The sequence below is a fragment of the Nicotiana tabacum genome, chromosome 20, assembly GCF_000715075.1.
Source record: "Nicotiana tabacum cultivar K326 chromosome 20, ASM71507v2, whole genome shotgun sequence".
Lineage (NCBI taxonomy): Eukaryota > Viridiplantae > Streptophyta > Magnoliopsida > Solanales > Solanaceae > Nicotiana > Nicotiana tabacum.
Window position 1 is genome coordinate 101,534,242 of NC_134099.1, and position 72,089 is coordinate 101,606,330.

At 39.6% G+C, this 72,089-nt stretch overlaps 2 protein-coding genes, 1 non-coding gene and 1 pseudogene across 4 annotated transcripts; 3 read left to right on the top strand and 1 right to left on the bottom strand.

The window, feature by feature from the left end:
* The first annotated feature begins 36,649 nt into the window (after positions 1 to 36,649).
* On the top strand, positions 36,650 to 36,756 carry LOC142175051 (small nucleolar RNA R71). Its single transcript, XR_012704241.1, has one exon. It is a non-coding gene; the product is annotated as a small nucleolar RNA R71 (small nucleolar RNA).
* Positions 36,757 to 39,193: 2,437 nt separating this feature from the next.
* Positions 39,194 to 41,608, top strand: LOC107795099 (E3 ubiquitin-protein ligase APD2-like). Of its 2 annotated transcripts, none has more exons than XM_016617680.2 (8): positions 39,194 to 39,369; positions 39,467 to 39,693; positions 39,772 to 39,868; positions 39,945 to 40,016; positions 40,282 to 40,502; positions 40,591 to 40,660; positions 40,780 to 41,074; positions 41,140 to 41,608. In XM_016617680.2, exons 1-8 carry the CDS (start codon positions 39,315 to 39,317, stop codon positions 41,216 to 41,218), a joined length of 1,116 nt encoding a protein of 371 aa, XP_016473166.1. In that variant the 5' UTR covers positions 39,194 to 39,314; the 3' UTR covers positions 41,219 to 41,608. The 2 variants fall into 2 exon arrangements, with proteins under 2 accessions (XP_016473166.1, XP_016473167.1); XM_016617681.2 differs by having other exon boundaries at positions 39,194 to 39,360.
* A 9,092-nt stretch (positions 41,609 to 50,700) lies between these two features.
* Positions 50,701 to 54,032, top strand: LOC107795097 (cytochrome P450 81Q32-like; annotated as a pseudogene).
* LOC107795096 (uncharacterized) lies at positions 53,092 to 56,993 on the bottom strand. Its single transcript, XM_016617678.2, has 4 exons — positions 56,869 to 56,993; positions 56,410 to 56,504; positions 54,754 to 55,028; positions 53,092 to 54,176 (listed from the first exon to the last, which is right to left on the bottom strand). The coding sequence occupies exons 1-4, from the start codon at positions 56,896 to 56,898 to the stop codon at positions 53,371 to 53,373; spliced, it is 1,206 nt and encodes a 401-aa protein (XP_016473164.1). The 5' UTR covers positions 56,899 to 56,993; the 3' UTR covers positions 53,092 to 53,370.
* Positions 56,994 to 72,089: the final 15,096 nt, after the last annotated feature.

Below are 72,089 nucleotides of genomic sequence, written 5' to 3' on the forward strand. Positions count from 1 at the left end.
CAACACTGTCTGCTTAATACAAAATAAGTCTAAAATACAATGTACTAGGATAGGAAGGAGGAAGTCACGGCTACGAACACCGTGCAGCTACCTTGCAATCTCCGGATACGACTCTGAAGGAGATGGAGGCTCTCACTCTGATGCTCTGGTGCCTAGATCTGCACACAAGGTGCAGGGAGTAACATGAGTATGACAACTCAGTAAGTAACTAAAGTAAATAGAGTCTGAGTGCAGTGACGAGCATTTAAAATCATATGCATACTTAAGCAAGAATCTCAACAGGAATATCAAAGTCTAAATCTGCAGTTCAATAACCAGTTACGTCGTAAAAACTCTAGTTTCAAAAAGAACCTTTAAAATATTTATTCAACATTTTTTTTCAGTGGAGGCTCGGTATAAAAGAAGAGTGAAAATAGAAATTCTCATAAACAAGCCCCTCGGGCAAGGTATCACTCATAAGTATAGCCCTTCGGGCAAGCCTTTCAGTCACTCGTGACTCAACTCTCGTCAATGAGTACTCACACTTAGTACTCCCGCTTAATAGATATATCATAATAAATACCGATGCGGCATGCAACCCGATCTGTAATATATAGCCAACTACCCTCACTAGGGGTGTACAGATTTCGGAGGGGCTCCTACAGCCCAAGCACTATATCGCTGCGGCGCGCAGCTCGATCCAACATATCGCTGCAGCGTGCAGCCCGATCCATATATATATATATATTGCTGCGGCGTGCAGCCGATCCATATAAGTATCGTTGAGGCGTGCAACCCGATCCATATATATATATATAATCCTCACCATCAGGTCCTCGACCTCTCTCTCAATCATTAACCTCACAGCTACTCTGGCATTTTAGTGAAATCAGGAAACTCAGCCCAAAACAGTTATCATATATTTGAAAGTAGAGTAATGAATTTGAATCAATAATAAACAGGTATATACTTTCAAATCAAACAGTGTAAGGAAAGTAGTAAAATACCCCTAAGGGTCTAAACAGTTCAGCAAAAGGCCCCAAATATGGCATTCACCCAAGTTAACAGATTCATTTCTAAAGCACATGGATATCGCATACAGTATATCAAAATATGCAACTATACAATCGCCACAGGACGAACCAAATTACAATCCCTACGGGTGCACACCCACACTCCCTACGGGTGCACACCCACACTCTCGTCACCTAGCATGTGTGTCATCTCATTTATCAAAACAGTATGAAATTTCGGTGTTTCATACCCTCAGGTCTAGATTTACAATCGTTACTTACCTCAAATCGGATGAAATACTACTCCGCGACGCCCTTGCCTCTCGACTCAACCTCAACTCGCGTCGAATCTACCCAACATCAGAATCATAACATCAATATATGCTAAGGGAACAAAGCCCACTCGAAAATAATCAAATTACATAAAAATCTCGAAATTGGTCAAACCCGAACCCCTAGGCCCACATCTCGAAATTCGATAAAAATTACATCAATAGAATACTTATCCTCCTATGAGTTCATACATACCAAGAACATCAAAATCGGACCTCAAATAACCCCTAAAATCCCCAATTTACTCTCCAATTTCAAGCCCTAATTCCCCAATTCTAGACTTTAAATCCCACTAATTTTATGTCTAATTAGTTAGAAATCACATAGAATCGAGTATTGAGTTCAAAAATATTACCTCCAAGTGTTTTCCTTCGAACCCCTCTTCAATCTCTCTCAAAAAGATTCAAAACCGCTCAACAATGGTGAGAAATGGCCTAAAACCCGCGAAGATGGCCTTATATACATTCTACCCAGGCATTTTTCCTTAATCGTGATCGCGAAAATGCCCTCGCGATCGCGAAGCACAAAAATTGACTGCCCTCATTTAACCCTAAGCGATCGCATAAACTTCCATGTGATTGTGAAGGACTGCCTCTGCTAACTCACGCGATCGCGGTCTCTCCCACACGATCGCATAGAACAAACCTCACCACTTCACACCAGCTCCTTCTCTTCTATGCGAACGCGACTTTGACCACGCGTTCGCGAACCATAACCTCCCAGCCAATTGCGATCGCATTCTGACCTTCACGATTGCATTGAACAAATTTCACCTCTTCCCCACAAAGCCTACGTGATCGCAAACTCTTCTAAGCGACCGCGAAGAACAAAATGTCTGCAACAGAATACCAGAAAACCTGCTATCTCCTCAAGTCCAAAAATGCCCCGTTGAGCATCCGAAACACACTCGAGGCTCTCGGGACCTCAACCAAATATGACAACACATCCCATAGTATCATTCAAACTTATTCCAACTTTTGAAACACTCAAAACAACATCAAAACATCAAATCACCATTGGATTCAAGCCTAAGGATTTCCAAACTTCCGAATTCCGTAAACGATCAAAAGGTCTATCAAACCTCAATCGAATGACCTGAAATTTTTCACAGACGTCATAAATGACACAACAGGCCTACTCCAATTTCCGTAATTCCATTCGACCCCAATATCAAAATTTCCACTACCGACCGAAAAATGCCAAATTACCAATTTCGCCAACTCAAGCCTGAATCTACCACGGACCTCCAAAATACATTCTGATCATGCTCCTAAGTCCCAAATAACCTAACGAAGCTATCCGAACCATAGGAATTCACATCCGAGACCTTTTTCACATAAGTCAACATCCGGTTGACTTTTCCAACTTAAGCTTACTCAAAAGAGACTAACTGTCTTATTCCTCTCCAAGACCACTCTGAACCCGGACCAACCAATCCGATACCACAAAATATCACTGAACAACATATAAAGAAGCAGAAATGGGGGAAACAGAGCAGTAACTCATGAAACGACCGGCTGGGCCGTTACATCCTCCCCCTCTTAAACAAACGTTCCTCCTCGAACAAGTCAAGAAACATACCCGAAGCCTCAAATAGGTGAGGATATCTGCTCCGCATCTCTCGCGCGGTCTCCCAGGTAGCCTCCTCCACGGGCCGACCTCTCCACCGCACTTTCACTGAAGCTATATCCTTTGATTTCAACTTTCGAACCTAACGCTCCAAATAGCCACTGGCTCCACATCAAAAGTCAAACCATCATATAACTGAACCGTGCTGAAATTCAAAACATGAGATAGATCGCCAATATACTTTCAGAGCATAGAAAAATGAAATACCGGGTGTACATTCGGCAAGCTGGGTGGCAAAGCAAGCTCATAAGCCGCCTCTCCAATCCTCTAAAGCACCTCAAAAGGCCCAATGAACCGAAGACTCAATTTACCCTTCTTCCCAAATCTCATAACACCTTTCATGGGTGAAACCTTCAGTAGAACCTTCTCTCCAACCATGTAAGATACATCACGGACCTTCTTGTTAGCATAACTCTTATGTCTCGACTGTGCTGTACGAAGCCGCTCCTGAATCACCTTCACCTTGTCCAAAGCATCCTGTACTAAGTCTGTACCCAAAAGCCTAGCTTCGCCCGAATCAAACCAATCAACTGGAGATCTACACCGTCTCCCATATAAAGCTTCATATGGAGCCATTTGAATACTCGACTGATAACTGTTATTATATGCAAACTCTGCAAGCAGTAGAAACTGGTCCCATGACCCTCCAAAATCAATGACACAAGCGCGCAACATGTCCTCCAATATCTGAATAGTGCGCTCGGACTGCCCGTCCATCTAAGGGTGAAAAGCTGTGCTCAACTAAACCTGAGTACCCAACTCTCACTGCACGGTCCTACAAAACTATGAAGTAAACTGAGTACCTCTATCTGAATTGATAGAAATTGGGACACCATGCAAGCGAGCAATCTCTCGGATATAAATCTCTGCTAACCGCTCGAAAGAATAGGTAGTACACACAGGAATGAAGTGCGCAGACTTGGTCACCCGATCCACAATCACCCAATTAGCATCGAACTTCTTCAAAGTCCGTTGGAGCCCAACTACGAAATCCATGGTGATCCGCTCCCACTTCCACTCTGGAATATCTAACTGCTAAAGCAATCCACCCGGTCTCTGATGCTCATATTTCACCTGCTGACAATTGAGACACCGAGCTACAAATCCCATAATATCCTTCTTCATTCTCCCTCACCAATAGTGCTATCTCAAATCCTGATACATCTTCGCGGCACCCGGATGAATGGAATACCGCGAGCTATGAGCCTCCTCTAGAATCAACTCCCGAATCCCATCCACATTGGGCACACATATCCGACCATGCATCCTCAATACCCCATCATCACCAATAGTCATATCTCTGGCATTATTGTGCTGAACTCTGTCCTTAAGGACAAGCAAATGAGTATCATCATACTGGCGCTCTCTGATGCGATCAAACAAGGAAGACCGAGAAACAACACAAGCTAAGGCCCGACTGGGCTCAGAAATATCCAACCTCACAAACTGATTGGCCAAGGCCTGAACACCAACCGCAAGAGGTCTCTCCCCAATAGGAATATATGCCAAACTGCCCATACTCACTGACTTCCTACTCAAGGCATCAGCCACTATATTAGCCTTTCCCAGATTGTACAAGATAGTGATATCATAATCATTTAGCAGCTCAAACCATATCCGCTGCCTCAAATTGAGATCCTTCTGTTTAAACAAGTGTTGGAGGATACAATAATTAGTAAACACCTCACAAGACACATCATACAAATAATGCCTCCAAATCTTCAATGCGTGAACAATGGCAGCCAACTCCAAATCATGAATATGGTAGTTCTTCTCATGGGGCTTCAACTGACGAGAAGCATAAGCAATCACTCTATGTTCCTGCATCAACACACACCCAATACCAACTCTCAAAGCATCACAATACACTATATATGAACCCGAAGCTGATGGCAAAAATAACATTGGAGCTGTGGTCAAGGCAGTCTTGAGCTTCTGAAAGCTCGCTTCACACTCATCCGACCACCTGAATGGAGCACCCTTTTGAGTTAATTTGGTTAATGGTGATGCAATAGATGAAAATCCCTGAATGAACCGATGGTAATAATCCACCAAACCAAGAAAGTTGTGAATCTCTGTGGCTGAGGATGGTGTGGGCCAACTCTGAACCTCCTCTACCTTCTTTGGATCAACCTGAATACCCTCACTGGACACCACGTGCCCCAAGAAAGCCACCGAACTGAGCCAAAACTCACATTTGGAGAACTTTGCATAAAGCTTCTCCTCCCTCAATCCCTGCAACACAACTCTCAAATGCTCCATGCGCTCCTCCTGACTATGCGAGTATACCTGAATATCATCCATGAATACAATAACGAACGAGTTGAAATACGATCGAAACACGTTGTTCATCAAATGTATGAACACTACTGGGGCATTGGTCAGCTCAAAAGACATCACAAGGAACTCATAAGGACCATATCGGGTCCTGAAAGCTGGCCTAAGAATATCCGAGTCCCTGATCTTCAACTGGTGATACCCTGAACGGAGATCAATCTTGGAGAACACTCTCGCTCCCTGAAGCTGGTAGAATAAATCATCGATACGAGGTAAAGGATACTTGTTCTTGATTGTAACTTTGTTCAACTGCCTGTAATTAATGCACACCCTCATCGTGCCACCCTTCTTCTTCACAAATAGAATAGGCGCACCCCAAGACGACACACTAGGCTGAATAAACCCCTTATCAAGGAGTTCTTGAAGCTGCTCCTTTAACTCCTTCAACTCCGCCGGTGCCATACGATACAGTGAAATAGAAATAGGCTGAGTGCCCGGCACCAAATAAATGCCAAAATCAATATCCTTGTCTGGTGGCATGCCCGACAGGTCTGTAGGAAACACATCGGGAAAATCCCTCACTACCATAACAAAATCAATACTAGGAGTCTCCGCACTGACATCTCTCACAAAAGCTAAGTATGAGAGACAACCTTTCCCAACCATCCGTTGGGCCTTCAAGAACGAAATCACCCTACCGGGTACAAAATCAGTCAAACCTCGCAACTCAATTCGTGGCACCCTTGGCATAACTAATATCACTGTCTTAGCATGACAATGCAATATAGCATAACATGGAGATAGCCAATCCATGCCCAATATCACATCAAAGTCCACCATACAAAGCAACAAAAGGTCCGCACGGGTCTTCAGACCCCCAATAGTCACCACATACGATCGGTATACACGGTCCACAATAATATTATTGCCCATCGGAGTAGATACACGAATAGATAAAACAAGAGACTCATGGGGCGTATCTAAATAACAAGAAAAATATGATGACACATATAAAAAAGTGGAACCAGGATCAAATAACACAAATGCATCTCTGTGGCAAACTGAGACAGTACCTGTAATCACGGAATCTGAAGCAATAGTATCTGGTCTAGCTGGGAGTGCATAGAAATGGGCCTGACCACCACCTGATCGATCTCCCCTTCTAGGGCGACCCCTAACTGACTAATCCCTACCCCCTAGCTGCCTGAGTGGGTGGTGAAGTAACTAGAGCTGAAGTCGAGGGCTGACTCCTCTGCCGAGACGGACCCTCAAGAAGACGAGGACACTGCCTCCTCATATGTCCAAACTCTCCCCACTCATAACAACTTCCTGGTGCGGAGAACAGGGACTGAAGGGAACCCCTATCACCAGAATGACCAGTAGAAGGACCTGGTATGGAAGAACCCTGGATCGATGGGGCACGGGACAAACTCTGGGTTGGTAGGGCACTAAGTGATGAATGGCCCTGATGTGAGCTATGAGAACCATGACCCGATGATGCCCCATGATGAACTGGGCAAGCTGACTGAGCATGTATGAATGGACGGCCTCTGCCATGCTAAAATTGACCTATCGAAGGAACACCACCAAAGCAACCAGATCCCCGAGGCCTCTTGGCCTCTCTCTCATCTCGCTCTTGGTGACGAACTGACTCAATCTCACAAGCAATGTCAACAACCTCTTCAAAAGTAGAACCTGACACCATCTCACCGGTCATGAGAATCTGAAGCTGATATGTGAGGCTATCAACAAACCTCATGATCCTCTCTTTATCCGTAGGAACCAACTAAACAGCATGGTGAGCTAACTCTGAGAACCTCATCTCATACTGCATCACAATCATATCACCCTAACGCAACTGCTCAAACTGCCTACACAACTCCCCCTACGAGACTATGGCACATACTTCTTAAAAAAAGAACGGAGAACTGCTGCCAGGTAAGAGGCTCTGCATCAATAGGCCTACGCCTCTCATAAGCCTCCCACCAAGTAAAGGCAGCTCCAGAAAACTGAAAAGTAGTAAATGCTACCCCGCTAGTCTCCAGAATACCTGTTGTACGAAGAATCCTCTGACACTTATCCAAGAAATCCTGGGCATCGTCGCCCTCTGCACCACTTAAAGTCAGAGGTTGAAGTCTACCAAACCTCTCCAATCGACACTGCTCGTTGTCAGGCATAACTGGTACCACATAATCCTGGGCTGGTGCAACCGATTGGGCTGGAGGTGCTCCCAGCGTCTGAAGTCCCTACACAATATGCTCAGGTGTACGAGCAACGGGAGTCTGAGAAGTAGCTGCGGCCATAGTAACTGAGACCGCCTGACCTAGGTCAGTACATACTGATAGAATATGGGCTAGGGCCTCCTAAAGGCCCGGAATAACAATTGGCACAACCGGTGCCTGAGCTGGTCCTGCTGGAGCATCCGCAACTGGGACCTAATCCTAAACTGGGGCGGCTGGTGGATCTGCAGGTGCTGCCCTAGCTGTTGTGTAGGCTACACCCCTGCCCCTACATCGGCCTTGATAGCAACCTCAGCCTCTAGTGTCCCCAATTGGTGGTACTGGTGGTCGTCTGCCCCGACCGGTAATGCGTGTCCTCACCATTTGTAAGAGAATAGAGTAACAAAAGTTTAGTATCAGAGTCAACAGATTCGCGTGACAGGAATTTCAAGAATGTGAAGTTTTTCCTAAAGGTTCTGCAGCCTCTCAAGGATAAGTATAGACATCTCCGTACTGATCCGCGAGACTATACTAAACTAGCTCATGACTCATGAGACCTATGTAACTTAGGCTCTGATACTAACTTGTCATGACCCCAAATACCCCGAGCGTGATGGCACCGATCACAGTACTAGGCCAGCCGAAACAACACGAACAATATAGAAGATCTTTTGTAAAATTTGTATTATCTAGACAGACTAAGTCTCAAATCTTTCATTTTTAAAATATCAAAAGAAATACGCGAAAACAAGTACATAAATACATCAACACAGCCCGAATCTGGTGTCACTAGTCATGAGCCACTAATTACAACTCAACACTGTCTGCTTAATATAAAATAAGTCTAAAATACAATGTACTAGGATAGGAAGGAGAAAGGAAGGACTGCGAACGCCATGCAGCTACCTTGCAATCTCCGGATACGACTCTAAATGAGCTGGAGGCTCTCACTATGATGCTCTGGCGCCTGGATTTGCACACAAGGTGTAGGGAATAATGTGAGTACGCCAACTCAGTAAGTAACTAAAGTAAATAGAGTCTGAGTGCAGTGACGAGCATTTAAAAATCATATGCATACTTAAGCAAGAATCTCAACAGAAATATCAAAGTCTAAATCTGCAGTTCAATAACCAGTTACCTCGTAAAAACTCTAGTTTCAATAAACCTCTTTAAAACATTTATTCAACATTTTTTTCAGTGGAGGCTCAGTATAAAAAAAGAGTGAAAACAAAAATTCTCATAAACAAGCCCCTCAGGCAAGGTATCACTCATAGGTATCACTCATAAGTATAGCCTCTCGGGCAAGCATCTCAATCACTCGTCAATCAGTACTCACACTCAGCACTCCGGCTCAATAGATACCTCATAATAATAATAACCGCTGCGGCGTGCAGCCCGATCCATAATATATAGTCAACTACGCTCACTGGGGGTGTGCAGACTCTGGAGGGGCTCCTACAACCCAAGCATCATATCGCAGCAACGCGCATCCCGATCCAATATATCGCTGCGGCGTGCAGCCCGATCCATATATATAGATATCGCTGCGGCGTGCAACCTAATCCATAAATATATACGTATATATATATATATATATATATATATATATATATATATATATATATATATATATATATATATATATATATATATATATATATATATATATGCTGAACTGTTTAGACCCTTAGGGGTATTTTACTACTTTCCTTACACTGTTTGATTTGAAAGTATATACCTGTTTATTATTGATTCAAATTCATTACTCTACTTTCAAATATATGATAACTGTTTTGGGCTGAGTTTCCTGATTTCACTAAAATGCCAGAGTAGCTGTAACCTCACAGCTACTCTGGCATTTTAGTGAAATCAGGAAACTCAGCCCAAAACAGTTATCATATATTTGAAAGTAGAGTAATGAAACTGAATCAATAATAAACAAGTATACTCATGACTGTGGATATGCTTCCAAACAAACAGTGTGAGAAAAGTAGTAAAATACCCCTAAGGGTCTAAACAGTTCGGCACAAAGACCCCAAACATGGCATTCAGCCCAAGTTAACAGATTTATTTCTAAAACACATGTATATCGTATATAGTATATCAAAATATACAACTATACAGTCGCCACGATACGAACCAAGCCACAATCCCTACGGGTTCACGCCCACACGCCCGTCACCTAGCATGTGCGTCAACTCATTTATCAAAACAGTAAGAAATTTCGGGGTTTCATACCCTCAGGTCTAGATTTACAATCGTTACTTACCTCAAACCAGATGAAATGCTACTTCGCGACGCCCTTGCCTTTCGACTCAGCCTTAACTCTCGTCGAATCTACCCAAAATCAGAATCATAACATCAATATATGCTAAGGGAACAAAGCCCACACGAAAATAATCAAATTATATAAAAAATCCCGAAATTGGTCAAAACCGACCCCTAGGACCACGTCTTAGAATCCGATAAAAATCACATCAATAGAATACCTATCCTCCCATGAGTCCATACATACCAAGAACATCAAAATTGGACCTCAAATGGCCCCTCCCCAATTTACACTCTCCAATTTCAAGCGCTAATTCCCCAATTTTAGGCTTTAAATCCCACTAATTTCATGTCTAATTAGTTAGAAATCACCATAGAATCGAGTATTGAGTTAAATAATATTACCTCCAAGTGTTTTCCTTCGAATCCCTCTTCAATCCCTCTCAAAAAGCTTCAAAACCGCTCAACAATGGTGAGAAATGGCCTAAAAATCGCGAAGATGGCCTTATATACATTCTGCCCACGTATTTTTCCTTAATCACGATCGCAGAAATGCCCTCGCGATCGTGAAGCACAAAAATTGACTGCACTCATTTAACCCTACATGATCGCGTAAACCTCCACGCGATCGCGAAGCACTGCCTCTGCTAACTCACGCGATCGAATAGAACAAACCTCACCACTTCACACCAGCTCTTTCTCTTCTACACGAACGCGACTTTGGCCACGGGTTCATGAACCATAACCTCCCAACCAATCGCGACCATATTCTGACCTTCGCAATCGCATTTAACAAATTTCACCTCTGCCCCACAAAGCCTATGCGATCACAGACTCTTCTACGCGATTGCGAAGAACAAAATGTCTACAACAGAATACCAGAAACCCTGCTATCTCCTCAAGTCCAAAAATGCCCCGTTGAGCATCCGAAACACACTCGAGGCCCTCAGGACCTCAAGAAAACATGCCAACACATCCCATAACATAATTCAAGCTTGTTCCAGCCTTCGTAACACTCAAAACAACATCAAAATATCAAATCACCATCGGATTCAAGCCTAAGGGTTTCCAAACTTCCGAATTTCACAAACGATCCAAAAGTCTACCAAACCTCAACCGAATGACCTAAAAGTTTGCACACACGTCACAAATGATACAACGGACCTACTTCAATTTTTAGAATTCCACTCCAACCCCTATATAAAAATTTCCACCGCCGACCGAAAAATACTAAATTTCCAATTTCGCCAACTCAAGCCTGAATCTACCACGGACCCCCAAAATACATTCTGATCATGCTGCTAAATCCCAAATTACCTAATGAAGCTATCCGAACCATCAGAATTCACATCTGAGACTTTTTTCATATAAGTCAACATCTGATTGACTTTTTCAACTTAAGCTTACTTAAAAAAGACTAAGTGTCTCATTCCTCTCTAAAACCACTATGAACCCGGACCAACCAACCCGATACCACATAATACTAGTGAACAATATATAAAGAAGTAGAAATGGGGGAAACGAAGCGGTAACTCATGAAACGACCGGCCGAGTCGTTATATTGACATTAGTCTTTGACTAAATTGACTCGAAGCGGTGACGTTTAGAGATTAAACAATGTCGTTTCACTTAAACCCACAGATGGTCTTTCCTGGACTAGGTATTTGGACGTGTATAAAGTTCAATGGCCTTGAAACTGGGCCCAATAAGGTTGGCCCAGTATGATTTCAAGCCTCTCTCTTCCTCCCTTAATTTTTTTCAACTTTAATTACTTAAGTTAATACTCTAATTTTAATACTAATTTGCAGAATTAACCTATTCACCTATTTTAATCTGGTAATCAATTAACTACACTGTAGATTAATAAAAGGAAGCTAACTAATTTAAACCTAAACTGCTAAAATGCAAAATGACTAATGTATTTTGTATGATTTTGTATTTTATAAATGCAATTAACATGTAATAAAAATCTAAAACGTAAAGAATAAAAGATAAAATATTTTTGCTACTTTCATGATCTATACAAACTGTCCAATTCTCAAAAACTTATCACAACTCTTATCTTGAACCGAGAAACCCTGCCTATGACTATGCTGATGCCATGGAGTTGTGGATCCTTTTTTTGATCAGTAATTCCTTTTGCGGGTTTTCACTCGCTGGTTTCTTTCATTTATCTTCTCACCATTGCCTTATAGTGACCTTTGTGGGTTTTCACTAATAATAGTCTTTCATTTTTATTTCTCTACTTACTATCGGCTTACGATGTCCGTGAGGGTTTTCACCAATAAGACTCTTTCATTTTTATTTCAGACATTTCTTGACGGCATCAGGTCCAAATATCCATGACCTATGATTTTTCAATATTCTTGCCAATTGGTCAGAAGATCTTGAAGGGTCTTGGGTAAAAAGAATATGGATTGAACTACAATTTTGGAACCTCTCGGTGAAATTATCACCGAAATACCATAATTGCTGCCCCAACTTTGGTCTTTGGGGGAATGTGAATTTTTGTTTGGTGTAACTGAACCCAAGAGTGAGGATGTCTACGTATCCTTTCGGAATGAGATCGAATGTAGTTCAATCAACATGAACTTTTATTTTTGATTTTGGATTGCTTTTTTTTTTTGTCTTTCCCTTTTCTTTACTTATTCTTTTTCTTCTTTCTTTTCTTTTTCTTTTTTTCTTCTCTTTTTAGTGGGATCGCGATCACGAAGCTTTGGGGCCACAGGCCTTTGTGTCAGCGATCACAGGGTCTCGTTCGCGTAAAGGGAAGCCAGCTGGGGGAGACCCAGGCTTAGGCTTTCACGTTTTCAAAGGGCAGCTCGCGTTCACGAAGGGTCAGCTAGGTTTGCAATGTCGCATTTGCGAAGAAGGCTTTTGTGGCTAGGGGCAATATTTCCTTTGCGATCACGAGAGTCTATCATGATCGCAAAGAAGGAACACTGGGCAGAACACTAAATAAAAATCGAGACTTAGGCCATTCTTTATCATTTTCCACTTCTCTTCGCCGATTTTGGGGCTCTTGGAGGTGGATTTTTCATATAGCATTTTAAGGTAAGTGATTTGTACCCAATGTGAGTTTAATATATAGATTATGGGTAAATTTTAACATAGAAATTATGGGATTATGTTAGAAAATCTAGTGTTTGGTAAAAATGGGATTAGACCACGAAATTGATTATGGAATTGAGTATAAATTATATATTTGAGGTCATAAGGTTATGGGTAACATTCATCTACATAAAATTCCAAAATCCGGGCGCGTGGGCCCGGGGGTGACATTTAGGAATTTTCCAAATTGAATTGGGTAATTACTGTAATAGTTAAATTATAAACCTTTGGGCATATATTGATTAGTTTATACGACCTTTGGCTAGTTTCAGATTGTTTGGCAATGATTGAGGCGATTGGTGTGGTTGAAGAGCCTAGTAGTGAATTTGGGAGTGAGGTAAGTATTTTGACTAATCTTGTAAGAAGAAATTATCCTCGTAGGTGCCTTAACTGGTATGTGCTACTTGTTATGAGAGCTAAGTACGCACAAGGTGACGAGAGTCCGTACGTAGCTAAAGTCATGCTTATGTCCAGGTAGACTAAGGACTTCACCATGCGATATTTGTACTACTTAAACTCAACTTGTTAGTTTAATTACTTAGATTTATAATTAAAATTTGATTAGGGATTATGTTGGCCGAGCTTCCTTACCTTGAAGTTTTTTCAGAATACCTGATTGTTTGTGAAAGTTATGCTTTCATTAAGTGCCATCCTTGTGTTGTAGTTGTTTGACCCGTAGTTTGAAGAGTTTCTCTATTACTGTGGATCGGGCCGAACGCCACAATAGTATATTTAAGATGCATCTATGGTTCGCGTCGGTTGACCCTCGGAAGTGTACATGATTATTCTGGATCGGGCCATAAGACCTCAACATAACTCGTGCATAATATTGTTAGGAATTAGAATATACATGATATTTTCTTTCATGACTTGATATTTGATAATTGCCTGATGATTCTTAATTGTTGAGATGGCATGTGATATTGGAGGATTTCAAACTGATATTACGTTAAAGGATCACGTTATTTACTATTTCTTATTCCATTGTTACTGTTGTATTACATGTTTATTTATAATTCTTGTACTTTATTTATTGACCACTAGTAAATGTCGATGTCAATCCCTCGTCACTACTTCTTCAAGGTTAGACTAGATACTTATTGGGTACATGTTGATTTGCGTATTCATGCTAGACTTTAGCACTAATTGTGTAGGTTCTGAGGCAGGTACATCTAGTGGCCATCTGGGCGTGCATCAGTCACACTCTTTAAGCACCCTATAAGAAAAGAAGAAGAAAGAGTCTTAAGTCATCGCTTCTAATCCGATTAAGAGATTTTTTCTTTTCCATAAAATTGTAGCCCAAGAAGAAAAACGTAGTCGAGGCGTTCCCTGTTGCTCCAATCTCCCCTACGCCTAGGACGTTTTCTGGGCTAAGAGCCATAGTTAGTTGTGTATACAATTTCGATTTTGCTTTCTATATATAGATATGGCTTTCTCTTGATGGAATATGCTAAGCTAAATCTTATTATAGAACCATAACTCAGTGAAGTAGGCGACAACTGCTATTAGGGTTTGTCTTAAGGCATTGGCTCTCTAAAAAAGGATTTCCTATCATTGCATGGGTTCCTTTATGTATAAAACATATTGACTACAAATTGAACTAAAGAAAGAATGTTGACATTTTGACAACGTGAAGACTGCAATCTCAACTTAGAATAATCAAACAGCCAATCACGAGTCACATGGGAACCCAAACTTCACCTCCAAAAAGTGTAGATGTTTTTCAAAAATATTCTCGAATCACGTATTTTTATCCTCGTAAGACTCAGGGCTATCACCTTCTTTGGACAGATCTTCCAATATTTTTAATATTACAGTTCACTGCGCCCTCACCTTTAAAGGGCAGCGCCTCCGCTCCTCAACTAAGCAAAATAGAGCAAATTCGGTTGAGGCCCAGGAGATGAGGGAAATGAGAGAGAATAAAAGGGAAGGTTCTGCTGAGAGTGGAAGTTGATCCCCGTTTCCCAAGACCAACAAAGGTTCTAAGAGTCAAGTAAATGGTGGGACCTCTTTCCGAGAACTCCGATTAACTTATCTTATTGAGCCTCTCTCCTAGGGTTGGTTTTCTCATCTGATCCTAAATCATTCAACAATTGTGGCAGATATCCTAGCTAATTATGCCATTGATGAGGAGATTTTTAGCACTTTTGAGGAGTTCCACCAAATGCTTGCACAAGCTAGAAAGCTTATTAATGTTGATATAGCTCAAATTCCTTCGTTTAGATTCAGAGGCCCCAAGATCGAATAAAATTCTACTCCTTTGAGAGGGATTCTCATGCCAACTATGGGAAGAAGAAATTAGTTACTCATCATGGATCAGATTGGATTAACAGCTTTGTGCTGATCTATGAACGAGCCTTCTATTTAATTTATACTCAAGTACCGAGGATATATGATGGTTTGTTATGTTTGTATGGGGTTCGAGGGGCCTCGGGTGCGAATTAGATTTATTTCGGATTGGGTTGCGGACTTAAGGAAAGTCTAGTAGGCCCAGGTCTGGTGAAACCACACATGCGTGGGAATGGCCGCAGGTGCGGAACCGTAGATGCGGCTGACAATGCACAAATGCTGAGTTGAGTTGGGGACTTTTGGATCATATAAGCGAGAGGGGATCTGCAGAACCGGAGTCACTTCTACAGGGAGGAGATCACAGAAGTGTAATTGAGGAAGAGGTGGCTGGTCAGGTATTTCCGAACAAGTGGACTTTTATGCGCAGAAGCGCGTTTGCAAATGCCTTTGTCACACACAGGTGCGATGACACAGATGCGGTCTTCAGGCCATAGAAGTGGAGAGGCGGAGCTTAAGTGAGTTCCGAAGATGCGGAGATTTTTCTGTAGATGCGGTTTCGTAGAATCATATGGAGGATTGCTGTCACGACCATAAAACCGACCCGGTCGTGATGGCGCCTATCGCGAAACTGGGCCAGCCGACACAACTCCCGAATTAACTATTAATCAATAAGAATCATTTTTAAGCCTTTAATTAATCATATATATCTCATAATGTAAGTCTAAATGAACAGTGTGTAATAAATGCACAAGCCCAACATCGGGTGTCACAAGTCACGAGCATCTACTAAGGTTTGAATATAACAGAGAGTCTAAAAATGTACTAAATACAGTCTAAGGAAAATAAGAGGGAGAAAAGCAGTGCTGCGGATGTCGGGCAACTACTTTGCTAACTCCGATGACTCTACCACTAAGTAATCAACACCCGCTACCGGGTTTAGAAATACCTGAATCTGCACACAAGGTGCAGGGAGTAATGTGAGTACTCCAACTCAGTAAGTAATAAAAGTAAATGGAAGCTGAGCAGTAAGAAAACACGTAAGCCACGTCAAACGCTACAACAAATGTAGGATATTTTCAACATAGTACAGAAATCATTTACTTCGTAAATCATGCTCAGTTACGGTAAAACCTTTTAAAACAATTTTCAATAGTTTCAAATGAGTAAAAAAATAGTGAGTAAACATGATAGAAACGTAGACAACCCCTCGAGCAGACCATGTACCATAAACCGCCCCTCTGGCATAATATCAACAAAACCAGCCCCTCAGGCTACCTCACAAGCACTCGTAATCTGCCCCTGGGGCATAACATGAATCAAGAACTGCCCCTCGAGCAACAATATAAATCAACAACAACCCCTCGTGCTACATCACATCACTCACACCAGGTACCCGCGCTCATTGGGGGTGTACAGACTCCGGGAGGGGCCCGTTACGACCCAAGCGCAATATCAAGCCATCTCGTGGCATAATCAAACATGATCTCGGCCTCATATCAATATACCTCATGGCATAACGAATCAGGCCCTCGGCCTCATAATCATAACAAGTACCACACTGCTGCGGCGCGCAACCCGATCCCATAATATCCTTACAACACAGGCCTTTGGCCTTACTCAGTCAAAAGTCTCTCATGCCATCCGGGCAACAGTAAAAAAAACATGATGCTCAGCCCAAAATATCATTTTAAAATATCAAAACAGAGTAAATACGGCTGAGTTATGAAAACAGTAGAATACAGTATGACTGAATACAAATATGAAGTAAAAACAGTAAGGAATAGTAGTAAAAATCCCCTAAGGGTCCAAAATAATTGTCACGAAGCCCAAATATGGCATTCAGCCCAAATATGGCATTCAGCCCAAAACAAGATAATAATTTCCGGACACAATGATATCAAATAGTTTACAATCAAATACGCGACTTAACAGTCATACAGGACAGACTAAGTCGCAATCCCCAACGGTGCACGACTCCACCCTCATCATCTACCGTGTGTGTCACCTCAAAGTAGCACAACGATGTGAAGTCCGGGGTTTCATTCCCTCAGAACAGACATTTACAATCATTACTTACCTCAATCCGGTCCAAACTCTAGCCCGCGATACCTTTGCCTTTGCCTCTCGACTCGACTTTCGAATGCTCCAAATCTAGCCAAAAGCAGATTCATACCATCAAAATATGCTAAGGGAACAAAGCCCATTCGAAAATATCCAATCTATCCCAAAAACCCCAAAAGTGGAAAAACCCGTCCCTCGAACCCATGTCTCTAAATCCGATAAAAATCACATCAATAGAATCCTTACACTCTCATGAGTTCGTACATATCAAATACATCAAAATCCGACATGAAATGCCCATTCAAATCCCCAAAAGAATTCTCAAACTTTTCTTCCATTTTTTCCCATATTTACACTCTAATTTCTCAAACTAAATGATGAAATTCAAGACTAAATCATGGAATTAGACCAAATATGAGTAAAGAATACTTATCCCAATAGATCCACTGAGAATCTCCTCAAAGTTCACCTTCTCCCGAGCTCTCTAATAAAATTTCGAAATTATGGACCAAACCCTCGATTTTAAAAATATAAACTGACTACCCATATATTCTTCATCGCGAATGAGACATCACCCTCGCGTTCGCAAAGCTCAAGGCTTCACTGACCAAATTCGCTCCTTAACGAATGCGAGGGCCCACATGCAAACGCGATGACCACACGGCTCGACCCTACACGAACGCGGAACACTAATCGTGAACGCGTAGCCTTAAACTCATACACCTTCGCGAATGCGGGATTTACATCGCAAACGCGAAGAACAACTTGACTGCCTCGCTCATTAACCCTTCGCGAATGCGAGAACCTCTTGCGAATGCGAAGAAGGATTTCTCTGCAACAAAATACCAGAAAATCTGCCAAGTCCAAAGTCCAAAAATTGATCCGTTAACCACTCGAAACACACCCGAGGCCCTCGGGACCTCAACCAAACATGCCAACATATCCCATAACATCATTCAAACTTGTTCCAACCTTCGGAATGCTCAAAACAACATTAAAACACCAAATTTGCATCGGATTCAAGCCAAAGAATTCCAAAAACTTCCAAATTCTGCTTTCGATAAAAAAGTCTATCAAACATCGTCTGAATGACCTGAAATTTTACACATACGTCACAATAACATAACGGACCTATTTCAACTTCCGGAATTCCATTCCGACTCCTATATCAAAATCTCACTTATCAATTGGAAAACGCCAAATTCCAATTTCGCCAATTCAAGTCTAAACCTTCCACGGACCTCCAAAATACATTCCGATCACGCTCCTAAGTCCCAAATCACCCAACAAAGCTAACCAAATCATGAAAATTCTAATCCGAGATCATATACTAACAAGTCAAAAACTTGGTCAGCCATTTCAAATTTTAAGCTTCAAACTGAGAACTATTTTTCCAAATTAATTCTGATTACCCTCAAAACCAAAACCGACGATTTACATAAGTCATAATACATCACACGGGGCTAGCCATGCCCGAGAACTGGCGAGCAAAGTGAAAAAGCTCAAAATGACCGGTCGGGCTATTACATCCTCCCCTACTTAAACATACGTTCATCCTTGAACGTGCCCAGAGTTATTCCGAAAACCATCGAATCACTGTGTAACCTTACCATGCACATACTCGGGGGTGATCCCACGTCACCCTATCTCATATAGGTCCGATAACACAATGCAACTGAAATTTCACAATCCAACCTAGCCTATAAACCTTAGAACCACATTTCCACTTCTGAATTCATCTACAAGACCAGAATCTCACATCTATTCACTGAATAGGCCCGAACAAGTTGTAATAAACCATACCTACCACCTTATATGCCATTACATTATATACCACATACTCAAACACTCGCATCGATAACTTCTAATCACAGTAGTTGCCCAAAACAACTGAATACCAATAATACCTCTTATCAAATAAAGCGTCATTCCAACACTTTCGTATACTATCAATGATAACTGAAACACGCAGTAAGTCATAACCATTCCTTAGATCAACCATTCATGAAGCCACTTCTCCTTTGGCAAGGACCATAGCAACTTTCTGAGCCAAACCTCGATATTATCCTTCCAACATGCTGAAATCGAATCCGTTTGTATTCATTCTAGATCCCAACGATCTCATCTAACCCAACACAACCACTCTTGTGACATGGCACATCAATACCATCTAAAGCCACAACTCGTGTAACCCGCACACCAATAAACAACAATCCGAATGTACTTAAATCATGAAAATGACTCGAATGAAAGAGTTGTACCGCAAGCTCACCAATACCACCACAACACAATGTTGAGAACCCATCACACGTCGTAGAACCAGAACACACGAATCTATCCCGCAGGATCATACCTCCACATAGCTTCGCTCCAATGCGCGACCTCATCCAAACACTGGTCCAACATGAAACACCTCAAGTCACTATGCTCAAATCGACAACCACACACAATTTAATGTCTAGAACCAAAGCAAATCATCATAACCACTGCAAAGCAATTGACATAACATTGCACAAACCCGAAAGGACACAACTGATACGCCATCTGCTGAGCAATACTCAATACTCCCCCCGCTCAAATTCCACTGAGAGACCCAAATAAAATTGCACCACAAGTGCCTCTAACCAACAAATCCCAATGCCTCACAACACGGAAAGGTAACTCATAGATCTCCCAGATCACTAATAAGCTCAATAACAATTGAATCAACACATCCCTCAACCATACAACGTGGAGTAAACCAAGCCGAATCGATGTAGAACACACATCCATAATGGCCTGCCAATGAACCCTTTATCAAGGAGTTCCTGAAGCTGCTCCTTCAGTTCTTTTAACTCTGCCGGTGCCATACGATATGATGCCCGTCACCAAACCAATACCGAAATCAACAACCTTGCCTAGCGACATGCCGGCAGCAGGAAACACTTCCAGAAAATCCCTTACCACAGGAACTGAATCAATGGTAGGAGTCTCTGCACTGCCATCCATCACGAAGGCCAAATAAGAAAGACAACCCTTCCCAGCCATTTGCTGGGTCTTCAAAAATAAAACCACCCTACTGGGAACATAATCCGTCAAACCTCGCCACTCAATTCGTGGCATTCCTGGCATAGCCAACGTCATCGCCTTAGCGCAACAGTCCAGATTAACACAACACGAAGACAACCAGTCCATACCCAATATCACCAAAATCTAGCATACTAAGCAATAAGGATCTACTCGGGTCTCCAAACCTCCAATAGTTACCACACAAGTCCGATATATGTGGTCCCCAATCACGACCTAACCTGTTTATGAGAACTCTCAGTCTCCAAATCCATACAGCACGCGAATCACCATATCTGATCCCAACTCCACCGTCCGAATATACAACATACCTCTAATACCCAATCATCCCACGGGAGGTACTCCTATAATTCTTCTGTGCCACCAGGCAAACTCAATCACATTGCCCTTTTCTGAAATGTATACCCTCATCAAGCCACACCAATTAATAATATCATTTCCCTAATTATCTGAAGCTACCCGAGCTGCCTAAGAATTTGTGACCTTCCTTTCAAATTTGAACTGTGACCTTACACATGCAAATCTCACTCCTACACAATATACCACATATACCATACCATCCTAGGGTAACCATGAGAACTTCATATCCCTTCCGAGCCACAAACAACTATATATTCAACTAGCCAAGAACTCTCCATTGATCCCATCTAGAAGAAAAATCACTTCACATCCCATGCTCCTCACGCTTGTAGAAAATACGCATCTCTAACCGTGGTAGAAACCATCAAGAACTCTCCGAATTCCATTTGCACAAAGCTAAACTGTCAGGACTGAATCCTTTTAACTCAACGAAGCTACGCAAGCCACTAAATCCCAAGAGCATTGCCGTGAAACACCTGTAGAAACTCATTACCTTGTAAGCATCCAAAGAACTAATCATATCCTTACCATGCCGATCCGTCCTACTATCAAGCTATCCTATCTATCCAAGTTTCCTTTTGATTTACTTTCAACTTGATACTCCTTCTTGTTATAACACCACAATTCCTCTACCCAGACTCACCACACAAGACCCAAGCATAAAACCACACAGTCTAAGGCTCATAAGTCGCTGAATACTCGCTTAAATATTCCCAAAAGTACCACATTCAAAATACCTACCCTGAAGGGATTTCCTGCGAATCCAAAGTCGTTACCTTCACCTTCCTGATACTGATATATAGAATCCCATAATTGGTATAGAAATGCCACAAGTCTTGAGACCCTCCAATGCATAGAAATGCCACAAGTCTTGAGACCCTCCAATGCAAACCTCAGTTTCTAGCCAAACATACAACCTGAAAATCTCCAATTATTACATGTAAAATCTTGAACCCACTAGAACCATTCTCGAGAGTCATCCTCTCTACTCAAATCGCAATTAGACCGATCAAACAGACCGGACGACCCGTGATCCATTAGCACTTTGACACCGCAGAAAGTAATCTTACCTTAATACAACCAAGCAACTTCCTATTCTATGCACCGTACACCATTTACTCATAACAACTCAAGTCATTCTGTGATTCTTATATACCCATAAAACATAACATAACCTTTATTGAAATTTTCTGTACTCTAGCCATCCTCAGTCTCAACCTCCATAAGCCATAAATGATTTACCAGTACACCTCAAACTGGAACCAACATAGCACATAACCATGCAATCAACAAATCAATAGCAGACTCCCCCACTTGGCTCAAGCCATAGATCAAAACACATAATAGCTCATAATACCATAGTGGATTAAACTCAATCCTTCATAAGCTCATGAAACACAGACCATATAGTACTTCAAATCTTCTGCAAATATCGCGTTCACCCTCGTAACAGTCAAGCCCACTCTCTTAAGCGACCCAAATTTAAATTGCAACACATATATTTTACTGGTAAAGGAGATCTTCCAACAACAACATAAGGACCACACAAACTTCAGAACACTCCGCAGGAGATAAACCACATGCTTCTCCTCAAACTAACATCTCTTATACCCTTCCACCGTCATAAACATTACGCAGTCACTTAATCTTCTTGTAAACTCGTCTCACAACGCGAAATCTATTTCACTTCCCAACTAGGTAACATGAAAAGATCCTTCAACACACACACAACTCGGGCCATATGTCTAATCATGATGGACATCAAGCACCGGATAGTTCTTATTTCCCCCAAGAAGACCCTTCTCGTCTCATTCAAATTATATGAACCCATCTCGCAGTCATATCATGCTCATCACATAGATATCCAGTCATCACTCCTACTAATAGGGACACTATTAGACACATGAATTCAAAAGCATGTGCTCACATAATCAATGCCTTAGTGCTCAAGCTATAGGCAAAAATCCGGTGTCAAGTCCTCTAGACTGGCCTAACATCAACACACAGAGATCACATCTCGCCCCTCGATCAGGGAATCACAAGCCATCGATGCATATTTGATACTGACCGCTCATACGTGCATACAAATGCGTGGAAGGAATTCAAAGAGTTACATTTCAAGCTGAATCAAGGACGCACGATAAGAATTCAATAATGTGAAGTTTTTCCTAAAGGTTCTGCAGCCTCTCGAGGATAAGTACAGATATCTCTTTGCCAATCCGCGAGACTCTACTAAACCTACTCATGACTCATGAGACCTATGTAACCTAGGCTCTGATACCAACTTGTCACGACCCTAAAACCGACCCGGTCGTGATGGCGCCTATTGCGAAACTAGGCCAGCCGACATAACTCCCGAATTAACCATTAATCAATAAAAATCATTTTAAGCCTTTAATTAATCAGATATCTCATAATGTAAGTCTAAATGAATAGTGCGGAATAAATACATAAGCCCAACATCGGGGTGTCACAAGTCACGAGCATCTACTAAGGTCTGAATACAACAGAGAGTCTAAAAATGTACTAAATACAATCTAAGGAAAACAAGAGGGAGAAAAGTAGTGCTGCGGCCGTCAGGCAGCTACCTTGCTAACTCGGATGACTCTGCCACTAAGCAATCAACACCCGCTACCGGGTTCAGAAATACCCGAATCTGCACACAAGGTACAAGGAGTAATGTGAGTACTCCAACTCAGTAAGGAATACAAGTAAATGAAAGCTGAGCAGTAAGAAAACACGTAAGCCACGTCAAATGCTACAACAAATGCAGGATATTTCCAACACAGTACATAAATTATTTACTTTGTAAATGATGCTCAGTTTCGGTAAAACCTTTTAAAATAATTTTCAATAGTTTCAAATGAGTGATAAAACAATGAGTAAATATGATAGAAATGTAAACAGCCCCTCGGGCAAAATATGTACCATAAACCGCCCCTCGGGCATAATATCAATAGAACCAGCCCCTCGGGCTACTTCACAAGCACTCGTAATCAGCCCCTCGGGCATAACATGAATCAAGAACCGCCCCTCGGGCAATAATATGAACCAACAACAGCCCATCGGGCTACATCACATCACTCACACTGGGTACCCGCGCTCACTGGGGGTGTACAAACTCCGGGAGAGGCCCCTTACATCCCAAGAACAATATCAAGCCATCTCGTGGCATAATCAAATAGGCTCTCGGCCTCATATCAAGCCACCTCGTGGCATAACAAATTAGGCCCTCGACCTCATAATCATAACCAGTACCACACTGTTGCGGCGCGTATCCCGATCCCATATATCCTCACAACACAGGCCCTCGGCCTTACTCAGTCAGAAATCTCTCATGCCACCCAGGAAACAGTAAAAAAACATGATGCTCAGCCCAAAATATCATTTTAAAATATCAAAACGGAGTAAATATGGCTGAGTTATGAAAATAGTAGAATACAATATGACTGGGTACAAATATGAAGTAAAAATGGTGAGGAATAGTAGTAAAAATCTCCTAAGGGTCCAAAACAATTGGCACGAAGCCCAAACATTCAACCCAAAACATGGTAATAATTTCTAGACACAACGATATCAAACAGTTTACAATCAAATACGTGACTTAACAGTCATATGGGATGGACTAAGTCACAATCCCTAATGGTGCACGACCCCACACTCATCATCTAGCGTGTGTGTCACCTCAAAGTAGTACAACGATGTGAAGTCCGAGGTTTTATACCCGCAAGACAAACATTTACAATCATTACTTACCTCAATCCGGTCCAAAATCTAGACTGCAATGCCTTTGCCTCTTGATTTGGCCTCCGAATGCTCCAAATCTAGCCAAAAGCAGATTCATACCATCAAAATATGCTAAGGGAACAAAGCCCATTCAAAAATATCCAATCTATCCTAAAAATCCCGAAATTGGCCAAACCTGGCCCTCGGGCCCATGTCTTGGAATATGATAAAATTCACATCAATAGAATCCTTACACTCTCACGAGTTCGTACATATCAAATACATCAAAATCCGATATCAAATGCCCATTCAAATCCCCAAAAGAATTCTCAAAATTTTCTTCCATTTCCCCCCAATTTCCACTCTAATTTCTCAAATTAAATGATGAAATTCAAGACTAAATCATGGAATTAGATCAACTATGAGTGAAGAATACTTACCCTAATAGCTCCACTGAAACTCTCCTCAAAGTTCACCTTCTCCCGAGCTCTCTAATGAAATTTCAAAATTATGGACCAAACCCTTGATTTAAAAATATAAACTGACTGCCAGGTATTCTTCATCACGAACGCGGCATCACCCTCACCTTCGTGAAGCTCAAGGCTTCACTGACCAAATTCGCTCCTTCGCGAATGTGAGGGCCCACACGCGAACACGATGACCACACGACTCGATCCTACGCGAACGCGGAACACCATTCGCAAACGCATAGCCTTAAACTTATACACCTTCACAAACATGGGACCTACATCGCGAATGCGAAGAAAAACTTGAATGCCACTCTCATTAACCCTTTGCGAATGTGAAAACCTCTTGCGAACGCGAAGAAGGATTTCTCTGCAACAAAATACTAGAAAATCTGCCAAGTCCAAAGTCCAAAAATTGATCCGTTAACCACCCGAAACACACCCGAGGCTCTCGGAACCTCAACCAAACATTCCAACAAATCTCATAACATCATTCAAACTTGTTCCAACCTTCGAAATGCTCAAAAAAACATTAAAACACCAAATTTGCATCGGATTCAAGCCTAAGAATTCCAAAAACTTCCAAATTCCGCTTTCGATCAAAAAGTCTATCAAACCTCATCCGAATGACCTGAAATTTTGCACACACATCACAAATGACACAACGAACCTACTCCAACTTTCGGAATTCCATTCTGACCCCTATATCAAAATCTCACTTATCAATCGGAAAACGCCAAAATTTCAATTTCACCCATTCAAGTCTAAACCTCCCACGGACCTCCAAACAACATTCCGATCATGCTCCTAAGTCCCAAATCACCCAACAGAGCTAACCAAATCATAAAAATTCCAATCCATATACTAACAAGTCAAAAACTTGGTCAACCCTTTCAAATTTTAAGCTTCAAATTGAGAACTATTTTTCCAAATTCATTCTGATTGCCCTGGAAACCAAAACCGACGATTTACATAAGTAATAATATATCACACGGGGATAGACATGTCCGAGAACTAGCCAGAGAAGTGCAAAATATCAAAATGAGTAGTTGGGTCATTAAAATTTGCAGGAGCGAAAGTCCTGGCAGTGTTATATTTTGAAGGGATTCCAAGTTTTCTTCATTTTGTGGACTTTGCAAGCTCGACTAGTGGTGATTTTTAAAAGGAGTTTCACTAGATTTCAAGAGGTAATCAACTTTTTATCATTTTTAGTCATTAATATTGAATACGCATTGAATTTTCCACCAAGATTAGGTGTTTTTGAGGTGAAACTTTGGGAATTTTGGACTAGGGAGAGAGTTAGATTTGAGGGTTTGAGGGCCAATTTTTTGTCGGAATTGGATGGTTGGACTCGTTATTGAAAAGGAAATTTTGTCGGGTTTCGAAGTATGGGCCTGGGGTTGACTTTTTGAATTTGTTTAAAGAACTTAACTCTATCGAATGAAATCGATTCCTATAGCTTGTATTGATTATATTAAGTTTTTTTGTGACTAGATTCGAATCGTCAGGAGGCCGATTCACGAGGCAAGGTTTTGTTGGAGCTTTGAGTTGTGCAATTTGAAGTAAGTAACACTTCAAAACTTGGTATTAAGGTATAAATCCCTAAAATACATGTTATATGGTTGGTGTTGGAGTGACGCACATGCTAGGTGACGGGCATGTGAGCGTGCACCGTGTTAATTATGACTCAGATGATTATGTGGTACTATGTAGTTATCTAGTCTTGTTTCTATCCATGTAATTCCTATGTGTTAAAATAATTAAGCTGTGATCCATGATAGAAATCATGTTTAGGCTATGTGCATATTCTGTTGGGACCCACTAAGGTAATTTCTGCTTTTGAGTTATTTGCTTAAGTTGAAATTATGTGCTCAACCATATTTATTCATTGGATATCATATCTCAGTGTCTGTTATCATTTATTGTTACATCATGATATCATTGTTTGGGCTGATTGGTATGGGATTTGTGAGCCGAGAGACTGGAGAGATTGATGATTGAGTTGGAGCCTGAGAGCTGAATTATAAGTGACATTTAAGGATCGGGTTGCATACCGCGATAGGCTTTATTTATTTATTTATTTATGAGATCGGATTGCACGTTGATTTATTGATTTATTATGGGATCGGGTTGCACGCCACATCATGCCATGTTGGCTTATATTAGCTCTTGGGCAGGATCCGCCCCTCTGGAGTTAGATATACTAGCAGCTAGCGCATGTGTCATGCCCCGATCCTTGCTTGAAATAGCATAATACTTATAATCTCCAAATAATCTTGTCCTTGAATTAATGTCAATTACCTTACAATAAATTCATCGTATAATACTACAGGGTGTAACATCTTCATAATATAATACTGCAGAGCATAACATCATCGTACTATAATACTGCGGAGCATAACATAATCGTAATATTGCAGGGCGTAACATCATTCCCCCCTTTGGAACATTCATCCTCTAGTGTTAACTGACGCACTTATCATTTTCATAACCTTTGTCTTTCGAATACTTTAGTACTCTCCTTGCCATCTAGGCAACTATTCTGTGAATAATTCCAAAGGACAGGGCATTCCCCCCGTTAGGCCTCTTTCTCACACCACAACTTGTGGTCGAAATCCTTCCAATCTCGTAACTGTCTTTGACCTTGTAAATGCGCCTATACGACTCTTCTATCCTTTGTAAACTAAACTAAAACCCAACCTCTATCTGATGTCTGAACTATTTACAACCTTTTGTACTTGAGTATCTCGTATCTTCTTCACCTTTACTTTACTTACCTTTTAATCTCGCATCGTATCTTCTGTTTCTTTCATAACCTCCCTTCCACATAAGTAGAAGTTACATCTACGCCTTAAAGCTCTATTGTGTAGCACCTCTAGTGCATACAAAATCCAGCAAAAGCTTCATACAGACTTCTTACAACTTAGATCTATGGCACGATCTGGAACAAAAGAAGGGTAACATTTCCTAAATGACCTATAGCCTCTCAATTATAAGTATGGCGTACAACACACCCATAAGTGAGACTCTACTAGGCACGAATTTATAGATTCCCTAGGACACGACCTGCTCTGATAGACAGAAATGTTAGCAGTAAATAAGAAGAGAGCTAATGAAGCATTAAGAGTAAGATGTGATACATGGATGACAATGGTAGGTCAAAAAGATGACAGTATTACAGAGTCTATAGTCAAGTGAAGGAAAAGACGAGAGGTGACATGCCTTGAGACAACAAAAAATATAGGCCATAAAGTCATATCCTCACTTTGAGAAATAAGTTCGTGACTCCTACGCAACTACCAGAAGGAAAAGTTAGACCCCAAAATAATAGAAATCAGCATGGGCTGATGAACAAGATAAAATAAATGTGAATTAGGGACTAAGTGATTGGATAATAGTCGACATCAGAAGAGTTTTAGATTTTGTTTCAGCAATAATAGAATGGACAACAGAAGAAGATTCATGAGAAATTCAGAGAATGGTCATTTAGGAAGACGCTTCCCTAAAGCAAGCAATGTGAGCAAAGTTAAGCTTAAGGAAATATGTGTGCCAGTTACACTAAGGAATTTCGTTATCCTTGGTACAGAAGGATTACCGCAAGGCAAGTAAGGGTCATCGATAATGTGAGAAGACGCTAATGATGAAGAGGTAAAGCATTTATAGGTAGATCGTCGTAGCGCTAAATATTAGTACTTTCCTAAAGGGGGAATATGGAGTGATGTGGCATTAAGTCAGAATTAAGTGGTTCTAGTAATTATGGAATGGTAAAGGAAGAATGCGATAAAATGAAAAAGGGATGCGATTGCACTTATTCAAAGCCTACAGATATGCTACGATACCAGAGCATTATGCAAACACGACATCAAAGAGAGGAAGTAAGGGTTCCTGCCCGAGATGTTATTGATTAATAAGGAGCCAGTGGTAAGTTAAGACAAAGGGAATAACTCAAGAAATATTACGCAGAATATTGATATGGGAATGGGCCAACAAGTCGTTATGTCATGCCCCGAGCTTGGGGGGCGAGACCGGCACCCGGTGCCTCACCTATCATTGCGTACCACTTGCGACTAAGAGACTTTGAACATGTAATGTCATACTTTAGCCATGGGCCACATTACAAGATAATGTGAGAAGCAAAATATAAAATTGAATAGAGGCTAACGCTGACTAAATGTCAACATAAAGCTAGGCCGACAAGGCCGTCATAACTACTATAACTGAGAAGCCAACAAAATATACGTACAGGAACTACAAGCCCAACATACTGCACTAACTAACAAGATACGTCTGCAAGCCTCTACTAATAGATGTACTGTGATTGGAACATGGCCCTAACCTCCACATAGCCTATATGTATATATACACAAGATTACACAAAACTTCTAGACCCGACAACTCTGAAGGACGTGGAGCTACCGATAAAGCTGAACTCGGGCAATACCTACTGAGGAGGTCTACTCGTCTGTCTGTCTGAACCTGCACACATGAAATGCAACGTCCCCCAAAAAAGGGACGTTAGTACAAAATATTGACCAAAACACAACCCCAAAACTACGTTTTGATGGATTTGATAGCTACATATTGTGATTTCAGACTTGGGCGTATGCCCAGAACTGATTTTTGAAGTCTGTAGGATGATTTATGTTTATTTGCTAAATTTGGCAAATTGAAGTTGAAAAGTTTGACTATAGGTTGACTTTTAGTGATCGAGATCAGAATTTGAATTTGGGATTTGGAATAGGTCTGTTATGCTATTTATAACTTTTCTGCAAAATTTGATAACATTTGGAGTTGATTTGATAGGATTCAGATGTTTTGTTGTAACTTTAAAAATTCTTGATCTTTACTTTGAAATTCATGCGTTTTAGAGTTCAATTTGTAGTTTTAGCTGTTATTATTGTGTTTTGATAGCGCAAGCGAGTTTGTATGATGTTTTTACTTGTATGGAGGTTTGGTTTCGAGCCCCGAGGGCTCGAATAAGTTTCGAACATGTTCCGGAATGGTTTTGACTGAAATTTGAAAAAATAGTGCTCTGGTGTCGCGATTGCGAACACCAAGGTCACATTTTCGAAGGTGACAGAAGGAGGGGGGGGGGTAGTTGTCGCAAATGAGACTTCCCCTTCACATTTGCGAAGTCAACATGATTCCAGCATAGTTCGCATTTGCGAACAAAAGTTCTCTTCTGCGATAGTGGACATTTGCAATTGCGATGCCTTTCTCACAATTGCGAGGATGCATAAGGTTGTCAGGGTTCGCAAATGCGAGCCCTAGTTTACAATTTTGAGGGTTCACATGTATCGCAAATGCAACATCTACAACTAGTTAAAGGGCTGGAAGACGGAATTTTTGAACACATTCTCTAATTTTTGAACCCTAGACTCGGTAGGAGGCGATTTAGAGAGGGAATATTTACCTACAAACTTTGTATAAGTCATTCTAATCTATTTCTAATAACATTCCATCAACATAACTTAGATTTTAACATCAAAATCATCTGAATCAAAGTGAAAATTTGTGAAATTTTATCAAGTTTTTGAAAAAATAAGAAATTGAGTTTTGAGAGTCGATTTGGACTCGAATTTTGAAACTAATCATGTATATGAACTCGTGGGGTCATGGGCTGTCGGAATCTATCATTGGACCCGGGTTTTGACCGGAAGGACCCTGGGTTGACTTTTATTGACTTTTTAGAAAAATTTTAAAGATCTTAGTTTTATATATTGTAATTAATTTTCCTAGCATTGTTTGATGATATTAAGTTAATTTTGGTTAGATTTGAGCCATGTGAAGGCAAATTTTAAGGAAAATTCTATTTTCGAGTGTTGAATTGGCCTAGTTGAGGTAAGTATCTTGTCTAACTTTGTGTGGAGAACTACCCCTTAGGATTGATATTGATTGATTTATTTGTGCTATGTGAAAGCCGTGTACGCAAGGTGATGAGTGGGTGCACGGGTTGTGCATGGTATTTGGCCGGTTTAGGATACTTAAACTATTTTCCATGCTTTAGTTGAAATGTCATATCATGCTCTAAATCCTCTTAGTTAATCTATTCTTGTTTGTATTAGTGTATCCGTACGTGCCTTAATTGACTTGTTTAAAACTTGTTCTACACCCTGCTTGATAAATTGCTCCCATGCCTAAGTTGAACTTGATGCCTATTTTATTGTTACATGCTATCTCTTCATTGTTAATTATCATTATTTGAAGTTATTGTTCATTTTTATCCCATTCACTCTTGATTATCATTACTTGAATTTATTGTTCATTTTATCTCTTTCCTCTATTTTAAGTTATAGTTATACGTCTCTTCCATTGTGAGTCATTCATATTTAATATCGTGGTCATACGTTATCTCATGGTTGAGTTGTTGGTGTTGAGGTTGTGAAGGTCGTTATCATGTTGAGGCAAAATTATTATTGTTGAAACGTCTTCCTTGTTGGGCATTTTACATTCACTGTGTTTGTGATATTCTTGTACCCATTGTGGTGGAGCCATGTGCTATTGTTGTGAAAACGTTGATATTGTTGATTATTGGCAAATTGTGATATATGGGCACTTATGGTGTGAGTTGTTATTGTAATGTGATATTGACGAGCATGTGGGGTATAAGGTGGGACTTATGTGCGTGATGCTTGTAGGGGAACTACGTGAAGCCACGCAGCGTCATAAGGTGGGCTAAAGTGCATGTAGCTATTTCGGGAAAACTATTTTCAAAACCTATTTCAGATGTAAGGCTTATGTGGCGGTGTAAGAAAAGATTGTGAATTGTGAATATGAGGAAATACCTAGGTTGTGATTCTTGACTTATACGAAGCGATACCGCAGTGATGATTCTTATTGTACACGAGGTGGTACCTCATTGTGATTCTTTTTGTTTATCTCATTTTGCAAGTAGTTTTGGTGAAAACGTTCCTTGTTGACTTATTCTTCCTTGTTTAGCAGTTGTTGTGTGTATATGATCGTCTTAGTTCTCTTTAGCTGCTTCTTTTATGTTATTCCCATGTTTAATTTTCGGTATTAGTTCATATTATTCTTGTTTTGTATCAGTTATTTCTCCGCTTTCCATTTTATCTGTTCTTATGGTTTTATTATGTTATTTATATTATAGTAGGTGTCTTGACCTGGCCTCGTCACTACTCTACCGAGGTTAGAATTGATACTTACTGGGTACCGTTGTGGTGTACTCAAACTATATTTTAGCACAATTTTAGTGCAAATCTAGGTACGTCTGCTCATGCCGGACACTAGAGTAATTTGAGTTGTTGCTTTGGAGACTTTAAGGTATACCTGCTCCACGTCCGCAGGCCTCAAAGTCACCTTTCCTTATTCTTAGTTACTGTTTTCAAACAGTGATGTACTGGACACTTTAGCTTACTTTGTAAAGCTTATGACTCTGTTCCACCAGTTTTGGGAAGTGTATTGTGGTGGATTTTGTTTCGGACGTTTATATTAGTTATTCAGTCTTGTTTTAGTATTTTGTTAATTATTTCTGTTTAATTGTTATCAAATGCTAGGCTTACTTAGTCGTAGAGACTAGGTGTCGTCAAGACATCCTACTGAGGGCAATTGGGATCGTGACACCAGCCAAATTAGGACAAAATCAGCCCTTGGGCGTCACGCTTTGCGCCTGGCGCAAAGATGGACACTGAATTTCTTAGCCTACTGCCAACGACATTTTGATTGGTTCCTAGCGCGAACCTGGGCACCGAACGTTTTCCACTTTTTTGCTCTGCTGCCCTTGGCGTTTTGGTTGGTACCTGGCGCGAACCTGGGCACCAAACTTGTACTTCCTCCAAATTCTTCCATTTTTACTTTAATTTGCATGCAAATTTTCCAAATCACTTTCATTTGACTCCTACACATAAAAACACCACGAATTAGAATAAATCATTACATTACACATACAAAACCCGTGACATATGAGTAATATGCGAGGCGATATGCATATAAATACACATAATTTGTGCCGAATATCAACACCCACACTTAAACTCTTTCTCGCTCTTAAGCAATGGGACTCTCAACTACACCCCATCAACTAACACATCAACTATGGAGGAGCAATTCAAATTTTAATCATACACTTTACCCTTGACTATGGTTGATACCGACAATCAAGCATGAGCATACGAAATTCACATTCTTTCCATTTTAAACATGCCCAAGTATAAGTTTCTTAAGTCAACCAATTCCAACAACCTACCCATAACCACCCTACCTCAAGAGCCGACTCATTACCACCAAGCACCCTCAACTCGTGCACTCACCAATCAAGAGAAGTTAATAATATTACCAATCCGTGATGAGATCATGTACCTCACCAACTAACAAGAGAGTGAATATAAATGTAGTCCACACATTCAAGTACGACTTTGAACATAAATTAAGGACATCACACAATTGTGCAAAATTCGCTCACTCTTACAAATAAATTCATGTGTATCCTGTGGTCGTACCATACATCTCTACTAATCTAAGCTAGCCAAGTCTAGGATCAATTAGGATTTTATGGGTTGTAATGTAGGCTAAGGGACAGGTAAGATATATTTAGGAATAGTGACTAACCCTCCTAAGCACTTTAATACACTACACTCAAGAATCAAGTATACATTCTTCTCAATCAATTCACTCACTACAAACCATACACAACATAACCTTTTTTTTAATTAAGTACTTCTACATCCCCACTAGCACGAATTAGTAAGATTAGGAGGTGTACTTTTTTTTCTTTTTAACTATCAACATTATTTGTACTTTTCATTGCAATTTCCTTGTCTCTTTTTTTTGCACACACTCCATACATTAAGGTTCATCGGCTAGTGATATTTTTCACAATATTAGTGCACCTTATGGGCCCTTCCATGGTTTCACTCAAAATATATTTCTCAATCTCTCACCTTACTAGCAACTAAATGCTTTCGGAGGTAAATATTCAACAAGCATAAGTTAAGACAAAATAAGTACGGTTTGTAATATGGGTGTGAAGGAAAAGTTCCACAGGCTCAAGGGACTAATAACAGAGAAATTTTATTTGTAAGTGACAAGCACATTTATGATAAAGCAAAGAACTGCCTATTCCATCTCCTATACTAGCACAACTTAATGTTTTCTCTTAGATTAACACACATGGCAAGTTCTAGACTCCATAGGATAGCACAGAATATCACGAATCCTCGCACATACATTGCACATGACTCAATCAGGACTGTTCTGTTCAACTCTCAAGTCAAGCAAGCATATGTACTTGAGAATTTTTGAGCAATAATGCACTAGGTGACATGCAAGTCAATCAACTAAGAAAAGGCGTCACAGAATAGGCTATTTATATTACTTAGGCATCACAATTGAAGTCAAATATAATAGGAAGACAAAGTGCATGCCATAGCCTAATGTGCCAGTACCAAACATGCCTATAGGTACCTCAGAGCAACTCAATTTTCTTCTTATCCTACTCCTAAAAAATTAAAACAAAATACCCGGTTCAAGCTACACCCTCGGAAAAGAATTGGTGCCCAAAGAAAACCCAAGGGATACTACCTAACTATCCTAAAAAAAAAAATCTTTTTGGTGCTTTTAATCGGACTTTAATCCCTCAAAAAAACTATCCAAAAGATCCATCGTCGAGAAAAGTCCGAGCTTTTTTTGATTTTTTTCTTTTCCCATTTTTTGTTGTTGAAGAAACTAGACTATTTCTATGATGGGTTCCTAAAATAAAAACAAAGAAAAACTAATAAAAAACAGTTTTATACAATTACATTATAGAAAGTAGTTCCCCCACCCTACACTTATATTATGCATAGTCCTCGATACATGATCACAGAGAAAAATATTAAAATAAGGGTGAGAAATACTCCCTGAGACCCTCTAGGCCTAGCTAGCATATGATTCTCAATATTAAGGGCCAGGACGACCCCACACTTAAGATCAAACAAGCTCCTCATCTTTAACTTCGCGCACTCAGACTTCCCCTACTTTGCAAAATAAAAACAACACACAACTTGACACTATAAAGAAAATTAGAAAAAATAAAATATAATCCGGGGTTCCTCCCAACAAGCGCCTTATTTATAGTCATGACAGGACTCTGCTACTCTGCTTAGGCTGGGCGCTTTTGCTTCTTCTTTCTCCCATGAAGTCTATCCTTTTTTCAAGTTCTAGGAAGATCTCCTCTTTCATCTCTGGTTCTATTCTCAATCATCTTTGCACACTCAACTTGCAACACCACCTCCTCTAACTCAGTTGTCCCATCTATATCACTACAATTTACATAAGGACTCTACTCTATCCCCTTCGATTCTACACGGTAATCATGCACAAGTCCTCATAATGATTAGGGAGCTTAAGTGCCTTGTACACATTAAAAATGATTTCCTCATCATCAACTCTCATCTTCAACTTCCCTTCCTTCACATCAATAATCGCTCCACCAGTAGCTAAGAACGATCGCTCCAAAATAATGGGCACTTCCTCATCTGCCTCATAATCAAGAACAATAAAATCAGCAGGAAGAATAAACTTTCCCACTCGAACTAACACATCCTCAATAATTCCTTCTGGCATAACTAGTGACCTATCTACCAACTGTAAGTGATTGTAGTAGGTCTAAGGACCCCTAATCTGAGTTACTTGAACAACGATAATAGCATCAAATTTATACTAGCCCCTAAATCACACAGGGCTCTACTCTTCTTGTTTCCCAAAAGACAAAGGAATTGTGAAACTCCCAGGATCCTTTAACTTAGGAGGAAGTTTGCTCTGAACTCTAGCACTGCACTCTTCAGTAAGTGAAACTGTTTCAAACTCTGTATGTTGCTTGTTTGCCACAATATCTATGAGATACTTTGGACACTTAGGCACTTCCTGCAAAATTTCCACCAAAGGCAAATTCACACGCAATTGGATCAAAATATCTAAGAATTTCTTGTACCTAGCATCATCTTTTTTCTTCTGCAATCTTTGTGAAAACGGAGGTTGTGGCCTTGTCATAATTATTGGTTCTGATCTTTTGCTTTCTTTCTCATTCTCCTCAACTAGCTTGGGAACTAATTCTCCTTCAAGACTTGCCGTATACTTCTTTTTCTTTCGAACTTATTCTAATACTCTTCCATTTTTCAAGGTAACCGTATTGACTTGATCCTTAGGATTAGGCTTAGTATCACTATGAAGAGCTCCAGTTGGTCGATTATTTTGGGCACTAGCAAGTTGCCCCATTTGTCGCTCCAAATTTTTCATAGCTGCTGCTTGGGCCTGCTGGTCAGCCCTCAACTACTTTAGCATCTCCTCAATATGACTCGTTGAATTCGTGGGTTGTATAGCCTATGGTAGTCTATATTGCTGTTGAGGAGCTTGTGGCTTGTACTGATTCTGAGCACCTTGATTTCCACCCTAATAAAAGTTTGGGTGGTTCCTCCAGTTAGGATTGTAAGTGTCCATATACTGATTTTCCTTGGCTCGATTTGCATTACCCACAAAACATTCAGACTTTGGATTTGCTGGGCATAGATTTCTCATGTAACCTTCTCCACAGACTTCACAAAATACCTGCTGCACTAGCTGAGCTTGTTGATTATTAATAACCAAGGTCTTCTTATTGGCTTGTTTGGCCAATGTGATAACCTGCACTGATAATGCCGAAACAACATCTAACTCGAAGACCCCTGCAAACTTTTGAGTTGTGTGCCTACCTATCTCTCCTTGCTAATCAGGATTACTTTTGGAGAATTTATTCAATAATGCATAAATTTCATTAAAGCTTTTCTCCAACACCTGACCTCTCGCTGCAACGTCCACCACAACTTTTGTCTCTAGATGTAGCCCTTCTATGAAGGTATGAGCCAACACTTCATTTTTCTAGTTATGATGAGGACAATCTCTGAGCAGCCTATTGAATCTCTCCCAAGATGAATATAAAGACTCACCCGACTTCTGTTCGAAGGCTATGATCTCACTTCTGATCTTTGCAATTTTGCCTAAAGGGAAGAATCGTACCAAAAATTTCCTAACCAGATCATTTCATGATGTAATAGAACTAGCTGGTTCCGCCTTCAACCACTGATTTGCTTCGCCCAATAGAGAAAAAGGGAACAGTGCAAGCCTCACATAGTTTGGAGTGACTCAGATAGTGATATAAGTATCACTAATTTCCAAGAAGTCCAGGATGCGTTGTTGTGGATACTCGTGTGGAAGACCCAAATATTGCCCATTTGCATGTAGTAACTGGATCATGCTCTATTTTAGCTCAAAATGCCTAGTGATTCTAGGCTTCATAATGCTGGAAATGATATTAGCAATGCTGGGCATCGCCACCTTCTGAACAGCCATATGTTGCTCTTCTACCATATTCACAAGTAGTTGAGCAAGTGCCTGAAGATTATCTGTGTCCTTTGCCTCTCTCAACCTTCTGTGAAATGTTTTCTCAAGTTCGGGGTCAAAGCCTTGAAGTCTATCCTAGCTCCTGACCCTTCAGATTCAATCAAAGTTCCTGAGACCAGAGCAACCAATAAGAACGTTATACTTGAAGAAATAAACAACTAAAGTAAAAGCTAGTAAAATAGTCAATATTCAAGTCCCATGCAACGATGCCAAAACTTGTTGCTCCCAAATGCACACGCAAGTATACGTGGTCGTACAAGTAATAAAGTGATAAATCAATTATCGAACCCACAGAAACTTGTGTTAACTACCCATCAGTTTCACCAAGATTATTATTCAGTCGAGTCAATTAGAGTTCAAAAGTGTGATTGTACTAAGAAATAATTCTAAAAAGTTACTCATTAATCAAGCAACAAAATAATTGTTGTGTATTCAGTAGAGATGAATATTCCAAGATTGTGATCGATTCACCAATCCTATTGCATTTTTGTTAACTCTCCCTTTCATATAATTTGCTCATGGTTGCTAATTAATCGAATAATTGCTCTCGTAGTATTCTCCCAAATTACTATTCGCCTATTCAAAATAGATTAACGCATATATTCCTATAGAATCAATCTATTAAGATTACGATATTCAATTGAACATGATGACTAGGTATATTTCTATCCTAACCACAGATCCGCCCCCATTTAGAGTTAAGATCATTCCCTCTTTAATTCTTTTCTAATTTAGATGTAGTTTTCCAATGCATAGCATAGATAGTAAATAGAGCCTAACTATTGGTCAGACAATTGAGCAATTAATCACAGATTTGAAGAAACAACCATATATATAATCAAGGTAAAGTCAACTTCGAACAACAATATTCATGGATAAATCACAACCCCAAAACTTATGGTTTTAGCCATTCGTGATAAAATTAAACAATTTCACAAGTGTTTGAATAATTGAAAATACTAAGAAAGATGAAGAAAAGCTGAGAATTCTTGCTCCATAATGTTCTATGTATTGTTCTCGCGACCAAATAATGCCCCCCTCCCCCCCCCAAAAAAAAGGATTAGAACCCCTTTTATACATGTTGGGGATGTGTAGGGTTGGAATCACGAAGTCCCAGCTGAATTAGAACAAAATTCGCCCTTGGGCGTCACGCTTTGCGCGAAGCTGGACACTTAACTTCTTAGCCTGCTGTCAACGACGTTTTGGTTTGGTGCCTAGCACGAACTTGGGCACCAAATGTTTTTCACTTTTGTGCTCCGTTGCCCTTGGTGTTTTGGTTGGTCCATGGCATGAACCTGGACACCAAACTCGTACTTCCTCTAAATTCTTCCATTTTTTCTTTAATTTGCATGTAAAATTTTCAAATCACTTTCATTTGACTCCTACACATGAAAACACCACGAATTAGAATAAATCATTACATTACACATACAAAACTCACGAAATATGAGTAAAATGTGAGGTAATATACATATAAATACACATACTATAGTTGTAAACTCTTTATATTTGATATTTTGATTTTACCCCTTATGATATGCTCTATAGAAATAACATGACATATCTAAAATCAAAAAATTCTAAAGGGTGCTTTTGGTAAGTCATTTACATTTAGTTTATGGGTCAAAAGTCCTTTTTTCTTTTTTCTTTGTTAAGCTCATAGAATGGAGCAAAAAGCAATTTGTGCCAAAATCTTGTTAATCCTATAAATTTTAAACCTTTTACTTTTTTCATTAGCTTATATTTGGCAAACTTGAATTCATTCAAATTCCTTTGAAATAGAAAAGTGATATTGGGACTTCTGAAAATGATAATTAGTAAAGAAAAAGAAGTAATGGTCCATTTTAATATTGAATGTAAAGTACAGTTCTCAACAAGAATTCTGATAGAACTACTAATACCTAACATTCATAATACCCACCTTTCTTACATAGAACAGTTAGCTGCACAAAAAAGGAAAGGTGAATTTCTACTAACTAGCCATTCTTTTTTTCCTCCTATAATATGGAGTTATCAGCATTTGATGATTCCCTTATGAATAGTCTTCCATGCCACCTCCTGCAGCTTCAAGTTTCATTTTTCACAGAGGGGATTACCCTCTTCTCATGCATCATTAGCATTATCGTTATTGCTATTATTGTTGGATGTGGCAAGAGAAATTGACTCGTTTACTCGCCCTGCTACCTATATGTATTTGTGGCATGTAATATCCAATTTTTTATGCTTTTATCTCTTCATTGAACTCCTTTCTAATGCACACACATTTTGTTTTTTTTCTTTCTTTTTTCTATCGCAGTGTTGTTTAGCATAAGATACGGGCTTTATGGCGATTGTCACATGGTTCTTGGACCTAACACATCGCGATTGCTTAGGGTGAGTTCTCTGTTTGTGAAGCAGGTTGAGGTAAGAGATGATGACAAGACAGGAGTTTCCATTTATGGGTTCTCAGAGAAGCCTGAATTAAGTGTAGAAGCCAAATGGAGCTCGTCGAGATTCGTGGTTGTTGGATCATACAGTGGCAAGGTTTGCATGAACAAATCTTGTGCTTTGTCATCATCCATTTAAAGGATATATGCTTAAAAGTCACTGATTTGAATACAGGGGTTTTCTCTGTGGCTGAACAAAGGTTCAAGAATCGGAATAAAATGGCAAGCACAAAGCAGTATTTTGAGTCAACTTGAAGTGTCTTTAATCAAAGGTACCAAGAGTTTGGTATACGTAATGAAGTCGAAAACTAGATATGCCAATAAGTATGTCATTTTTGTCTTCAACAGGGGATCGAATGCATGAACAAGTGCTGTCAACAAACTCTGCTAGATTTGATGTTTCAAATGGAACAACATATGGTAAGTTGGTAACAGCTTAAATTTGCACTAGTATATGCTTTTTGTAACTATGTACTATCTTGTTTTCCTATTATGTGATGGTGTTTGATTTGGTAGGGAGCTTAAGAAGTTAATTTCACTTGGTTTCTTTTGTTTCTAGTTGATTGTAATAGACCCTTATTGTATAGTGACAGTCCTATACAATTCATCTTGCTTTCTTTTGTTTCTAGTTGATTGTAATAGATTTGCCTACAACCTTGAATTAATTAAACCCTTGTTGGTTAAGGTATAGAAGCAACATACAGAATTGAGGAAGATGACAGGTACAACATTGGCATCACAAATCAAAACTCCAAAGGTGTCATACTGCTCATGAATGTGAACATTTCATCAACAATGTACAACATAAAGAAAGCAAAGAGTATTTGTTCGACAAAAAATGAACCTTGTCGCCTCGATCTGTCATACCCTTCCACCCAATACGTTGTTCTGGCAACACCTGATACTGTAAGTCCAAACTTTTCTTAAAACATCAAGCATGGCAGACAATGTTCATCGAAATTTAAGAGCTTAACGATCGATGTGTCTACTGCAGCAAGATCTGTCTGGAATGTCTGTTGCAATATCTTACATTGCCCGTCTTGTCACTTATGTTGGAATTTTAGGTAATCTCTCAGGCAACTAAAGTCTCAAGATAATTACCATTATGTTATATTAAAAGTTAGTAAGATCAAGAATTTGACTAGTAGTTAAAATGTTGGCCTTACCTAATAATGTGTGGCAGGAATAGCTGTAATAATCATTTGCTTTATACTGAAATCTTTGGGAGCTTGTGATAATGAGAGCTATGTAGAAGAAACACCGGTAACAAGAGAAATAACCGAGACCGATCCAATGTTGCCGCATAAGGAATTAGGATCAATTTACGGAACATGTGAAGAAGAGTCAAATTCTGGAAAATCAAGCTCTTCAGAGGATTTATATGATGGGAGAATATGTGTTATTTGCTATGACAATACAAGAAACTGCTTCTTTGTTCCTTGTGGTCATTGTGCAACTTGCCAGGAATGTGCTCAGAGGTAAATTATTCTTTTCACAGATAGAATATAGTAATGAAAATTCTCATAGGCGGAATTTCTTGCAGGATCATGGATGTTGAAAGTAGGGTGTGCCCAGTGTGCAGAAGGCCAATTTACAAAGTTAGAAAGTTGATCATTCCTTAAACAGGAGGATGTTTTTTTGCTTTCTGGAAATTTTTAATGAAGTTGTGGATATGTGTAATCAGTACCTATGAACTGTTAGCAATTCCATAGGTTTGTAAACAGTAAACTGTAGAATCATAGCAAAATTAATGATCCCTAGAGAGATGACCAGTTATTTGAAATACAGGTTGTCATTTGTGGAAGCGAACGGGTTACAAGTTCGGCCTGGTTTTTTTGGTGTCTTAAAGGGATGGATTGTTCTTTCTAAGGCATTATTTATTAGTGAGCTTTTAAGTATTGTCACAATGTCACTGTATGGGTACATACAAGGTAAAAATAGGGGGTCTCTCTGTTAACCAAGATGCACAAAGATAATATATGTTGTTTCAGAATGAATAAGATATCGAGGAATTGTCGTTGTTACATAGAGAAAACCATTTCTTCTCATCAGGCTATTAGTAAAGATTATTTTACTAAACCAATTAAAGTATAGGGTCAAAAACAATAGTAATTCTTAGTCCCTAGAAAAGTATTTCTTGTTAGCTGATGTATTTGGATATTCCAGTACCAGCAATCCATTTTAGAAATTAATTTCTTTAATAAAACTTCCGGCTATGAAAAGATTCTGAGATGTCAGCTTGGTAATCAGATACTGTAGTAGAGATTAGAAAACAAGCAACTGGGGCACTGTGACATAGGACATGACTCCCATAACATACGCAGTAAGTTGAAGTAGAGTAATTTTATTCTCGTACAAATCAAAATTTTCCGTTGAAGTACAAGAGTAAAGGCCAAAATTTCAATCATTCCTATGACAAGAAAGGAATCTTAAATGACGGAGTACAATTGTTCCGGGACCACTGCACACAAAACCTAAATATTGTTTTTTTTGGATTCAAAGAACGCTATACGTCAAAAAAAATTTCATATTCCGGGCTAGCCATTTCCTATATAAAGTGATTAGGATTTTAGAAAAATTCGTTCACAAATTTTTTTAACTCCCATTCAATTTTTTCTTGTTGTTAAATTTTGAAGCATTTTTTCCGTAATATCTGAAGAGCGTAGAATAAGAGTTTCATTATATTGGGGGGTGAGGTTGTGATGGAAAATAAATCTGTGAGGTATAGTTTATCTCCACAGGGTCATGTTAAATTACCATTTACAATAGAGTACGATAAATTGATATCGTTGTTATGCAAAAAAAATGGGTGTGAGGAAACGTTCAGTGATACTTAATGTAACCGGAAGATATCCGTATTCCGTCATTCCGCAAGGGGCTGCTTTTTACTCGAAGTTAAACATCTACGATGATGAAACTTTGAGGGATTTTTTGAGGACTCCGGATGAATACCGGGAATATCTTGTAATCAAAACGTTGGATATGTACGTCAAGGTCGAAGACGTTCCAACAACGAGGTTGCCGGACAGGTTCCGGATAACCCCCTATCATCGGCTGATTATTTTGGAGGAGTTTTTGCCGGACAGGTTCTGGATGAAAGAGTTTTCCTTGATTTAAACTTATCCCCACCTGCTTTACATAATTCACAAGACGAGTGGTAAGCTTCAATTTTCCTTTGTGTTACGATGTACATTTTTGTTGTATTGAATTTGTATTAACGCTCATATATTTAACAAGGGATACATGCCGGATATGAATTTACAAATTATGAACCCAAGCATAGTTTTGGTATGTTGGATCATGGTGGTCCATCCGGTAGTCATCACCTAAATAAAAATGTCCATCATGGAATTTCATCACATTACGACTTGTAAGTGAAGTGATACAGCTATATGGAAAGTATTTATTAATTTCAGTAGCTTATTATTTTGTTGATTGTGCAGTGAAAACGAGCAAGTTGAACCACATGTACTCACTCAATTTCCCGAAGATGACGTATTAAATCGGGATCTGGCAGATGCATAAAGTGAGGAAGAGAACAGTGATTACGACAACAATGTTGATGAATCTGGAGACGAGGCACCCTTTCCTCGTGAGGATGGTGATGAAGAGGATGAGAATGAATGACCTGATTTGACGAGAGAGTATACTCCACCCCCTAGACGAAGAGTGTACGAGTCCCAAGTGTCGTTTCATTCAAGGGAGATTCCTTACCTTGATAACTTGACAAGCATGCCGGATGTGTAAGCTCTCACAAGGGATTTTGATGAAATTCGGACAGCAATGTGGGATGAGTCTAGACCAACGGTGCTTGCAAAGGGCATGCTTTTTCCTGATAAAGCGCACCTAAGCAGGGCTTGTAAAATGCACAACGTAAAAAAGTATCGTGAGATGACGGTATGGGAGTCAAGTCCGGTTGTATACAAGGTTGTTTGTCGCAGGTGGTTTTGGCCATGTCATTGGATGTTGCGTGCAAGCAAGAAGAAACAGGTCTGTGGAAAGTGGGTAAATACATTCCCACCCACACATGCGAAATGGACACATTCAACGGGAATCACTTCAACTTAGATATTAACTTGATTTCTCTTGTTCTTATTCCACACATCGAAGCGTTCATAAGGTACAAAATCAAAGAGTGTATTACAGCAGTCCGTCAGGAACATGGCCATACCATTACTAAAAGAAAGGCATATCTCGGGTGCAAACGAGTGTTTGAAATAGTCTATGGTAACTGGGATAAGTCATTTGCAGATCTACCTAGGTACATGGCTGCACTGCAGCAGTTTAACCCCGGGACGGTTGTTGAATGGAAGCTTGAGCGGATTCCGGGTAAACCAGAATATATATTCAATTACGTGTTCTGGGCATTTAAACCAGCAATTGATGGTTTTTCGCATTGTCGGCCTGTAATATCCATAGACGACACTCATGTCTTTGGAAAGTACGATATCAAGCTGTTGATAGCCGTGACAGTAGATGCTAATGGACAGATATTTCCTCTAACTTTTGCTATTTGTGCCAATAAAATCCAAGAGACGTGGACGCTATTTTTGAACCACTTGAAAGTGCACGTTGTCAAACAGCATTCCGGTATTTGTCTAATATCTGATCGGTACGGTGGTATCTTAAGTTCTGTGGAGAACTTGCCTGCATGGCAAGAAACTTATGCCTACTATCGTTACTGTGTTAGGCACTTTAAAGCCAATTTCCAGAAGGCATATCCCAACAAGGATCTGCATGATTTGATGTGGATGGCAGCAACAGACCACCAACAACATAAATTCTGGAGGCACATGGAATATATCAGGTAAGAAGACGAGGCAGCCTATCATTGGTTAATGTGACATGACCCTGAAAAGTGGACTTTGCATGCGGAGGGTGGCAGACGATGGGGAGGTCTGACTACAAATGTGTCAGAGTCTTTCAACGGGTTATTAAAGCCGACAAGAGGATTACCTGTCACAGCCATGGTGCGGATGTCGTTCAAGCAGACGGCGAGCGCATTGGCACTCATTTTTGCAGTATGATAACGAAAGAAATGTTTTTGAAGTTTACACCGCTATCCATCAAAATCGGGGTAATAATGTACATATTGTAAATGAATCTACAAGGTTATGCTCTTGTGGGAAATGGTCCATCTACCACATGCCTTGCTCACATGCCATCAAGTGCTTTCAACAAGTTGGTTTAGGTGTAACCAACTATGTTGATCAACAATATAGTGTTGCGAAGTACCTAAACACATATAGTGGGCAGTTGCAGCCAGTGGGTGCTGAGCATTATGGCAGCCTGAACCATTTAAAATGGTGTGTAACAAGTCCTATTTGCGTAGAATACAGGTGAAGAAAAGAACGCATATACGGAACCAAATGGATGTTAGTGATACCGTTTATGCGCGTAGATGTGGTATCTGCTCGCAAATAGGACACGACCGTCGAAAATGTCCTTTGGGTGGCAATAGTAATCAAGCTTGTGGTGGGTGTTCTTCTATTGTGCCTAGCTATCAATGAGTTTGTGTTGTAATATTTAGTTGTTTTGTTTATATTGCAAGATTTATAAAATAAAATTATGTTTGTTAATTATGAGTTGAATTTCTCCATTTCAGTTTTTTAATGATAATTAAAAAAATATATATATTCGAAAGAACTGGAAACAACATTGAAATTTCATAAATCAGATTAATTTATGACTGTGTGTTGTCTTGTCAAACTGAAAAAGCTGCCCAATTGACATAAAGCTATTTCGTACCCGTTAGAACATTTAACACGCAACGCATAGCGCGGGTAAATACTACGTTATGTCTATATATAGCGTGGTTAAATACTACGTTATGACTGTGTGTCGTCTTGTCGAACTGAAAAAGCTGCCCAACTGACATAAAGTTGTTTCGTACCCGTCAGAACATTTAACACGCAACGCATAGTGCGGGTAAATACTACATTATGTCTATATATAGCGCGGTTAAATACTACGTTACAACTGTGTGTTGTCTTGTCGAACTGAAAAAGCTGCCCAACTGACATAAAGCTGTTTCGTACCCATCAAAACATTTAACACGCAACGCATAGTGCGGATAAATACTACGTTATGTCTATATATAATGCGATTAAATACTACGTTATGACTGTGTGTTGTCTTGTCAAACTGAAAAAGCTGCCCAACTGACATAAAGTTGTTTCGTACCCACCAGAACCTTTAACACGCAAAGCATAGCGCGGTCAAATACTACGTTTTGGATATATAGCGCGGTTAAATATTACGTTATGTGTGTTGTCTTGCCTATAAATAACGGACTCATTCTAGTTATTTTCTGCGCTCAACAATAATTGAAGGAGCAACTTTTTTTTTAACGCAAAAATATCTCAACCTCTTTATGTACCAATGTGCAAGTGTGGAAAAAAATGCATGATGCAAAGTTGTTGGGATAATGGTGAAGCTGGACGCCGCTACTGGGAATATTTGAACAAGTTTTATAAGGTTCCCGGGGAACCTATTTGCGATTTTGAGGTATGGATTGATGAACCATGTTATTAGGAATACTACAAGAATTATTGAACGATCTTAATGATTTGTGTTTAAAACAGTGGGAACGTGAGAAAGAACATAAAAGAGAGGTTGTGGAGTTGAAAGCGAAACTTAAAGAGGTAGAAGAAGAAAAAAATAAGCTGGAAAAATAATTTAAGTGGTTGGAGCAAAAAATAATGGGCGGCAGTGACTAAACGTTGACATGTGTGTGTTTAGTGTATCACTTTATCTTTATGTTTCCTATGTCGTGTATTTTTATTAGTTGTATTGAATTTTAATTATGTTAAGTTGTTATGTTTGTGTTTGTGTTGTAGTATTAAACTAAATTAGTTGTAATGAACTTTATTTTTTTTTAATTATAATGGAATTTAATTGTTTGTGTTGTAGTACGAAACTAACTAATGAACGGAGAATTAAAAAAGTAATGCGCATATTATATAAAAATTGTTGTTAATGTATATGCAAAAATATTATTTATATCAAAAAGAAAAAAACAGAAAGAAAATCAATGTGTCCCGCATCCAGTGTGCTTCAACGCAGCCGCTGGCCTAAGGCACATCCCATCCCGCCTGGGTATGCTATCGGGATTGTCATCATCAAGTCGCCTCCTAATAGCCGGATGCGTCGCATCATGAACATCAGTGGGGCTGACATGATCGGTAGAAAAGGCCGCCAGTCCAGTAGAAACCTACATAAGAATAGAAAGATCAGTATAGCAAAGTATATAATAAGTCACAACAATTTAAATTGTCTTACCACGATATCGTCGGGCTCCTGCATGTAATCATCTGTCGCAGCCATGTCAACATCGCGTTCAACCTTAAAAAGGAAATTAATAAAGTTATGGAAAATAAAGAAAAATTGTAATTCAATACTATGAAAACCATACATGCGCCTGTGATGATGAACCATAACTCAACCGACGCCCACTATGTAAATCTCAGGTTGGCCGGTTCTCAGCAACAGTAGACGGGCTTGGAAAGTATGTATCCCAATCAATTCTAGAAAGGTCCGTGCCTGTGATCAATAATTGACCTGACGGGGTCACCTGCAAAGTCCCTAGAGTGAGATCCATCCCAAGGCTGTATGACGGCATGTCCGTCTCATGTAGGCCTCCCGCCAGATCAGCAACAACATCATCAGCAGGGGCCTCAACACCCCCTTGCTGGGGACCACCTCCTCTCCACCCACCGCCACGTCGTCCGGCACCCCCGCCTCGTCGGGCACCACCACCTCGTGCGACACTAGCGCCTCGCTCGTACTCCTCTGGCTCCACATAATCAGGCATGTGTGCCAAACACAGATCCTCCCGGGCTCGCTGCAGTGTCCAGGCAGCCAACTTTACAAATCGACGGCTGTAATCCTGCAAGGCGTCCGCAGGATCGCCGACATAATCCTGCATCTGCAGTCCCATGTGATAGATTGTATATAGTCCAATAGCCTGCACAATGTATAAAATATAAACTACATATATTGCACTAAAATACAGTTATATAATGAATAATAACAAAAAACATACCAGGGCCTCGTGTCGCCCGGCGTATGGAACGTACTGACCGCCAGCCTGATGAATAGGGTTTCCGATAAAAATTCGGGTGACGTGCCGATACCAGGACATATACCTCTGAATAGTCACCTCCTGGATCTGTGTAGGTGGGGGCGGAATCATCTGATCTCGATGGTCCCAAATATGGATCTCCGTCGCTAACCATGCCATAAATGCATCGTCCGCCATGCAACGATCGTCCCTCTGATAATGTGTAGGCTCCCATATAGGCCCCCTCGGTATATACTGTGGGCGGCCAAACTATCGAAGTACCCGCTCCGAGGCATGATGCTCCACAATATCGAGGCATATGAGTGGGGCAGAAGTGCTACAAATCAATCGGCCGGCCGAGCAATAAGCTGACAGGGAAGCTATCAAATCGTCGTTGTATGGCGTCAAGATGAACTATCAAATAAGAACATGAAACGTGAGTATGTGCAACACTAAGTTAATCTATACCAAGTAAGTTTAGGTACATATTTACCTGTGCGCCCTCCATCAAATCCAACATATTCCTGCAGAGGGGGAGATTATGATGAGCATCATACTCTCGTGAAAGTGTATGGAGAAAAACCCACCTCCTGGCTAGAGGGAGAAACGGAGGTGCTACATTAGGAGGTAATTGTGGTCGAGGTGCTGAAACTGCAAGAACCGCTCCCAGGCCCAAACCTAACATACAAAGTTGGCGTAAGGTTTAAGATAAATTCCAACTAGGTAGAGTTGGAACTGATGAACAAATTATTTGAATATGTTGTCACCTGTAGAAGCGTCATAAAACCACAAACATCTCTCTGAGTGCCCATGCTCGCCCGACACATCTGCCTATACATGTAGCCGAGAACAACAGCACCCCAACTGTAATAGGCTAACTCATATAGCAGCTGAAGATGATGCAAAAATCTCAGGCTGACTAGGTTCCCCGAAGTGTTCGGGAACAAGACCCCTCCAAATAGAAGAAGTAACAAAAACCTCATATACCGAGTGATATGTACCTCCTCTGTATCGTCGGTGATATCGGGTTGGAGTACCTCCAGGTACTGTCTAATAGGGGTCAAAGTCAACTGATTAGCACCCGATGATGCAGTTTCGTCCTGTGGCCTGAAACCCGTGAGCTGCTGCAGCATGTCCAAATAAGCATCACGCGACATAGATCTCATAGCAATAGGCAGTGAAACGGCCATGCCATCAATGGGCAGGCCATATAAAACCTCAACGTCCTGCAGCGTGATGGTAGCCTCGCCAATGGGCAGGTGAAAAGTGCGTGTCTCCGGTCGCAACCGCTCAATCAATGCCGTGATCAAAGCCCAGTCAACCTGTATCCCCCCGATCTCAATAATCCTATAGAATCCCGTATCCTGAAGGCGATGGACTACACGCTTGTGGAGATCTCTGGGCCTCAGAAAATCCCACAGGTCGCCCATCTCCTAGCGCGGAGAGTCTGGGACAGTAACTCTCCCTCCCATATATGGGCAGACTTATGATCGCCCTGAAGCACTAATAGCTCACGAGAGTAAGGGCCGGGATGTATAGGCGCGTCCATGTCGTCAACTGTAAATTAAACAACATTAATTGTATGTTTATTATTTCATTGTACAAAGTATATATAACTATTGAAATCCAGGCTTGATATTTGAGGCCCGGTAGCACCAAACTATCATGAATATTTATGTGTGTCAAATTCAATATTTTGATTATTTTGTGTATGTTTATTTTATAATTTAAATTCTTAATTTTTAATTATTTAATTGTACAAAATATATATACCTATTGGGTTCCAGACTCGATATTTGAGGCCCAGTAGCACCAAACTATCATGAATAATTATGTGTGTCAAATTCAGTATTTTCATTATTTAATTGTACAAAGTATATATTTTCATCTACCAGTATAAGAAATACTTAAACTACATGGATTCTACGCTAAAATACTATACAGTTTAATACGCTAAAAGTTTCTACATTTTACTACGCTAATAAATAAACTAAATATAAACAACAAATACATTTTAATCACATAACATTCACAAAAATATATTTAACATACTAGTTTCGCAAATAAAACACAAACGACACGGAAATAATAATATCTAAATTCGGATATTAACATAAAAAGTTAAATCTCAATTTTATTTTTTTAGAATACTAATATCTAAGTCTGGATAAATATAACATACTAGTTTCGCAAATAAAACACAAAATGACATGGAAACACATTCAATCAACTAATATACATTATTATACAAGTTTGGACATAAAATAAATCGAAATACCTCGATGTAGTGATTGTTTTGTGTGAAAATTTGAAGGCGAAGGAGTTAAACCACAATAATACAATGTTCTACTACGATGTGGGACCTACGTTCTTAATCTTTTGTGTGACGGAAGGGGCCCGCAATTTTTAAAAAAAAAAAACGAGCAGTGGTTCGGGGGGGGGGGGAACAGAAGCAGGGGGTTAAAAAAAATGGGGAAAGGATTTCTGGTCAGGGAAGAAGACGAAGGGCAGTATTTAAATCAGGGTATATCAATTTTTTTTGGACGCTATATGTAGCGTATGAATAAAAAATGCTATATATGGTAGTCAAATCATCATGCTATATAGTGTCCAAATACAAGACGCTATACCTTAACGGTAAAAAGTTACCGTTAAGGTATACCGTCTTGTATTTGGACGCTATATATAGAAAAATAATTTTTTTTTTACACTTATTAATGTACTTTGAGTCCAAAAAAATAATATTTAAGTTTCGGACTCTAATCAAGATGGGGTGTAGCTTATAAACACCATGGTTTAGTTGATTTTTACATTATCAGTACATTTTAACTTGTTATAACCTGTCATTTACGTTACTTTCTATTACTAAACACGCTTATTATAAAGTTATTACAGTAAGTCATATGGACCTGATGGTATAAAAAAGTTATACATTGTTAGTGCACAAAAATTAAACTCAACAACAAATTATCAAACCACACTTGTTACATAAAAGTGGCACCTAGCCGTCCACAGATGAAAATGTCAAATATGCTGATAACAACACATAGTATATACTAAAGCCTTCCTGCATCAAAGTTGCACTCCATAAAATATCAGCCTAGCTTTGGCCTTATTCAATTCCTGGAAAAGGACTAAGCCTCAAGCCAGAAACTAAGTTAACCTAAAACCTCGTTCAAAAAGGAAATCCAATAAGCAAAGTTGAGTATTCTTGTTATTTATAATTACTGCAAAGTCTTTATTTGATTGTCTCTGCATCACCATGGAGATTTCATACTACAGCCTCATCTTCACTTACCTTTACTTACTAAAGAACCATTTCCTCAGAAAATTTCATAATCTCCCACCAAGTCCCTTTATTTCTTTGCCCATAATAGGCATCTATATCTCTTCAAGAAACCACCCATTAAAACATTAGCTACGATCTCAGAAAGACATGGTCCTTTGCTTTTCCTCCGATTTGGATCGCGCCCTGTCCTCCTTGTCTCTTCCCCTTCTTTTGCAGAGGAATGTTTCACCAAAAATGACATCGTCTTTGCCAACCGTCCAAGGTTGCTAGCTGGAAAGCATCTTGGTTACAATTATACCAGCCTTGTTTGGGCCTCCTATGGCCAACATTGGCGCAACCTAAGACGGATTGCTACTCATGAAATCTTGTCCACTCAGAGAATTCAAATGTTCGCTGACATCTATAGAGTTGAGGTTCGATCGCTGCTTCAACGACTCGTTAGGGGTAAAACCAATGACGGAGCTTCTTACACAGTGGATATGAAAGCGGCTTTCTTTGAGATGACACTGAACATTCTGATGATGATGATTGCTGGGAAACGATACTATGGTGGTTCTGCTGTGGAGGAATCTAGGAGCTTTAAAGAGATTGTTGCAGAAACTTTCCAATTGAGTGGTGCAACAAATATAGGAGATTTTGTGCCACTTCTTAACTGGATAGGAGCAAACAAACTTGAAGATAAGCTGAAGTTATTACAGGAGAAGAGGGATAACTTCATGCAAGATTTGATTGAAGAGCACAAAAACAACAGAAAGGGATCTTCTTTTGAGCAAAAGAACAACAGCATGATTGATGTTCTTCTATCACTCCAAGATTCAGAACCTGATTATTACACAGATGAAGTGATAAGGGGCATGGGACAAGTCATGTTATCAGCAGGGACAGATACTACAGCTAGCACAATGGAGTGGGCATTATCACTTCTTCTGAACAATCCTAAGGCACTAAAGAAAGCTCAAAACGAAATAGACACTTATAGGAGAGTCATCAAGATTACTTGATGACTCAGACCTTTCTCAACTCCCTTATCTCCATGGAATCATAAATAAAACTCTCCGAATGTACCCAGTTGTTCCAATTCTTGTACCACATGAGTCCTCGGATGAGTGTGTCGTTGGAGGTTTTCGTGTCCCCCCTGGGACAATGTTGCTGGTGAATATGTGGGCAATACAGAATGATAATAAGACATGGGAAGAGCCAAATGAGTTTAAGCCTGAAAGGTTTTTCGATATCAAAGGGCAACGAGATGGGTTCAGGCTAATGCCATTTGGATATGGAAGGAGAGGATGTCCAGGTGAGAATTTGGCAATGCATGTAGCTAGTTTGGCATTGGGATCACTTATTCAGTGTTTTGAATGGGAGAGAACAAGTGAAGAGCTGGTTGACATGACTGGAGGACCTGGACTCACTATGCCTAAGGCTATACCATTGCTAGCAAGATGTATGCCACGACAAAATATTGTTAACCTTCTTGCTTAGTTGTAATCAAGTTTCTTCCCTGAGCTTTCTTTTCAAACAAAACTAATAAACACAGAAAAACAACACAACATTTGTCTATCTACACTAAGTACATAAAACTAAGGAAAAAGTAACATCTAAATTTAAGTAGTCTGCTAATTGTTCACAGCTTACAGAACATGATCAGTAATTCTTGCAGAGGGCTGGCTTCCTGTTGTAGCTTATATCTTCTTAGTTGCTAATACAACTGCTAGTACGTTGCAATCCCAAACTTTTAGTTGCTAACATCTAATTTATGTTACACCTTGTGCCTTAGTTTGTGCCATACTTGAATACAAATATGGCTCAATTTATGCATTGAAGTGAATCCTCACGTACGAGCATGCATCAGCATTCATCAAACAAGAGCTCACCGTTATAGTGGTTATGACTCGCCATGTATGTTCAAAATGTAATTAAAGCTGACCATGTTTGACCACTCATAGGAGGCGATGAAGAACGAACAAAGAAATTCTGGGTATAACAAAGTTTTGATGACTGCACCAGATCAACATTCCCATCAATTTTTTGTGGCTGTAGAGTAGATCAGTGAGTTACCAGTCATTAAGAAATATATATATAATCACAGAAGCAGGAGCAATCATCCAACATTAAACAAGAAAATGAAGGCGCGTAACTTTCATAAGCAATCAGAATGATGGATTCCTTTTACGTTTATTCTGTAACTCATGTAAAAATAAGTATTCACCGTTAGTGCAAAGCACAATAACTATGTTGTCCAACTCAGTATAATATTTTCTGAACAGGTTATACAAGCAAACCTTTCAAAAAGATGGAAAACTAAAAGGGAACCGGATGGGAGTCACCAAAATAAATATCCTCACTGCCTTCTCGGCTTCGTGTACACAAAAGCATTTGCTTTCATGATTGGTACACTTCAACATGCATCATTCATCATTTTCATCTTAGCTCCACCTCCTTCGATCTTCTTCCTCATCCACTGGAGCGTACCATGATGGTCTTCGCTTTGAGTTGCTCAATCTGTAGTTCAGAAGAATCTCTTCATTGCAAATTGCTCTAGTTGCCACAAGAACAAGCGTCTTTAGAACAGGGACATCCGATCCATTCTTGCCGGACTTCCATTTGAACCAAAATGTGCCAAACCTTTTCATTGCTTCTTCACCATTTCCGAACGAAATATTTGGTATATAGGACCTCATGTATTTCTCTGGGAGGGGAAAGTCATAAGGGCATATCATAACATTGGGGACCATGTCCTTGGCTGGGTGGTTGGCAAAGTGAGCAAAGGCTAGAGGGTTTCTCCTTTCCAAAACTTCATGGTTGCCACCTAGACGTGTTCCATCCAATGGTTTACTGAGCATTCTCCAAATTCGCTCAGAACCTTTTTCATCAACTTGCATGTTGTGCTTAGGTTCAGGAAGGGACGAACCATTCCATATTTCCCGAGATTCACCACCGGCACCCCAGGGCTGCGCATTTATCACAGTTCCATCATATCGTGTGATCAAATACGAATTTTGGGCATCAACTCTTGGATATCCAGGAATATAGCGGTAATATGCAGGGGAGTAGATTACACCAGGATAGAATGCTAGCACAGCACCAACATCAGCTTCACCATGTAAGAATAAACCTTGCCCAGCATCCTCATGTGGAATTTGAGACGGTTTGACCTCCAAAGTGTAGCCCATAAGATCCTTTAAACTCTGTGAAATCTCTATGCGTGTCAATGGCTTGGTTTCAGGTATAGCTGTGCTGAAAACATATTAGTAATCAAAATCCAGGGGCAATGCAGCTAAGCGAAGTCATCAACACTTGCTGTGAGAAAGAAAAGCTTTATCCAAGATTACCAAAAAGCTTGAATATAATCTATGTGAGACCACCAAAAAGTTTCTGTAACTATAATTTTATGTTATACCCCACTTTCCAAGGGCTTATATTGAACGCAATCCATGAGAACCGTCCTACAATTACCTATGGGTCCAATTTTCCAGGACATGGACTCTTATGTCCCTACCATTTACCAAAATGTTAAGACACAACTTTTTAGTCAAAAAATTCCAGAAGTCCTAAGAAACACCATTAGCCTGATATTTGTTTCAATTCTATTTTTGGTAAGCTAAATAGTTAACAACCAACAATGCAACACCAACAATATGGCTAGGAGTTAAAATTCATCTTCATAATCTAACATAACATAACAAAAGCAGGACATAAAGGGTTGCCAACACGTTGCTAAAGTTGGGAACTAATGACAATTCTAAACAAATTTTAGAAAAGCCACATATATAAAAGGTGCTGCGGAAACTTCAGCTCAAGATTCTTACCGATGTGGTCCTTTAATGGAGCAGTCCTACCAATAGCAAGGCCGAGCCCACTGCGACGGGGAGAAGGACTATTTTCGGGAGATGATGTGTCCTGTTTGTCCTTGACATTAAGATCAGGGAGTAATATGTGATCCATATGCTTGCAAAAGTTTTTAATCTGGTTATGCACATTGTCTTGGACCTGCTTCTGTTGATCAGCTAAGGAGGCCTTGCCAGCCATGTCAATAATCTCCTCAGCATCAGCTTCAACGGCATCCTTTCCCAAACGATTGTAACTGAAAAATGAAGTTTATCATGGCAAGGATGAAACTTGCAGAAAAGATGTATGCAATTTTTACTATCATATGTTTCATAAGTGATTCCAGTCATAAAAGAAGTTAGTTAGAGCTTACAATTTCATCTGATCTGACATAGACAAGAGCCTTAGAGGACAATAGTATAATGCAATCTCCGCACCCCCCCCCTCCTTTCTTTGAACCAGTAAATATTGCAGATCGTTAAATCTACAGTTATCTAAAGAAGAAACAAAAAGGAAAATGTAGAAGTAGAACAAGGATTGCTGATTGATGACTCAAGTAATATCCTAGCTCTTAAAAGAACTGAAAGCAGCAAAACAATCCTCAAAATACCCAACCGGCTGCTCACAAGTTTGATAGGGCGGACACAAAATCTTACTCAACAAAAAAATTTAACTTCTGTCATTCAAACAAAAGATGAGATGACCAGAAAAAAATATAAAATATCCTAACAAAACCTTTCCTTTCCACAGGTTAAAACAAATTCATTTCAATCTCATAAAGTGCATATTTAAATTTCAAATAAAAAACTATTGTATTTACATGAAAAACGCAGCAACACAAAAAATTCAGTGTAATCCCACAAGTAGGGTTCGAGGAGGGTAGTGAGTACGCAACCTTACCCCTACCTTGTGCAGGTAAAGAGGTTGTTTTCAATAGACGTGAAACAGCGCAACCTGGTCGGTCAAATTACTCATAGAAAATAGTTTTACGAGGAAAAGTGCTATATACAGCCAATTGAACAGCTTAGATCTGCCAATTCTTGGTACAGACATCAATGCTAAAGCTATGTTTTTGCAGTACATTTCATGGAGTGCAGATAAAACCTAAATTAGCCTACCTTAGTTTATTGACCGAATTATAAATAATACAGCAAGTTGTATTTGTCTCACCTGTCTGTTTACACGAAGAGTATAAGTTTTATGCACGTGCATAGTGTAAAAAATATTTACACCATCAGGTCACTTAAAAGGCAACTTCAAGTAACTCTTTTTACAAACACTAATTGGTAAGTTTAAAAAGACGGGAAGCAATCTTCTCTAAAAGGTCAAAATACACGGATAGTGTAAGAAAATCTTCGCAATGGCAATGTAAAACAAAAATGGCAGCCCGCTATGTGCGGAGTCCGGAAAAGGGTCGGACCACAAGGGTCTATTGTACGCAGCCTTACCTTGCATTTCCGCAAGGGGCTGTTTCCACGGCTCGAACCCGTGACCTCCTGGTCACATGGAGGCAACTTTACCAAGCCAAGGATCCCCTTCTTAGCAATGGCAGTGTATATAACTTTAATCCTTAAAAAGGAAAAAAAAAACATCCTATATATTAGCATTACTTTTTTTAAGTATGTTATGATTCTTACCTAGAGTAAAGGAAGAGACGGTTTATATCAGCTTCAAACTGAAGATGCCTTGGATCTTTAGCAAATGTGGGGCTTTTTGCAAGAACTTTAACGGCCTAAAATTTGTTCCAGAACTTTATCAGGAGATGAATTGTATTAATATTCAATACAAAGTACATACCACATTATAGAATCATAGGACTAGAAGAAAAAATTATAAATCACAATCTTTAATAGTTAAAAGTATTTGCAAAAATCTTAATCAAAAGAAATGCATTTTAACTCTCCAAATAAAAAAAAATTAATTCTTTTTGAGAGGAAGGAAGAACCCAAAAAACCCAACATAAATTAAAAATAAAACTCTTATATATGAACCGTTTAATATCCATAAAAATTACATGTTCCTGTTCCAAGTTTATACATTTGAAAGAAGTTTCACTTGAGTGAGAAACCCGGGGGGGGGGGGGGCGAGGAGGGTACCTCTTGAAATTTTTGGAAGAGAGAGGCCATAGAGGAGCTTGGTCGTTGTTTGCTGAAGTTTGAGCTTGCTGCAAACCTGAATTGAAAATTTTGCGGCGTCGTATTTGATTTGAGGGAAACAAGTAGGGAAGTTGGTGTAATATACGAAAATAAGCGAGGTCGTTTTGAAATAACAATGTAAATAACGAAGGATATTATTACGAAACTATTATATTGTGGATCTATTTATTACTCCGCTATAGATAATCTTCTGAAGAACATTATCCATTTAGTACTCTGTTGAAGTTTATCTACAAGTAGCTGATGCAGGTAGGTTGCAAGCAACTCAATAAAATGATTTGCAGGAGCTTCTTATTAAACAGGCAGGTTTCAAGCAGCTCATGCAGACAGTTTACAAACAACTCAAGAATAGTCTCGCAACTACTTGTTGAAAAGTCTTGCAACTGCTTCCTCAAAAGCCTCGCAACTGCTTCCTTTCTTCTATAAATAGAGGAGTTTTCTGTTCATTATGTACATACGTTTGAAGTTAAATAATCTATTAGTTTCTCTCTATACTTGTCTTTACCTTACAGTCTTTATTTTATAACATGTTATCAGCACGAGACTCTGCCATCTCAAGCAAGTACGTTAAAAGTATCAGAGGTACGAACTTTCTTTTTCTAATAATGTCAAATATCTCTAAAATTGAATTTGTAGCCCTGAATATATCGGGGAAAGCTACATGTCTTGGGTGCTTGATGCTAAAATTCATCTTGATGCAATGGGTCTGGCAGATACCATCAAGGACAAAAATCAGGCATCAAATCAAGATCGTGTCAAAATAATGATATTCCTACGTCATCACCTTGATGAGGGCCTGAAAATGGAATATCTTATTGTTAAAGATCCAGTCATACTGTGGAATAATTTGAAAGACAGATATGATCACCTGAAGATAGTCGTTCTTCCACAAGCACGATATGATTGGACTATTTAAGGCTACAAGATTTTAAATCTATTAGTGGGTATAATTCGCTGTGTTCAGAATTATTTTGCAATTAAAATTATGTGGTGATAATATTACTGATCGTGATATGCTGGAGAAAACTTTCACCACTTTTCATGCCTCATATATGCTCCTACAAGAGCAATATCGAGAGAAGGAATTCAAAAAGTATTCTGAACTTATCTCACATCTTCTTGTAGCCGAGATAATGGGATATTAATGAAAACCATGAAAGCTGACCTACTGGTTCTTGTCCATTCCCTGAAGTGAATGAGACAAATTTTCACAAGCTAAACGTGGAAGAAGTCATGACCCCAGTTGTGGTCATGGCCGTGGTCGGGGAGGAAACTTAATTATGGTAATACTAATGCACCAAAGAACCCTCCTCACCACCAGCAATGAAAAAGGAAGGAACAAAAGCATGAAGCGGTGCAAGCACCAAATGCAGAAAATGCATGCTATAGATATGGAGGAAAAGGGCACTGGCCACGTACTTGTCGTACGTCAAAGCACCTGGTTGAGTTTTATCAAGCCTCTCTAAAGAAGATAGAGAAAAATACTGAAGTAAATTTTATTTCTGAAGATAATTTAGACTTCATGCATTTGGATGTAGCTGATTACTTTACACTCCCAGAAGGAGAACAAGTCATGTGATCAGCGGTGAATCTGTAGAAATGTAAATATTTTAATTTTTGTTGTTTGTGATAGATAGTATGGTTATGTAATTGTTATACATAAATAAAAGTTATGCTTTGATAATGATGTTTATATTTTGTTTATGTTATTTTGAAGAATATAGATAATCCTCAAATTATGTTTGGATCAAAGACCAATCATAAAAATATTTGTGAAATTGATAGTGGAACAACTCATGCCATATTCAAAGATCAAAAATACTTTTCTATTTGCATAAGGAAAAAGCAAATATTTTAACAATTTCTAGTAATATAAGTTTGATTTAAGGCTCCGGAAGAGCCACTATATTTCTGTCTAAGAGAACAAATCTTATTATAGATAATGCATTGTTCTCCTCCAAGTCCCGAAGAAACTTGTTGAGTCGCCGACATGGATATCATGTTAAGATAATAGATGAAATGAACGTGGAATATCTTTGTATTACAAACAATATTTCTCGCTAGAAATGCATTGTAGAAAAGTTATCAACATTATCTTCTGGCTTATACTATTAAAAAATTAGTATAGTTGAAGCACACTTTATCGTAAACCAGAAGTTTACGGATTCAAATACTTTTGTGCTTTGGCATGGCCGTTTAAACCATCCTGGATCAATAATGATGAGACGAATTACTGAAAATTCGAGCGGGCATCCATTAAAGAACCTGAAAATTCTTACAAATGATGAATTTTCTTGTGATGCTTGTTATCAAGGCAAAATGATCACTAGACCATCACTAATGAAGGTTGGCATTGAATCCCCTGCCTTTTTAGAGCGTATACATGTGGATATATGTGGACCTATTCATCCACCAAATGGGTTGTTTAGATATTTTATGGTCCTAATAGACACATCTTCAAGATGGTCTCATGTGTGCCTACTATCATATCGCAAACTGACGTTTGCAAAGCTATTAGCCCAAATAATTCGATTAAGGGCACAATTCCCAGATTATCCTATAAAGGATATTCGCCTTGATAATGCTGGAGAATTCTCATCTCAAGCTTTGATGATTATTGTCTATCAGTTGGGATACAATTTGAACATCTTGTAGCTTATTACTCAAAATGGCCTTGCAGAGTTATTTATTAAACGCTTGCAATTGATAGCAAGACCACTACTTATGAAAATAAAATTGCACACTACTGTTTGAGTCATTCTATCTTACATGCAACATCACTTATCCGTCTTAGACCGATGTATTATAATAAATATTCTCTGTCACAATTAATTTTTGGTCATGAACTAAATATTGCCCATCAACGAATTTTTGGATGTGCTGTATATGTGTCAGTAGCACCACCACGGCGCAGTAAGATTGAACCACAGAGAGGGATAGGAATATATGTTGGGTTTGAATCACCATCTGTTATTCACTGTCTTGAACCATTGATAGGAAATTTATTTACTGCTCGATTTGCAGATTATCAGTTTGATAAAACAAATTTCCCACAATTAGGGGGAGAGAAAAAGGAAATCAAAAGAGAAATTGTGTGAAAAGTTTCATTATTATCTCATTTCGATCCACGTACCCCTATATATAATCAGGAGGTCCAGAAGATCATCCATTTAAAAAATATAGCAAATCAAATGCCAGAGGCGTTTACTGATTTGAAAATGATAACTAAGACACATATCCCTGCAGAGAATATATGTCACGACCCAAAAACCCGACCCGTCGTGATGGCGCCTATTGTGAAACTAGGCCAGCCTCAACTCAACATTCAGCACGATAATAATAAGTTTGAAAAAAAACATTTACGGAAGATTTTAACAGTTAAAGAACTCTTTGAAACATAAGAAATTCCAAGAATAATTACAATCCGGCCCAAAACCAGGGTGTCACTGAGTGTATGAGCGTGTAAGAAAAATACATAGTCTAATATAATGTCTAAGGGAGCAACTAAAATACAACTGGTAAGTAAGGTGGAGAGCCAATGCCTGCGAACGTCGTGCAGATACCTCATTAATCTCCTAAGCCAGAAGCCTCGATCAACCACCACCACTGGATCCAAAGTTCTTGAATCTACACACGAGGTGCAGGGGGTGACGTGAGTACACCAACTCAGTAATTAACAAGTCCAACCTTTGGACTGATAGGTAGTGACGAACTCAACTTCATCAAAGGTAACATAAATGATGTACAGAAATGTAGGCATGCTTTCAGTTAAATAAATAGCTTGAATAGTAAAACTGGGCAGATATATACAGGGTAAGGATGTGTAACTCTGCTACGTCTACATGCCAATGCACATGCTGTATGAAATGCACCATGCTGAGTGCCTCATGTGCCCACAATCTCAAATGCTCATCCACTCAGTATTGTATATGGCTCATACGGCCAGGGAAGATCCATCCCGGAATATATACATCTCTGACAGCAGTCACCCAGTACTGAGGAAGGCCATTCCAGCCTATAGAGAAGATCCATCTCCACATAATAACAATAACAACCTTACAACCACTCAGTACTGCATATGGCTCACAAGGCCTAGGGAAGATCCATCCCGGAATATATACATATCACTGACAACAGTCATCCAGTACAGAGGAATATGCCAACCAGCCTCATGGAGAAGATCCATCTCCATACCAAGGGAAGATTCATCCCTGAATATATCAACTGCACTCATTACGGGTGTGTTATAGACTCCGGAGGGGTCCTACAACCCAAGTGTTATCATAATCATCAACATAATCGCTACGGCATGCAACCCGATCCCATAACTGTCACTCAATATCAGGCTCTCAGCCTCACTCAGTCATCACTCTCCAATTTCACACACACGGGCTCAAAATGCCATGATACTAGCCCGAAACAATGATATGATATGCCAAATAACAATAACCGAGACTGAGACATGATATAATATGCATGAACAGGATTGAGTACAGAATATCAATGAAGCTAATGATATGACAGTAAGAAATGACCTCTCGGTCTCAACAGTATCGGCGTGAAGCCTTAACATGATAATTAGCATGATATAGCTCATAACTTAGTCACATAATCGCAACACATATATCAGCAAGAAGAGCCACTAAGCGGTGCCATGGAATGATCCCGGCGCATTTCTCACGGTGCACCCCCACATTCCCGTCACTTGGCATTTGCGTCACCTCAATAGTAATTATAGAACATATATTTCGGGGTTTCGAACCCTCAAAACCAAGTTTGGAAGCGTTATTTACCTCAAACCAAGCCAAACTCTAGCCCGCGATGCCCTTGCCTCTCGATTCGGCCTCCAAATTCTCCGTCTCTAACCAAAATCACTATATTTTCATCAATATACGCTAAAGGAATGAAAACCATATGAGAATTATCAATTTAGACCAAAAATCCCGAATTTGCTCAAACTCGGTCCCCCAGGCCCATGTCTTGGAATCTGATAAATGTCACAAAACTAAAAACTCATTCGCTCAGGAGTTTACCCATACCAAATTCACCAAAATCGGACATAAACTGGCCATCCAAATCCCCAAAATCAACTCTCCAAACCTTCTTCCATTTTCCCCAAATTTTCACCCCAAATTCCCAAATTAAATGATAAGAATCAAGGCATAATCATGGGATTTAACCAAATTTGAGTGAAGAACACTTACCCCAATCAATCCTCTGAAAATTCTCTCCAAAATCACCTTCTCCCGATCTCTCTAATGAATTTTGAAGTTATAGATCAAAACCCTCGTTTTTGAACTTAAACATTCTTCCCATGTGTTTTCTTCTTCGCGAACGCGACATCTCCCTCGCGTTCACGAAGCACAAGCTTCCTCAGACCAAATCCCCTTCTTTGCAAACGCGAGGGCCCACTCACGAACGCGAAGACCATCCAGCTCGACCCTACGCGAATGCAGAACACCCATCGCGAACGCGTAGCCTTGAACTCCCACACCTTCGCGAACGTGGGACCTACATCGCGAACACGAAGCACAACTAGGATGCCCCTCTCATTATCCATTCGTGAACGCGAGAGCCCTCTCGCGAACGCGAAGAAGGATTTCTCTGCAACAAAATACCAGAAAATCTGCCAACTTCCAAAGCCAAGAATTGATCCGTTAACCACCCAAAACTCACTCGAGTCCCTCGAGACCTCAACCATGCATGCCAACATATCCCATAACATCATTCAAACTTGTTCCAACCTTCGAAATACTCAAAACAACATCAAAACATCGAATCATCATCGGATTCAAGCCTGAGATTCCAAAACTTCCAATCCCGCAAGCGATGCAAAAACCGATCAAACCTTATCCGAATTACCTGAAATTTTGCACACGCATCACAAATGACACAACAGACCTACTCCAATTTTTAGAATTCCAATCCGACCTTGATATCAATATTTCCACTGCCAACCGGAGAACGCCAAAATTCCAATTTTGCCAATTCAAGCCTAAATCTACAACAGAGCTAACCAAATCATAAAAATCCAAATCCGAGTTCGAATACTAAAAAGTCAAAACTTGGTCAAACCTTTCAAATTTGAAGCTTTAAGCTGAGAATTGTTCTTCCAAATCTATTCCAATTATCCTGAAAACCAAAACCGACGATTTACATAAGTCATAATAGATCATACGGGGCTAGTCATGCTCGAGAACTAGCGAGCGAAGTGCAAATGCTCAAAATGACCGGTCGTGTCGTTACATCCTCCCCCACTTAAACATACGTTCATCCTCGAACGTGCCCAGATTTGTTCCAAAAGCCAACAACTTGCTGAATAACCTTACCATGCACATACTCGGGGGTGATCCCACGTCACCCTATCCCATATAGGTCTGATAACGCAACATGATTGAAATTTCGCAAACCAACCATGCCCATGCACCTTAGAACCAAATTTCCACTTCCGAAATTATCTATAAGATCAGAACCTCACATCTATACTCTGAATAAGTCTGAACAAGCTATAACAAACCATGTCTGCAACCCTAGATGCAATTGCATGATACAACGTGACTCAAATACTTGTATCGATAACTTCTAATCACAACAGTTGCTCAAAATAACCGAATACCGACGATAAACCTCTTATCAAATAAAGCCTTATTCCAACACTTTCGTATACTGTCAATGATGAATGAAACACGCAGAAAGTCATAACTATTCATCAGATCAACCATTCATGAAGCTCTCTCTCCTTTGGGAAGGACCATAGTAAATTTCTAAGCTGAACATCGATATTATTATTTCAACATGCTGAAATCGGATCTTATAGTATTCATTCTAGATCTCAATGACCTCATATCATCCAACATGACTACTCTAGTGACATGACACATCGATATAATCTCAAGCCACAATCTGTGCAACCCGTGCACCAATAAGCAACAGTCCAAATGTACTCAAATCATGGAAAGTGAATCAAATGAGAGAGTAAGCTCACCAGTACTACTACAACACAATGCTAAGAACCCATCACACCTCGCAGAACCAGAACACACGAATCTAACCCGAAGGGTCATACCTCCACATAACTTCACTACAACGCGGTACCTCATCCAAACGTTGGTCTGCATTATATACCTCGAGCCACCCTGCTCAAAATCCATAACCATTCGGAATTCAACATCAAGGACCCAGAGTGCATTACCATAACTACGGAGAAGCGAATGACATAACACCACACAAACCGAAAGAACATAACCAATACGCAATCAATCATGCATCACCCAAATACCCGTCTTACTCAAATTCTGCTATAAAGTCCAAATGAAACTGCACCATATGTGCATATAACCAACAAATCATAACTTCCCGCAACACGGAAACGTAACTCATAGATCACCCCAGAATACTAATATGCTCAATAACAATCGAATCAGCACATCCCTCAACAATAGCAACTCGAAGTCAACAAAGCCTACTCAATGCAGAAAACACATCCATATTGGCCTATCAATGAACCCATTATCAAGGAGTTCCTGAAGCTGCTCCTTCAACTCCTTTAACTCCCCCGGTGCCATACGATATGGTGTCCGACACCAAATCAATACCGAAATCAACAACCCTGTCCGGCGGCATGCTCGGCAGCAGGAAACACATCCAGAAAATTCCTCACCACCGCAACTGAATCAATGGTTGGAGTTTCTGTACTAACATCCCTCGCAAAGACCAAATAAGAAAGACAACCCTTCCCAACCATCCGCTGGGTCTTCAAATATAAAAATCACCCTACTGCGAACATAATCCGTCGAATCTCGCCACTCAATCAGTGGCATCCTCGACATAGCCAACGTCGCCATCTTAGCCCAACAGTCCAAAATAACACGATACAGAGACGACCAATCTATATCCAATGTCACATCAAAATCTAACATACTAAGCATACAGGATCCACCCGGGTCTCCAAACCCCTGATAGTCACCATACAAGGCCAATATGCGTGACCCACAACCCACAACCACAACTAATCACCATATCTGATCCCAATTCCACCATTCGAATATATAACACACCTCTAATACCCAATCATTCCACGAGGGATACTCCTATAATTCTTCTAGGCTACCAAGCAGACTCGAATATCAGTAGTCGATCAAACAAGAGAGTGCCGCAATACCAAGGAAGTACACTTAACTCAAACACATTGCCTTTTTCTGAAATGTTTACCCTCATCAACCCGCACCAATTCGTAATATCATTTACCTAGTCATCTGAAACTGTCTGTGCTGCCTAAGAATTTATGACCTTCCTTTAATAACTGAACCGTGACCTTACACATGAAAATCTCAACCCTGCACAACATACCGCATATACCATGCCATCCTATGACAAATATGAGGACTTCATAATCCCTTTCGAGCCACAAACAACTACGTACTCCACTAGCTAAGAACTTTCCATTTAATCCAATCTAGAGAAAATTGCTATACATCACATGCTCCTCATGCCAGTAGAAAATATACATCTCTAACAGTGGTAGAAACTATCAAGAACTCTCCGACTTCCATTTGCACAAAACCAAACCGTCAGGATTGAATCCTTCTAACTCAACCAAGCTACGTAGGTCACCAAAACCCAAGAGAATTGCCATGAACACCTGTAGAAACTCATTACCTCATAAGCACCCCCAAAGAATTAATCATATCCCTTACCATGCCAATCTGACCTATTACCAAGATATCCTATTTATCCAAGTTCCTTCTAAATTACCTTCAAATTAATAATTTTTCTTGCCATAATACCGCAACCCTCAACCCAGACTCACCACACGAGACTCAAATATGAAACTACACCATCTAAGGCTCATAAGCTGCTGAATACTCTCTCTTGAATATTCCCAAAAGTACCGCATTCAAAATACTTACCCGAAAGAGACTTCCTGCGATTCTAAAGCCATTACCTTCACCTTCCTGATACTGATGTATAGAATCCCTAATGATATAGAAATGTCACAAGTCTTGACATACTCCAATGTAAACCTCAGTTTCTAGCTAAATACACATCCTGAAGATCTCCAATTACTATATGTAAATCTTGAATCCTTCAAAATCACTCTCGGGAGTCATCTACTCTACTCAGGTTTCAATTAGACTGATCAATGAACCGAACGACCTGTGACCCATTAGAACAACAACACCTATGGAAGTAACCCCACTGTAATGCAACCAAATAAATTCCTGCTCTAAGCACCGAACATCCTTTACCAATAACAACTCAAGTCATTCCGTGATTATTATACACCTACAGAGCATAACATAACCTTTATTAAAATTTCATTTACTTGAGCCATCCTCGATCTCAACCCCTACAAGCCACAACTAGTTCACTAATATACCTCAAACTGAAACCAATACGACACATAACTGTGCAATCAACTAATCAATAGCAGACTCCCCCACTTGGCTCAAAGCCATAGGTCAAAACACACAAAACTCACAATGCCCATACTTTACTACTGCCATAATACCATGGTGAGGTTAAAATAAATCCTTCATAAGCTCGTGCAACACAAACCATCTAGTACTTCAAATCATCTACAAATTTCACATTCATCCTCATAATAGACAAACCCACACTTATAAGCGACCCAAGCTCAAATTGCAACAACACACATATATTTCACTGGTAAAGAGGACTCCCAACCAACAACATAGGGGTCACACAAACCTTAGAACACACCGTAGGAGATAACTTACCTACTTTTCCTCAAACTGACATCTCTTCATACCTGTCCACCGTCATAAACATCACGCAATCACTTAATCTTCCTGAGTCCGAACTCATATCGTAACATGAAATCTACTTCATTCCCCAACTAGACAACATGAAAAGATCCTTCACATACCCATAACCCGGGGCTATACATTAAATCGAGATGGAAATCAAGCACCAATAGTTCTTTCTATCCTCAAGCAGACCCTTCTCCTACATTCAAATCATATGAACATATCTCACAGTTACATCATGCTCATCATGTAGCCATCCATCCATCATTCCAACCAATAGGGACACTACCGAACATATAAATCCAAAAGCACATGCTCACATAATCAACACCTCAGTGCTCAAGCTACAAGCAAAGCCTGACCTCAAGTACTCCAGACTGGCCCAACATTAACTCACAAAAATCACATCTCGCCCCTCATTCAAGAAATCACAAGTCGTCGATGCACAGCTGACAGAACGCTCATGTGCGCACACGAATGCATGGAAGGAATTCAAGGAGTTAAGCTTCAAGCTGAATCAATGTCACACTCTAAGAATTCAAGAATGTGAAGTTTTTCCTAAAGGTTATGCAGTCTCTCGAAGATAAGTACAGACATCTCCGTACCGATCCGCTAGACTCTACTAAACCCGCTCATGACTCGTGAGACCTATGTAACCTAGGCTCCGATACCAACTTGTCACAACCCAAAAAACCTAACCTATCGTGATGGTACTTATCGTGAAACTAGGCCAGCCTCAACTCAACATTCAACACGATAATAATAAGTTTGAAAAAAAAAACATTTACGGAAGCTTTTAATAATTAAAGAACTCTTTGAAACATAAGAAATTCCAAGAATAATTACAATCCAGCCCAAAACCAGGGTGTCACTGAGTGCATGAGCGTGTAAGGAAAATATATAGTCTAATATAATGTCTAAGGGAACAACTGAAATACAACTAGTAAGTAAGGTGGAGAGCCAAGGCCTGCGAATGCCGTGCAGATACCTCATTAATCTCCTAAGCCAGAAGCCTCGATCAACCACCGCCACTAGATCCAAAGTACCTGAATCTACACACGAGGTGTATGGGGTGACGTGAGTACACCAACTTAGTAAATAATAAGTGTCATACCTCCATTTTCGCCCGCGCTGCTTTGAAGGGACGCGGAAGGGAGTTTTTTCCAATTAAAGGACAATCAAAACGGGATTTATTTATTTATTTCAGAGTCGTCACTTGGGAGATTTATGGTGTCCCAAGTCACTGGTTTTAATCCCGAATCGAGGAAAAGAATGACTCTGTATTACAGTCCGCAAACCAGAAATCCGGATAAGGAATTCTGTTAACCCGGGAGAAGGTGTTAGGCATTCCCGAATTCCGTGGTTCTAGCACTGTCGCTCAACTGTCGTATTTAGCTTAATTATCTGATTTTATACAATTATGAACTTATGTGCAAAGTTTAAACTCTTTACCGCTTTTATTATTATTATTATTATTATTATTTTAACAGAGAATTACAACATTGTGAAAAACGTATCTCGAACCACGTCACATCAATGTACCCGTGGTTATCGACACATTTCGACTCTGTTGAGATTTGGATTTGGGTCACATAAATGTGCACCCGAGTTTAAGAAAGTAAATTGTTAAAGGCGCGCCTAAAGCGACTAGCGTATCATTATTTTGGGTAAGGCCGTGAAATTTCCTAAACGGCCGATCCCGAAGTCTATACAAATATTAACCAATTATTGAGGGCCCCGCAACTTGTGCGTTTTATTGGGCGAGGCTCATCTCGTTTATTCTAAAAGGATAATCCTAAAGTGACTACATTTTTTCTATTTAAGTTCGTCTTTAAAAAAGAGAAAAATTCTAATTAATTACATGCTTGAAGAGGCTGCTACTTATTTATCGGATTAAGACAAATGCAAACTAAAAATTGCAATCGAGACAAAGGGAGATTGTTTCATGCCTTATTCTATAATTGAATATTACTAAAATTGAAATTATAAATAGAATACGGAATTTACAAATAATATTACCAAAATAAACTAATTATCCTCTAACTAATTTAAACCCACATTGTTAGATGAATTGAACCATTGGAATTAATTGTTTACAACTATTTGAAACTGAAATTAACCTTAATCACTAATGTTTATTCGAAAGTTTGTTAAACTTAATCGTTAACTCGTCTTGTTTGAACTCAACTCATGCCTATTGGATTAATGATCTTAACAATTACTACTACGATCCTAACTTAAAATATAGTGGGCCTAGTGATTCTATGAAATTACTGGCCATTTTTTGATTCTGCCTAATATTTACAGATTTCCATTACTAACATGATTAAAAATTCACAAGCTTTGACTCATTTCTATTCCGGTTTGTATGAATTCAGAGTTATACTTCACTAATTAAACTAAATCAAAATAATCTCCAGTAATGACTATCTATCAATTCATGTACCCATAGGCATATAGAAAACAGTTCAAACTACTTAGAATAGTTCTAAGTACAGTCCAATTTTCAGTATAGTTGTACAATGTAAATACATGTTTAAGATGAGCATAAACATATACAATATTTCCTAATGTACATTCTAATACATTAATTGAACACACTTTAACATGCAATCTGTTAAGCCTTTTAATTCAGCATTTTTTGCAGTTTGAAGTCACCTCAGAACTAATCTCAGAAATGTGTACCTGGAAAGGGACCACAAGGAAAAGGAAGAAAGGGATCAGCAGGAGCAGTAGCAACAACACAGCAACAACAACAGTAACGGAAACAGAACAGCCCAGTAACAGTGTTTAATAAAACCAACAGAATTCCAGCAACACCCTTTTTTAGATTGAAAGACCAGTTAACGTTTTACCCTTAAATTCTGACCCCCTTAACTTGTGTCCAGCTCCTCCTCTTTATAGCCAAACTTGAAGCACTTAAATTAATCCCACCATCTTCTCCCCATCCCCCTTTTGAATCTCACTACTTAATGTTTTGTCCCCCACTATATTAAACAAATATATTAGTTCCCATTATCACATATCTTTTCTTTATTTAATTCCCTTATTGCCCCACTACCGCATGCTTTGTCCCCTACTATATTAAACAATGTATTAATTCCCACTAACACATGTCTTGTCCCCCACTATGTATTAAATAATGTATTAATTTAATATTATTAGTACTTAGTGGACAGAACACTCAAATTAATTATTTTTTTAAAACTTAAAATCCCGAAAATGCCCCTGAAACTACTGCAATTTACCATTCTACCCCCATCCCTTTCAATTTGTACCAAAACCATATCAGCTATAATCAATTCACCTAATCAATGTCCAATTAACAAACAAACTCTGAATAAACAAACTCGCCAAACAAACTCCTAATCGACAACATTCATGAATTAACAACAGAGTCAGATTCATATCAACAAACTTATCAGGACAAACAAGTAGATTTAAATCACTAAACTCAACATCAGTCGAACTCAAACTAAATCAAACAACATCATAACAAATATGAATGATTCAAACTAAATCAAAAACTAAAGACCAGCACATAAACACTCGACATTAAATCACTTGATGAAAAACTAACGAACTTCAAACAAAAATGAACACGAATTATCTCTAATACAAATAAAGACATGGGTTTGAATTCAAACCAACCTATTGGAACACGAACATAATTATAAAAAGGATCGGAAGATGAATTCACTGAACGAAAACTAAAAGAAAAGAGAACGGAAACCTACTAGTTTGAAGTCCGGGTTCGAACGGAACCTCGACGAACAACGCCGAACGGGAACCTCAAGAGTGGTTTCATGGATACGCTGTTGTGAATGGGAAATGGCAGAATAAGCGATGATGATGGTAAAGCTCAGAGACCACGGGGAAACAACAGTTGGCTGTTGGTGGCTGGTCGTGGAAGTTGCTACTGGTTTGGGGGCGATGGAGGCGACGATGGTCGTTTGGACGTGACGAACTGGTTGCTGCTTGTTGGGAGACGCTGGAGGGGTCATTTGGAGGGGTTGTTAGATGATGGGGTGACGGAAATGGCGGAGGGCCTGGACGAGGACTGTTCGCTGGTGGTTATGGTATTTGTGGCGAGAGGTTGTTGGTGGCGATGGACTGGTTCGTTTGGTTGAGGATTGGAGTGGCTGGACGATGAGGTCGTAAGGATGGTCGTTTGAACGACAGAAATGGCGTGTTTCAGGTGGAACTTTGGCGGAGGAAGCTGGATGGAAGCGTCGCTTGGGACGTGACTGACGGGCCTGGACTGATGGTTGTTTGATCGTGAGCTAGGCTGGTCGACGACGATGGCAGTGCTCGCTGAAGAGTGGTCGACGGACTGGTTGAGCTCGACGAAGAAGATGAAGACGGGAGAAGGGCAGCCATGTGAGGGATGATGGGGAAGACGGGGAGGGCAGCCATGGATGGCGATGGTGTTGCTATGGTGGTGAGGTCGTTTGGAGCTGATGCAGGAGGAACGTGCGGGTGTTTTTTAGGGTTTTGGGGTTTGGTTGTTTGGGTGAAGGGTAACTGAAAGGGGGGAGGGTCCTTTTGGTTTAGAATTGGAGGAAGGGCCCAATCCGATTTTCTTCTTCTTTTATTGCTTCTTTTTTCTTCTTTTATTTTTTCTTAAACTAAAACTAAATCCTAAAAATCCTAAATTATCCTATAGAACTAAATTAATTTATAAAAGTGCTAATTAACTCTTAATAATAATTAACACACAATTAAATAGCAATTACGATAAAATTACACAATTTGGATATTAAATGCCAAAAAATGCGACGTACATTATTTTTATGATTTTTGTTCTTGTAAAACAAACTTAATTGCTCCTAATTGTAGAATTAAATCCTAAATGCAAATGCGACATATTTTTGTATTTTTTATTAATTTAACAAATAAACATGCACGGACAAATACAAATAATTATTCAAAAATGCCACGAAAATTCTCAAAATTGCACACAAAAGGAAAATTGTTTTATTTTGAATTTTTGGGAGTAATTTTCATATAGGGCAAAAATCACGTGCTCACAGCTGCCCCTCTTTGTCCGAAAACACAAAGAGTTTTCGTGCAAAGATAAAGTGAGCGGATACGAGCGATTTTTGTCCGTTGGAATACTCCGTGTGAAGCAATTTTTGAAAAGGTTTAACCGAACCTTTGCTTCAAAGGTTTCCTACATATCCCTGGCTAGAAGGGAATCAAGTTAATGTAGTTCGGGAAGTTTTGGTAGCTGGGACTACCATGAGACTGCAATGTTACTGCTGTTACATGCTGTTATTACTGCTTTCCGACCTCCTTATTACACCATGCTGAAAGAAAATAAGAAGCTATACTAAACTATAGTCTATGAATTACAAAATCTTATCTGGATCTTCAGTTGTGCTCTTGTGT

What these genes read in the sequence shown, in the direction of transcription:
- LOC107795099 (XM_016617680.2), top strand. Translation starts at nt 39,315, where the DNA reads ATGTGGCAAGAGAAATTGACTCGTTTACTCGCCCTGCTACCTATATGT. An exon ending in GCTACCTATATGTATTTGTG is followed by an intron (nt 39,370 to 39,466) that starts GCATGTAATATC and finishes TTTCTATCGCAG; the next exon opens with TGTTGTTTAGCATAAGATAC. An exon ending in TTGGATCATACAGTGGCAAG is followed by an intron (nt 39,694 to 39,771) that starts GTTTGCATGAAC and finishes ATTTGAATACAG; the next exon opens with GGGTTTTCTCTGTGGCTGAA.
- LOC107795096 (XM_016617678.2), bottom strand. Translation starts at nt 56,898, where the DNA reads ATGGCCTCTCTCTTCCAAAAATTTCAAGAG. An exon ending in CGTCTCTTCCTTTACTCTAG is followed by an intron (nt 55,029 to 56,409) that starts GTAAGAATCATA and finishes TTCATTTTTCAG; the next exon opens with TTACAATCGTTTGGGAAAGG. An exon ending in TCCATTAAAGGACCACATCG is followed by an intron (nt 54,177 to 54,753) that starts GTAAGAATCTTG and finishes TTTTCAGCACAG; the next exon opens with CTATACCTGAAACCAAGCCA.